Source organism: Panthera uncia (genome assembly GCF_023721935.1).
Source record: "Panthera uncia isolate 11264 chromosome A3 unlocalized genomic scaffold, Puncia_PCG_1.0 HiC_scaffold_11, whole genome shotgun sequence".
NCBI lineage: Eukaryota > Metazoa > Chordata > Mammalia > Carnivora > Felidae > Panthera > Panthera uncia.
In genome coordinates this window covers 57,590,553-57,662,237 of record NW_026057578.1, presented here as the reverse complement: position 1 = coordinate 57,662,237, position 71,685 = coordinate 57,590,553, and the positions used below count along the sequence as shown (strand labels likewise).

The 71,685-nt window shown below is 40.8% G+C and overlaps 2 protein-coding genes and 1 non-coding gene across 9 annotated transcripts; 1 reads left to right on the top strand and 2 right to left on the bottom strand.

The window, feature by feature from the left end:
• The first annotated feature begins 16,127 nt into the window (after positions 1–16,127).
• CNOT11 (CCR4-NOT transcription complex subunit 11) lies at positions 16,128–34,303 on the top strand. Its single transcript, XM_049651344.1, has 7 exons — positions 16,128–16,837; positions 19,691–19,855; positions 28,126–28,278; positions 29,937–30,139; positions 31,393–31,595; positions 32,992–33,088; positions 33,169–34,303. The coding sequence occupies exons 1-7, from the start codon at positions 16,318–16,320 to the stop codon at positions 33,364–33,366; spliced, it is 1,539 nt and encodes a 512-aa protein (XP_049507301.1). The 5' UTR covers positions 16,128–16,317; the 3' UTR covers positions 33,367–34,303.
• On the bottom strand, positions 33,294–68,228 carry RNF149 (ring finger protein 149). Of its 7 annotated transcripts, XM_049651350.1 has the most exons (11): positions 67,390–68,228; positions 55,960–56,210; positions 54,955–55,023; positions 49,035–49,117; positions 46,787–46,883; positions 43,265–43,463; positions 38,844–39,602; positions 38,279–38,299; positions 37,163–37,307; positions 35,558–35,700; positions 33,294–33,340 (listed from the first exon to the last, which is right to left on the bottom strand). In XM_049651350.1, the coding sequence occupies exons 1-7, from the start codon at positions 67,844–67,846 to the stop codon at positions 39,559–39,561; spliced, it is 1,200 nt and encodes a 399-aa protein (XP_049507307.1). In that variant the 5' UTR covers positions 67,847–68,228; the 3' UTR covers positions 33,294–33,340; positions 35,558–35,700; positions 37,163–37,307; positions 38,279–38,299; positions 38,844–39,558. The 7 variants fall into 7 exon arrangements, with proteins under 7 accessions (XP_049507307.1, XP_049507303.1, XP_049507304.1 ...); XM_049651346.1 differs by adding an exon at positions 35,843–35,992 and having other exon boundaries at positions 37,163–39,602; XM_049651347.1 differs by having other exon boundaries at positions 38,173–39,602.
• On the bottom strand, positions 36,971–37,085 carry LOC125937199 (small nucleolar RNA SNORD89). The gene has a single exon (XR_007462294.1). It is a non-coding gene; the product is annotated as a small nucleolar RNA SNORD89 (small nucleolar RNA).
• Positions 68,229–71,685: the final 3,457 nt, after the last annotated feature.

The window sequence follows — 71,685 nt, the reverse complement described above, 5'->3', positions numbered from 1 at the left end:
AGCACACACTATATTGCCAACCAGGCACCTCTTACTATCAGAAGTAATTCATCAAAAAAGGGCATTATAAATGTGTTATGTAGGTAAGACATGAGGTTACTAAATGCCAGAAGAAGACAGCTGAAAGAGTTGAAAAAGGTTGTCTCCTTGAAGAAGAATAGCACGGGGAGGAAAAGGCCAGGAGACTGCTGTTTCTTCATGATGAGCTGTTAGAACTATTCCGTCTTGTTTGCAACTATCAATTTGGTAAAAAAAAAAAAAAAAAAAAAAGTCAATTTGTGTTTTAAGAAATTAAAAATACAGTGGTGAAAACTTAGTCATGTTTTGAAAAATCGTAAAAGGAAGGCAAAAGGAAACTATTTTTTAATGTTTTAGAAAACTTAAGAAAGTTTGGAAGATACAAGATACCCTGAAAATGTTCTAGGAAGGGAACAGTGACAAATGAAACCAAGTGGTATTTCTTTTTAAATATTTATTTTATTTTTGGAAGAGTGCAAGTGGGGGAGGGGTAGAGAGAGGGGGACAGAGGGTCCAAAGTAGGCTCTACACTGACAGGCTGACAGCAGAGAGCCCAGAGCCTGATGTGGGGCTCAAACCCACGAACTGCGAGATCATGACCTGAGCTAAAGTCGGACACTTAACCGACTGAGCCACCCAGGTGCCCCACAAGTAGTATTTATGTGATGGAAAAGGTCTTGGGTTGTTTTAATTTGAGTGCTATTTTTAAATGTTATTTTTATGGACGTGAAAAACCCGTGAGGGTTTTCCTAGGTTCATGTGCAACATCGGGCCCTTCATTTTTTGCAAAAGGCACCGGGTTTCAACTTGTTTTCCTAGAGCCTGTGGGAATATGACAGCACCTCCAGGCCACCTCGAGGGTTAGTCCAGGGGAGTCAAAGTGAGTGGGGCCCTGGGAGTCCTCAGTTCAACCAGAAGGGCTCTCCTTTAGTCTGGTTTGCATAGTGGTGTTCTCTATGAGATTTCTTAGGAGAGGGGCGACCTCTGCTGGTAAAAGTCAGAAAGCTACTACCGGAGTCCACTTCTGCAGTGATCCTGTGCCTGAGGAAGGATTCTGGACTCAAATTCCTAAACAGCTCAGCTCAGTGCATCTCTAGGCAGTTTTGGACAGCCAGTCTAGATTTCAAGAAGCACTGGCCCAGCAGCAGCAGCAGCTCAGGTGCTGGACGTTCAGGTGCTGGTGGTCTCCTGGGTCGGCTGGTTCAAATGGTCGAATTACGGGTGAGTGAGGGCTTATTATGGCTCCGTAGGGCCTCCTGGCCACAACAGCTGGACTCTCACGCATTCTTTGTCAGCAAACCTCACAGAGGGCCACGTGTTGAGAACTGTGTATCCAGTGGTGAAGAAAGGCATGCATCTGACTTCACATCGGGTGTCTATTTGAAGATACAGGCAATTATAGGACATTGTCATGCCACGTATCTTCATCTGCCTCTCCTAGAGCCAGTGTCCACGTGTCTCTACCCTGCCATGTAGTGCAGGAGGTTGTGGACCACATCAACAGCTCCCCTAAGCCTCTGGTTTCTGGTTGGGTTTTCTCCAGCAGATCTGAGTGGACAGAAGAGTAGAATATTTAGGGTATTTATTTCCCTAGGACATAGGAACTTCACCAATCCTAATAGACGCTTTCCTTCTAGGTTCTGACAATCCTTCTGTCCACTTGTTTCTTTGGGCCTGGAGATGGTAACTCCCCACCCCTGGGTGATTGCCCTATTGCTTGTGACTCCCCACACCCTCCTCCTCCAACTCCCCTAGAGTTATATAATTTGAACATGACACCTGCTTCCTGTTGGGATCTTGACCCAGGCATCTCTGACAAGTGCAATGTCAGGACAAGCACAGAGCCTAGCACTGAGGACAGTGTATCTTGTTACCAGGGTGGGGAAGAGGTTGTGTGAAAGAGGCAGGGTGGAGTAAATTTTGTTGTGTTTTGACTTGATTGCCTGATGTGACATTAATAGGCAATCATCTTGTGGTTTAAAAGTCCATTAACAGTTTAGATTGTCTAAAGCAGGGGTCAGCAAATTACCATCTGGGTCAAATCTGCCTGTTTTGTAAATAAAGCTTTATTGGGACACAGCCACGCTCCTTTATTTACATACTGCCCAAACCTGTGTTTGCACTATAACAGCAGAGTTGAGTAGTTGTAAGAGATGATACAGTTCACAGAGCCCAAAATATTTACTATCTGGATCTTCACAGAAAAAGCTGGCTGATCCCTGGTCTAAGGCAGCAGTTCTCAGAGTGCGGTCCATGGAAGCCTGAGAACTTTTCAGGATGTCAGGAAGGTCAAAATTATTTTCATAATAAAAACAAGACATCATTTGCTTTTTTTACTGCACTGACATTTGCACTGACAGTGCATTCGCAATGCTGGGTAAAATTGCAGGGTACTTCTGCACCAATCGAGCCCCCAGCACCACGTCATTCTGGCAACTGTAGTGTTCGCTGCTGTGAACATGCTCATGGTAAAAAAGGAATAAAAGCCAGCTTCACTTAAGAATACCCTTGATGAGGGGCGCCTGGGTGGCTCAGTCAGTAGAGGATCTGACTCTTGATGTCAGCTCAGGCCATGAACCTAAGGCTGTGGGATCAAGCCCCACATCAGGCCCCAATGCTGACTGCAGAGCCTGCTTAACATTCTCTTTCTCCTCTCCCCCACTCATGCTCTCTTTCTAAAGGCAAACGTATATAAAATATATATATGCTAAAATTTTTTAAAATATATATTTCAGATAAAAAAATGTCCTTGATAAAACAGTAAACATTATTAAGTGTATTAAATCTCATCCCTTAAGCACATGCCTTTTTAATATTCTATCTGACAAAACAGGAAGTACACATGAAGCATTTCTGCTACATCCATAGTTGTTTCAAAGAAAAGCACTTTGGCACTTTGCTTGAATTTAGAGCTGAATTAACCATTTTTTTTTCATGGAGCACCATTTTTACTCTCAAGCCTGATGAGCAAATGATGGCTATTCAGTGCAAGGTACTTGGCAAATGTTTTCTTGAAAATGAACTAAGTGAACCTGTCACATCAGGGAAAACTACTGGGAGTATTTGTTGCCAATGATAACATTTGAGCATTCACGTGAAAATTAGAGTTTTGGAAAACTTGTGTTTGCACTGTGAGCTTCAGAGCTTCCCAATACTTAAAATACTTTTCTGATATCAGTGATGATGCTAATAAATGTGTTTTATTTTATTTTTTAATTTTAATGTTTTTATTTATTTTTGAGACAGAGCATGAGCAGCAGAGGGGTAGAGAGAGGGAGACACATAATCTGAAGCAGGCTCCAGGATCTGAGCTGTCAGCACAGAGCCCGACGTGGGGCTTGAACTCATGGAGTGTGAGATCATGACCTGAGCTGAAGTCGGACTCTCAACCGACTGAGCCACCCAGGCACCCAATAAATGTGAGTTTTAAATATTGTGTAATGAAATGCATCAACATATAGAAGATCTGCATATCGCAATGAACAGTATTTTCCAGATGACTAATGTATGATAATCCAAAAATCATCCATGGTGAAAGATCTCCACAGTGTGCAAACTAGACCAACAGACTTTAACATAACCGACTATGAAAATTCATTGACATGGTTTCAGATATTGATATGGTTTATAAAGAGCCTTTAAGAAACTGTAAGTTTTGGTGTTTATCAAAGGATAGCCAGAATTATGTAAAAAGCATATTGAGCTGCTCCCTTTTCAACTAAATATCTGAGGCTGGGTTGTCTTCATATACATTAACCAAAAAATATTCCAACAGATCAAATATAGAAGCGGATATGAAAATTGAGCTCTTTTCCATTAAGTCAGACATTAAAGATTGTAATGTGACTCTTCTCATGATAGGTGTTTTGTTATTTTCATTGTTCTTTTTTTTTAATTTTTTAATGGTTATTTATTTTTGAGAGAGAGACAGAGTGTGAGCAGTGGAGGGGCAGAGAGAAGGAGGCACAGAATCCAAAGCAGGCTCCAGGCTCTAAGCTGTCAGCCCAAGGGGTAAATCTAACCAAAGATGTAAAAGATCTGTATGCTGGAATCCATAGAAAGCTTATGAAGGAAATTGAAGAAGACATAAAGAAATGGAAAAACATTCCATGCTCATGGATTGGAAGAATAAATATTGTCAAAATGTCAATACTACCCAAAGCTATCTACACATTCAATGCAATCCCAATCAAAATTGCACCAGCATTCTTCTCGAAGCTAGAACAATCAATCCTAAAATTCATATGGAACCACAAAAGGCCCCAAATAGCCAAAGTAATTTTGAAGAAGACCAAAGCAGGAGGCATCACAATCCCAGACTTTAGCCTCTACTACAAAGCTGTAATCATCAAGACAGCATGGTATTGGCACAAAAACAGACACATAAACCAATGGAATAAAATAGAAACCCCAGAACTAGACCCACAAACGTATGGCCAACTCATCTTTGACAAAGCAGGAAAGAACATCCAATGGAAAAAAGACAGTCTCTTTAACAAATGGTGCTGGGAGAACTGGACAGCAACATGCAGAAGGTTGAAACTAGACCACTTTCTCACACCATTCACAAAAATAAACTCAAAATGGATAAAGACCTGAATGTGAGACAGGAAACCATCAACACCCTAGAGGAGAAAGCAGGAAAAGACCTCTCTGACCTCAGTCGTAGCAATTTCTTACTTGACACATCCCCAAAGGCAAGGGAATTAACAGCAAAAATGAACTACTGGGACCTCATGAAGATAAAAAGCTTCTGCACAGCAAAGGAAACAATCAACAAAACTAAAAGGCAACTAACGGAATGGGAAAAGATATTTGCCAATGACATATTGGACAAAGGTCTAGTATCCAAAATCTATAAAGAGCTCACCAAACTCCACACCCAAAAAACAAATAATCCAGTGAAGAAATGGGCAGAAAACATGAATAGACACTTCTCTAAAGAAGACATCCAGATGGCCAAGAGGCACATGAAAAGATGCTCAACGTTGCTCCTCATCAGGGAAATACAATCAAAACCAAACTCAGATATCACCTCACGCCAGTCAGAGTGGCCAAAATGAACAAATCAGGAGACTATAGATGCTGGAGAGGATGTGGAGAAATGGGAACCCTCTTCACTGTTGGTGGGAATGCAAATCGGTGCAGCTGCTCTGGAAAACAGTGTGGAGGTTCCTCACAAAATTAAAAATAGACCTACCCTATGACCTAGCAGTAGCACTGCTAGGAATTTACCCAAGGGATACAGGAGTACTGATGCATAGGGGCACTTGTACCCCAATGTTTACAGCAGCACTCTCAACAATAGCCAAATCATGGAAAGACCCTAAATGTCCATCAACTGATGAATGGATAAAGAAATTGTGGTTTACATACACAATGGAGTACTACGTGGCAATGAGAGAGAATGAAATATGGCCCTTTGTAGCAACGTGGATGGAACTGGAGAGTGTGATGCTAAGTGAAATAAGCCATACAGAGAAAGACAGATACCATACGTTTTCACTTTTATGTGGATCCTAAGAAACTTAACAGAAACCCATGGGGGAGGGGAAGGAAAAAAAAAAAAGAGGTTAGAGAGGGAGAGAGCCAAAGCATAAGAGACTCTTAAAAACTGAGAACAAACTGAGGGTTGAAGGGGGTGGGAGGGAGGAGAGGTAGGTGATGGGTATTGAGGAGGGCACCTTTTGGGATGAGCACTGGGTGTTGTATGGAAACCAATTTGACAATAAATTTCATATATTAAAAAAATAAAAAATAAAATAACCACGATTAACTATTAAAAAAAAAGAGCTGTCAGCCCAGAGCCCAACATGGGTCTTGAACTCATGACCTGTGAGATCATGACCTGAGCCAAAGTCAGACACCTAACCAACTGAGCCACCCAGGCTCTGTGGACACCTGCCAGCCTGCCCAAGCAGGCTCTACTCTGTCAGTGCAAAGACCAGTAAGGGGCTCAATCTCACAAACCACAAGATCATGATCTGAGTCTAAATCAAGGGTCATACGCTGAACTGACTGAGCCACACGGTGCCCTAAGAATAAAGGGTTTCTGAGTCCTTTAAATCTGAGGACTGCTCATCTGTGATAGGGAGACCTGGATGCCGTTGGGTAGTGAGGCAGCATTCAGGAGATGGAAAGCTGGTCAGTCTACAGAGTCCAAGCCCTGGATGGATATGATTTTGACTATCACGGCAGCCAGGCTTTGTGTGCTAGGCGCTGTGCCAAGCCTTTATCGTCATTTGCAAGCACGCTCTTAAAGTTCATACTGTTGACCTGTCGCTTACCAGTGAGGAAACTAAGACTCAAATTTCAGTTCACAAAGCTGGTAACTGGGGTGGGAACTCAAGCCCGGTCAGCTGGGTCCCGTGTTCTTAACTGTGACTCCATGTTACTCTGGACAAGGCTGTTTCTTTATGTTCCTTTCCCAATAAACTGAAATGGTTCATGAAAATCCTGTCTCACTATCAGCCTCCAAATGCCAAGGGACCTGCACTTTAGCTCTTACTAAATTATCTTTGGGCATACATAAGTTCATGTACAATTATATGCAAACAAAAACAAAGCGTTGGAAATTATCTGCAACAGGGAAATGAGAACAATAACCACTTAGTTTTTCATTCATTTCCCCTCTGAGTTTTGTTTCTAAGGTTTGTTTTGTTTTGTTTTGTTTTGCTTTGCTTTGAGGTGGGGAGGGGAGGGGAAGAGAGAGAGAGGGAGAGAGAGAGAATCCCAAGCAGTGACAGCGAGAAGCCTGATGTGGGACTCTAACTCGCAAACTGTGAGATCATGACCTGAGCTGAAATTGAGTCAGACACTTAATTGACTGAGCCTCCCAGGTGCCCCTCTTCTGAGTTCTTAACTCACGATTTACAATTTGTAGCTGTTTTCAATTCTATGATTGTCATTAATGAATGGCATTGCTAATTCTCTTCAGCAGGATCATTTATCGCTGAATAAAAAAAAGGGGTGTTCCAAAATATCTACATTCATAGGTTTGGTCTTTCTCATTGGAAGGATTTAGAAATGCTCGAAATCAATTTCATGTCAGATGTTTTGTGCTGAGGTCAACAAAAGGCTAAATTAAAAGTTTTATTGGAGGTGAACAGTGAAGCCAGTTTTATGCTTAAAAATCTACAAAGAAAGATTAGTTCTTTCAAAATAAACTCAACTTTTTTCTCTTCTTTCTCAAGATAGGTAAGGGGATGCACGGGGAGCCCCAGGGAATGGCTTCTGTCCCTGTGGATTTTCTTTGTTACCCAGAAGAGGAAACTGAAGCTCAGAGGGGTCAACAGCCTGCCTAAAGTTATAAAGTAGAGGAAAGACTAAGCTTCTCCTCATCTAGCGTGAAGTCTCCTCAAGGTAGGGACCGGTGTCACTTACACTGTTGTCCTACCTGGGCCAAGCAGGCATGCAAATGGGCTTGGCAAATGGGTCCTGGCAGGTGTCCGCTGAGCTGCACCCCAGCAGCATTCCTGGTGAGCCTGATGGTGAAGCTCGCGCTCACCTCCCTGGCTTCCTACTACTCTGACGTTGTGGGTCAAGTGGTTTGAATGCCCTGACTTGAAAAGAAACCAGATTTATCACCACATGCAGAATAAGGAAGGGCTTTGAGGGAGAATCAGAAAAATGGAAAGAGCCTTCTGATGCTAACCTATTCGCCGGAGGCGACTATTCAGCTGATGGGCAGAAAACCAAATGTTCCCACCAAAGCTGACCCTTTCTTGCCTCGCTCAGTTTTTCTGAAGGAACCACATGGAAGGGATAAGAAAAACTAACCCCAAGACCTATTACACGGCACCACAGGGAGAGTTAAACTGTTTTGCCTTGTGTTTCATAGTGTTCCACGTGGAGAGTGGATTGCAGCTGCTCTCAACACCAAGAATGGAGCTGTCAGAGTTTCAGGAGGCAGAACAAAGGAGAAGGAACATCTGGCACTCCTTTCAGTTTGGGACATGGGGGAGACTCCAGGAAGAACACATAGGCAGGTGTTTGAGTGAAAAAGAACAAATCCCAATCATACACTTACAAGAGATGTTTTCTGTCTTTCAGTGACATTTTTCTCATCTTGGGGTGCCTGGGTGGCTCAGTCAGTTGAGTGAAAGACTTTTGATTTCAGCTCAGGTCATGATCTCACGGTTAGGAGATTGAGCCCTGCCTGCATCAGGCTCTACGCTGACAGCACGGAGCCTGCTTGGGATTCTCTCGCTTCCTACCTCTCTGCCCCCCCCCCCCACTCATGCCCATGCTCGCTCTCTCTCTCTCTCAAAAATAAACAAACATTTTTAAAAAAAATTTTTTTTCAGTCTTAAAATTAATGCATGTTTATTTGGAAGTCACATGAATGTAAAAAGAAAAACAAGTATCCATCTGAAGACAAACACTGTTTACAACTTTAAATATGTATGTATGTAATATATATACATACACACGACTATAAATATCACCTTTGCTTTTGGCATTATAGCATTATAGTATAGGATGCTGTTATGTATTTTTTAACTTTTGATTTTGAAATAATTGCAGATTCACAGGAAATCACAAAAAACATGTAGGGACAGTTCCCGTGTACTCTTCACCCAGTTTCCCTTAGTGGTAACATCTTGTGTAACTATAAAACACAATCACAGTTAGGAAACAAGCAATTGCAAGGTGTGTGTAGAGTGTTATGAAATTGTATCACACATGTACACCTGTGTAGCTACCATCACAATTACCACACAGAACTGTTCCATTACCACAAAACTTACTTGTGCTGCCTTTTCAGAGTCCCATCTACCTCTCTGCCCCTCCATCTCTACCACCACCCCTAATCTCTGGAAACCATTGATCTATTTTTCAGCTCTAGAATTTTATTATCTCAAGAAAGTTATATAAATGGAATCATAAGTATGTGACCTTTTGAGATTGTTTTTTTTTTTTTAGCTAGCATAATTCTCTTGAGATACATCCATGTTGTTACATATATCAATAGATTTATTCATTTTTAATTGCTTAGTAGTATTCCATGTATAGATTTACCATATAATTTTCAATGGTTGGTAAACAACATTTATAATGACTGCATAACATTCCCACTGGTAGAGATGCTATGGATTTCCTAGCTATTCCCTTGTTGTTAGGCTTTTAGGTGTTAGTGATAAAAATAAATGCTGTTGAATGTCTTGTCCAAAAAGGGTCTCCTGATTCTTATTTCTTTAAGATAGACTTTCAGAAGTGGAATTTGCCAGAGAACCTGGCAAACTAAGTCCTTGTCCCCAACCAGGGAGTAGACAGGACCAGGACCCAGCATACCATCACTGCTTGACGAAGATAGTGGTTCTCACCAGAGTTGGGCATCTTCCTTGTAAGCCTAAGAGATCCAGTTGGATCTAAAATGGGGAAATTGGAACTGAGGAGTTACAGTTTGTGATTTAACTCATGGAAGCTACTGCAACATGCAGTGAGCAAAGGTTATGACCAGGAAAGATGAGTCCACTAACATATGCAGATACCTTGACCTCATCTCCCCTGATGTTAAGGTATGTAGCTGCAGAAGGCAGCAATCACATATGCTCAGCTTTGTTTGTACCTACACTCAGGACTGAGGTGGACCCGGTCCCTCTGAAGTGGCTGGGTTTTTAACCATGTTACAGACATCTTACAAAGTCCTGTAGGTGTTGGTACACCAAAAGTGGCAGTGAGAAATCAGGAACTTAGGCATAGGAACCCACCGATAGAGTGAAAAGCAATTGCAGAATGGGAGAATATATCCACAATACCTATATCTGACAGAGGACTCATATATAGACTACATAAAGAACTTCTACAAATCAATATGAAAACATCAAACTGCTGAATACAAAAATGGGCGAAAGATTGAATAGGAATTCTGCACAAGAGAACACCAAATGTCCAATAACGTGTGAACTTCTTTTAGACATCAGGAAAGTGGAAATTAAGAGCACAATGCAAAACCACTAGACACTAGACACCCAGGGGAAAGGCTGAAAAGAAACAAGAAAGCATTGATTGTTGATGTGAGGAAAAACTTGTTGCTTTACTCACTACCCACAAAATGCTCTGCACTCCAAATGTGTAAGTCTTCTCCCCGAGTATAACTTTGGTATGAGCTCTTCAGTCGTCTCCCTTTTGTTTAGAGTTTCCTGGGATTCTTGCAGCCAATTGAGAGACAATGAAACATTTCCTTGCCTCATACCAAAGTCAAGTTCACTCTTTGTTATGGGTTGAGTTGGGGTCCATCTCTCCCAAATTCGTGCTGTTGAGTTCTAACCCCCTGTTAGAATGTGACTGTATTTGTAGAGGGTCTTTAAAGAGTAATTGAATTAAAATGTCATTAGGGTGGGCCTTAATCCACTATGCTTGGTGTCTTTATAAGAAAAGGAGATTAGAACACAGACAGAAGACCATATGAAGATACAAAGAGAAGATGCCCATCTATAAGCCAAGAAGAGAGGTCTGAGAAGAAATTGACCCTACTGACAACCTTGATCTTGGACTTCTAGCCTCCTGAACTGCCAGAAATACATTTCTGTTGTTTAAGCCGCCCAGTCTGTGGTACTTTGTTATGGCAGCCTGAGAAAACTCCTACACATTTCCAGCTGCCTTTGAAAGGGAAATGTCTTTCCCAGAATAGGGAGCAGTGGAAAAACAGCATGAGAATTTCTACAAAAGGATGAAAACAGAAGTAAACATCTGGCAAGATTTTAGCTCAGATATGAAAGCCAAATGTCCATCGACCTCAGCTACCTGAAGCACAGCAAGGAAGCAGTGAATGTTCTGAAAAGTTTCTAAACAGTGTCACAGAATCAAACTTCCAGCAACTACACACCCTCTCACTGTATCACTCATATTTGAACCCCAACTGCAAGGCTCATTTCACTCTTGCAGGAGAATAACAACAACCCAACAGGGATGAGAGAAATAGAAAAACTATAGAAGACAGACCCAAGAATTTAAAAAAGTGTAGCTACTGGAGGACACTTTGTATACAGCAAATAGTTCTTTATGCCTAATTGGCCCTTGTCATTAGTGTATCAGAGCATGATCGGAGCAGGGTTAGATTGTGTCTATATACTCCATTTGAAGAGAGGGTAACATGTGATCCATTTTAGAAAGAATTTAAATCAGTTTCAGTGGGGTGTTTGACTATCTGGTAAAGTCAATTATCATAAAGGCTGAGGTGATTCTCCAGTGGGAGGTTCTAGACTGCACAGATAGTTACTGTGAGGCTAACCAAGAGGTCACCAAACTCCCCTAAGCATTATGAGAGCAGGGCTTGATCTCTCATTCACTACCTTTCAGCAGTGCCTAATATCACTGTCTGGCACATATTAGGAGCTCAAAACTGTTTATTAAATCCCCAAATGCTGGTGTCGAGTTTAAGGGCAGCGATGAGGTGGGTGTGAAGGAGAACAACTCTCGAGACACAAGCTCAGGAGAACTTAGGGCCTTCAGGAGGCCAAGGGTAGGCCACTCAAAATTGGCCTATTGATTATTTAAAATAAAATTTACTTAAGACACAGCCTGTGTAGGACACTTAGACCTCCTCTGTCCCCCTGAAATCGTCCTTAGGAGAAGTACCTTCCTGTGCCACCCTTATCATCAGAGATGGGAAATTTAGAGGGATGAAAGCTGTACCAACAACACTTGTTACTTTTTACTACTGTACTACCCCAGCCCAAATTCTGTGTGGAATTCCTTACTAATTGTATAATAGGAAAAGATAGGATAAAATAGGCAGAGAGGGAAAGGTTAGGACCTGAGGTCCCTCCCTGGGTGGGGAAAAACACATATTTTGGAACAATGCTGGGAGCGGCTGACCACAGCAAACCTCTTTGGGCCATAAGTTTCCCCTTAAGAATGTAACAGACACCACCTACTCCCCCTCAGGTTCCCCTCAGGAATCTGACAATCAAAATACTTAAATAAGTAGATCATAAAATGTATGGGAATGATATGGCCATAGGCCACCCCTCATACAATAGAAACAAGCCAATCAAAAAGGAATGAGTAGACATTTAGAGTTACCTAGTCAATAAGGGTAGAACCGGAGAAGACACAAGAGGGAAGGAAAGGGGCCGACCAAAACCCTATAAAACAAAACGCCCCCTCTCTGTAAAGAGAGCTTTCATTCTATTCTTACTTTCTTACACTCTAATGAATTTTTGCCTGCTGCTAATTCTTTGTGGTGCTCACCTCTTCATTCTTTTTTTTTAATTTATTTTTTAACACTTATTTATTTTTGAGACAGACACAGAGAGAGAGAGAGAGAGAGAGAATGAACAGGGGAGGGTCAGAGAAAGGGAGACACAGAATCTGAAACAGGCTCCAGGCTCTGAGCTGTCAGCACAGAGCCCGATGCGGGGCTCAAACCCACGGACCGCGAGATCATGACCCGAGCCGAAGTCGGACGCCCAACCGACTGAGCCACCCAGGCACCCCATCACCTCTTCATTCTTTGAAGAAGCAAGACAATGAACTACAGGTATTGAGGTTAAAAAAAAAAAGCCTGCAACAATTGAAGTTCCCCAAGTTGTTTTCTTGTCTTGTCAATGCCTCATAGATGTATTGTCTCTTTGTCTAAAAAGTATGAAAACTGCCTTGATCATTTTTTTAGGTTTCAATTTCATTAGTGGACCTCCTTGCCCATGTAATAAAACTCTGGGGCTTTTCCCCTACTGTTAACCTGTCTCATGTAAATTTAATTATTAGTCTAGCTTGAAGAACTTTGGGCCAGCAATCCTCCCCTCAGCGTCTTGTAGGTTGAATGGTGTCTCCCCAAAATTCATGTCCACCTGGAACCTCAGATCGTGACCTTATTTGGAAATGGAATCTTTGTAGATGTAAGTGAAACCGCTTAAAAGCATAAAGTTGCACAAAAATCAAAATGGCTGCACTAATGCTTCAGCAAAGGTCGATTTTAAAGCAACCATTTTCCTCTCTTCCACACACCTCCCCTCCTCCCTTCTTAGCCTTTTGTATCAGGAACTTGGTACCACCCTGAAAACTACTCTGGAGGTTGGCAGCACCTACACAATTCCTGTTGAAACTGGCCAGGCCCTGTATTTCCCAGTAACTCCCTTCCCCCGCCCTTTCCTTCAGGGAGGGGGAATGGGTCAGGCTTGCAGTTTTTTCAAGGGCTGCCTGCTGCAGCCTCCTTTGCCAGGCAAAGCAATAAAGCTATTGTTCCTCTCTTTAAAAAAAATTGTTTTTTAATGTTAATTTTTGAGACAGAGAGAGACTGAATACAAGCAGGGGAGGAGAAGAGAGAGAGGGAGACACAGAATGGAAAGCAGGCTCCAGGCTCTGAGCTGTCAGCACAGAACCTGATGCGGGGCTGGAACCCATGAACCTTGAGATCATGACCTGAGCCGAAGTTGGACGCTTAACCAACTGAGCGATCCAGGCGCCCCAAAGCTATTGTTCCTCTTTACCCCAAACTCTGTGTTCGCATTGTGTTCTGGCCCAGAAGCAGAGAGGTTGGTTTTTGACAACATAATCAGTGAAGGTGAGGTCCTACTGGATTAGGGTCGACCCTAAATCCACTGACTGGTGTCCCCAGAAAAAAGCCATGTGACACACAGACGCACGGGGAAGAAGGCTATGTGTCTACAGAGGAAAAGATGGGGATGGGGCAGCTATGAGGCAAAGGATGCCAGAGACTGCTGGTAACCACCAGAAGCTCAGAGACAAGGATTCTTCCCTAGAGCCTTCTGAGGGAGCACAGCCCTGCCAACCCACACTTTTATTTTGAACTTTTAGCCTCCAGGATGGTGAGGAAACAAATTTTTATTGTGTTAAACCACCCAGTTCGTCATTATTTGTTGCCAGGAAACTAATTCAGGACCTGAGAACTGTTTTCAGGGAACATGTAGGAAACTCTGGATATCATCTTAATTTTGAAAATGATCCTGATGGGGTTTTGGGGTCATGGTGGGGTTCAGAGCTGATGGCCAAGAAAGAATTCTCGAACACGTCTTTGGTGCAAAAAGGTTATCTTATTAAAGCACGGAGACAGGACCTGTGGGCAGAAAGAGCTTCACTGGGGTTGTGAAGAGTGACTGATTACATAGTATGAAGATGGGGGAGGTAAAGTCAAGAGGAAGTTTATAAAGGTATTTCTATATGCTAAAGAAGACTCACAGATTACTGGAGGCCTGGCTAATGTCAAGCTAAGGTTGTTATTCCCTCTAGCAAAGCATTGACTTTATGACAGTAGGGAGTTCCTGGACTTTAGGCTATTGGTAAGATCCTCCTTTTTTTTGGTAATTGTATCAGTTTAACCATTTGTTTTCTGTACTTTCCTTTGTTCTTGGGCAGCCTGAAGTACCTGAGGAATCTCACACGTTTCCCACCTGGTGGGTGTGTGTGTGTGCTAGCTTGTGCTTTGCCCTCAGCTTGCTTTATAGCTCCCTCATCAGTCCTACGGAAAGAAAAGTATTTAGTTCTTTCAGTGGTGGTGATGGTGGTGGGTAGTATGTTCAAATATTTTGAAACATCTTTAAAGAAAAGTAAAACCTAGATATGTGTACTGATTGTTATTACAAAGAGAGCCCAAAATGCAAAATGGCTCAAACACAGTAAGGTTTATTTACCACAGTAAAAAAAAAAAAAAAAAAAAAAAAGAAAATGAGAGTATTTTCTAGCTAATTTGAGTCAGTTTCCCAACGGTCCAGGTGTTAGCAAATAGTATTTGCTGCTGTTAGAAATGTTTTGGCAGGGGGCGCCTGGGTGGCTCAGTTGGTTAAGCGGCCGACTTTGGCTCAGGTCATGATCTCACGGTCCCTGAGTTTGAGCCCCGCGTCCGGCTCTGTGCTGACAGCTCAGAGCCTGTTTCCGATTCTGTGTCTCCCTCTCTCTGACCCTCCCCATTCATGCTCTGTCTCTCTCTGTCTCAAAAATAAATAAACGTTAAAAAAAAATGTTTTGGCAGGATCTTTCAAGTGGACAATCTAGCAGTGGATTGCAGCAGCCTTCATAATTTGCATACCTGGTGACCCGGCCATTTCTCTTCCTTCAGTTTTACTTGAGATGAAGGTGGTGCCTAACTAGATGATTCTTGAGCTGCTATCATTGTGTAGTGCAGACCGGATTTCCCTAACCTGCCTGGCAGAAATCCCTTAGGATTTCGTTAAGTCTAGGGAGGGGGCTGGGCAAGTCTGGGGAATACCACTGATTTCAGCCCTGAGTTCACATTAGTCACCTGGGGAGGTGTTTTTGTTTTTTAAATACTTGGGCCCTCATCTTTGGGGGCTGGTGCTACTTTTTTTTTTTTTTTTTTTTTTTTTTTAGAAAAAATTTTCAAAAAAGATACATTTCTTTTTTCTTTTTTTAATTTTTCTTTAATGTTTATTTATTTTTGAAAGCGAGAACAAGCAAGGGAGGGCAGAGAGAGAGAGACAGAATCTGAAGAAGGCTCCAGGCTCTGAGCTGTCACTGCAGAGCCCTGGGCAGAGGAGGGGGTGGGGAGACTGGTGGCTCCAACTCACAAACTGCCAAATCATGATCAGAGTTGAAGTTGGATGCTTAACGTACTGAGCCACTCAGGGGCCCCTGGAGCTACTATTCCTAAAGTTTCCCCAGCGCCTTACAACGCACACTCAAGGCCAGAATCAGAGCCTTAGGGCAGAGAAAGCAAAAAGTCGCATAACAATTTTGTAAATGAGTATTAACTGGAAAAATTTTCTCAATATCCTGTTAAAATAACCATGTACAAAAACTCAAGTGCAGTAAGATTCCATTTATGCAAAAAAAATGTGAGACGAAATTAACTTTGGTTATGAGAAATGTCCTTGTTCAGTTACTTGCACTTAAACAGTTTAAAATCATGAACAATCACGTATGTTATATTAAGAAAACCATTTTGAATCTAAGACGCATTTTTCCACACGATAACGTGGCCCACGGTCGTCGGAACCGTTGGCTGCCACGCACCGCCCCGGGAGCTCCTAGGAGGTCCGCTTGGGATCGCGGAAGTGCAAATCTCGCCCCCAGCGCCGGGTGGTCCCACAGCCGCTAGAGGCCAGAACCCCGCTGGCCCGCCCCTCCCGCAGGCCCCGCCCCCGCTTCCGGCCTCTTCACCCTTCCCACCCAGCGTCTCCGGATCCTCTCCCTGGCCTCGCTCCAGCCGGCCTCGCTTTCGCTCGGCGCTGCCCCACCGCTCTGCCGCTGTCTGGCTTCTCCGACGTGTTTTGTTTGCGACGCTGTCGTGTAACAGCGCGCTTTACGGCCGTGGGGACGGGGCGAGCCGGCGCCAGGGTCGCTCCGGCCGGGAAGCAGGGCAGGCGGTCGAGGTTGATGCCCGGCGGCGGGGTGAGCGCGGCGTCTGGCCGACTTCTCATTGCCGCGGAGCAGAGGGGTGCCCGGGAAGCGGCGGGGTCGGCGTCCAGGAGCGGCCCGGGAGGCTCCGGCGGCGGCGGCGGCAGAGGCGGAGCAGGCGGCCCCGGGCCGGGCAGTGGAGGCCCGGGGGGGCCCGCGGGCAGGATGAGCCTGACCCCGAAGGAGCTCTCGAGCCTGCTGAGTATCATCTCGGAGGAGGCGGGAGGCGGCAGCACCTTCGAGGGCCTGTCCACTGCCTTCCACCACTACTTCAGCAAGGCCGACCACTTCCGCTTGGGCTCGGTGCTGGTCATGCTGCTACAGCAGCCGGACCTACTGCCCAGCGCGGCACAACGCCTCACCGCGCTCTACCTGCTCTGGGAGATGTATCGCACCGAGCCTCTCGCCGCCAACCCTTTCGCCGCCAGCTTCGCCCACCTGCTCAACCCCGCGCCGCCCGCTCGCGGCGGCCAGGAGCCCGATAGGCCGCCCCTCTCAGGTACGCCGGGGCAGCCCGTCCCTTCCGAAGCCAGATGTGCGCTGTGGTTAGATTGGGAACTTTCCACCTATTCTTGTGCGAGTTCATCCGCAAGTGACATTGTCTCCTTTTGAAATTGTCTGTCCTCCCCCCCCCCAAATATGGAGAATCGGTAGCTTAATTACAGATTCAGGGCACCGCAGATTATTCCTCTCAACTGTACAGGCCATGAAACCATGCAGCTGAGTGGGGCTTGAGAGTTTTAGCAACTCAGTCGCGCTTCATTCTTGTTAAGCCCGTTTGAGATGTGTGACGTTGTAACTAATGACAGCCCGCTCCTGGTTTAAGTCTCAGTCAAGTAAATAGAATTCGTTCAGAACTCGAAGTTGTTGGGCGGAAATAGACATTAAACGGCGTTTAAGGACTTTGCGCCACCTTCGTTGGTTTGTTGCGTGTCCTAGGATAATGTGATGGGAGCAGAAGATAAAAGGTAGTCTCAAATTTACGGCCTAAGTTAGGAAACGCCTGACTACTGGACGTTATGTAAAATGTATATTGGTGCAGCATTGGTGAGATCAGATCTGTGGGTTACATTCAAGGCTGCCTTTTCTTTTTAACTCAAAGAGATACCTTTTGAGACGTGACTTTGGGAGAAGACTCGGCCAGGAAAGCAGAAGGGCACAGAGGGGATGGTGATTAGTGATAAGGGTACTCGGAAGACTAAGACAGAGACCAGTGTACTGGGGGAAGCAGGTAATTAGAGGTGGGAAACAGTTTGATCTTAAAGTACTCAACCTGTGAGAAAATGAGCAAAACACGGTGTGGGTAGAGGCCACTATACAGGGAGTTAAAAGTGAAGGCAGTGGATTTTGAAGTAATACCATGAAGTTTTTCATGGCACAGGAGGGTTTCTACGTTGCAGGCCACTTGGTGTTCATGTGTGGCACCCCCTTTGGATCTAAAACATCCTCTAGTTGGTTTCCTGCGGTGCTCTTATGTAAGAGGGACAAACTTTGTGTTGGATAAGATGCCCTTTTAGGGTACTAGTTCTGAACTAGGCTTTCAGGGAGTTCCAGAATGCCCAGAAAGCAATGGAACATATTATGGGTTGTCAAAACCTACCATCCTAAGAGTCCCTTAGCAGAGAATGGGGACATTGTGGGATTTATTCAGAGAGCCCTTTGAATTCTGAAGGCCAGGTTAGGCATAGGAAGGATCACTTACGTCATTCTCAGATGTAGTGAGTGTAAACCTAGATGTAGACCATAGACTGCATTACTTTCATTAAAGCAGGGATGGTGCTTAAATGGACAATGGAAGCTATATCAACACCAAGACTTATATTGTATGTCTAGGGTGAACGTCTAATATATTTTTGTAAAGTTTTTCAGATGATTCAGATTCAGAGCTAGGTAAGTAAGATGACTTCTCTTCACTCAAGCTTGCAGTCTGGTTGGGGAGACATAAATGGAGTCATAACCAGTGTAGTAAGAGTTGTATTAGATGTCACATATAAAATGCTTGGTAGCAGAGAGGAACAACTACCTGTGTGGCTGGAGACGTCCTCAGAGGGAGTGATGTTTTTGCTGGATGGTGATTAGAGGTGGAGTAAGGGGTGTGTGTGGGGGTGGGGTGTGAGGGAAGGGTGTGGCCCTGTCAGGTACTCTTAAAGAGCTGGATATATTGGATGTTTTGAAATCAGAACTCCTAAAACCTGGAAGATTTTGTGCAACTGGAATGTAGGATATGTGGGTTGGAGGGGAGAGATGATATTTGGCAAGTGGGTCAGGATTAGATTATGAAGGGACTTAAAATGGTGCAGAAGTTTGGGTTTAATCCTGTGTAAACAGGTTAAGTATTGTGAGCATATGTGTACATAAAAATATGACTAGGTGGTAAGTGGGAGTGTGAACTGGGTGATGGGTGGGCAGGAGTCAAAACTGGGAGCTGGGGAAATTAGGAAGGCTGACCTGTAGTTCAGGCAGGAGAGGAGAGGAGGGGTCAGAGAGGAGGGAGCAGAGTCTGGGGACAGTGCCCCTGGGGAATGGATGAGGCTTGGTGAACCACTGGATATGGAACAAAAGGGGACAGCATTTGGCACGGTGGGAATTTTGTAGCTTCACTGTTTTTCGAAGCAGGTGTGAGAAGTGTATTTGCCCTAGTGATGTTTCCTTGTCTCTTCAACCTGTACAGTTGCAGCAGCAGAAGAGAAAACTTTTTTTTTTTAACCTTATTTATTTTGAGGGGCACCTGGGTGGCTCATTTGGTTGTGTCTAACTTTGACTCAGGTCATGAGCTCACGGTTCGTTAGTTTGAGCCCTGAGTTGGGCTCTGTGCTGACAGCTGGGCACCTAGAGCCTGCTTGGGATTCTGTGTCTTCCTCGCTCTCTGTGTGTCCTTTCCCTGCTCACGTTCTGTCTCTCTCTCAAAAAATAAATAAATGTTAAAAACTTATTAGAGCACAAGCAGGGGACAGGCAGAGGGAGAGAGAGGATCCCAAGAGGGTTCTGCGCTGGGGCTCTATCCCACAAACCATGAGATCAAAACCTGACTGAGCCACCCAGGCGCTCCAAGAAGAGCATTTCTGAGCACTGTAGCTTTTTTGTTTTTGCTTGCACGGGTAAGCTTTAGCCTTTGCATGTTGGAAATACAGGTAAAAAAACCTTAAGTTTCATTGATATTGCCACAAATAGAATTTCAAATGACATATTTAATTACATTTTCATAAATGTATATATTTGGTTCACTGAAACTTAATTTTGTTTTTAAAAATAAGTGAATGGAAATGGCAAGTAGCAAATGCTAATTTTACCAGAGTCAAGTTAATTTTAAAAAATAACCATTGGAGAAATTGTTATACATTTCTGTTTACAGGATTTTTACCTCCTATAACTCCACCAGAAAAGTTTTTTCTTTCCCAGCTGATGCTGGCACCCCCAAGGGAACTCTTCAAAAAAACACCTCGACAGATCGCATTGATGGATGTTGGAAATATGGGCCAGTCTGTGGACATTAGTGGGCTTCAGTTAGCCTTGGCTGGTAAGGAGGAATCAGTGGTTTGGGTATTCTTGTGTGGTAGCACTAGGCCGCCTTTTTTTTTTTTTTTTTATGAGCTTCTCCACTTAAAATGAAGGTCTTTGTAACTGTGCTAAAAGCTTAATAACTTCTGTGAAAAACAGCTTCAGTACTGGATCCTTGTTAACATGGCACAGAAGTTCACTCTGAGTTTTCACCTGAATTGATTGTGTTTCCAATTTAAGAAGAATGCTGGATAAAATTTAGTCTGTTTAAAAATTTTTTCTTGATGTCAAAATGATCTACAGATTCAGTGCAATTTCTCTTAAAATCCCAACAATGTGTTTTGCAGATAGAGAAAAACCCACCATAAAATTCATATGAAATCCCATGGGACCCTGAATAGTCAAAACAATTTGTCTTGGCACCCTTGTTGAGAATCATTTGACGATATATGGAAGGGTTTATTTCTGGGCTCTCTATTCTATAATAATTGCTTTGCCTGTCTGGATTCTACTATACTTCTGATTACAGTAGCTTTGTAGGAAGTTTTGAAATCAGGACATATGAAACTTCTGCTGTGTCCTTCCTTCTGTTTCAAGATTGTTTTGGCACCTTCTGTGTTACATGTGTAAACGAATGAATGGATTCTCTTGAGGCAAAACCATGTTGTAATAGAAAATAGGGGGACTTTCTTGATCTGGATGGTCAGAGCATCTCTGAGTAGGGAAGGTAAGAAGAGGCGCCTTTTGTTTAACTGCTCTCAGCAAAAATATGGACGAATGGGTCTTAACCACTTGAGAGTGATTCATTAGGGAAATTCTAATATATAGGCAAATTTTTGAACCCTTGATCTTGTGATTGAGCTGCAGTATTAATTAATTTTGACAGTTTCCCATCCTTCTTAGATTTAATGCATCTGTGACATTGTTCAATAAACTCCTTTTTCCTTGGAGTATTCTGAACCTCTGAACCTCACTTTTTAACTCCTGGGTATCAACAATGTAACAGTGGTTATTTTCTGAAACCAAGAGAAATCTTTTTAAGGCTTTTAAGATTGAACGTACACAGAAATACCTAATACCTATTGGTCACTAGTGCTGGATACAGTCTATTCACAGAAATAAAATACAATTTTGAAAAGATAATATGAAAGCTGGGTACAGAGGTGATAGGCAATTTCAGTCACCTTACCTTCAGAAGGGATAGATATTCTGAGGGTTCTAGTTTTGTATTTAATAGAGTGAGAATCTGATTTCCCTTGCAACTTAGGATGACTTGAGTTAGTTTGTGAGAAAGTTTTAAAGTATATCCAGCCCAGAAAAGAACACGTTAGTCTTGAGAAAATTGGGCACAGTGGCTAAGCTTGCTGCTTGCTGTCCCCTACCCAGATTGAAGATATCCTAATCCATTCATTTTTACAAGTACCAAAAAACAAAAACAAAGTGATGCACCTGTCTTCTCTGGAGCTGACTACACACAGATGATCTTTGCAGAGACCCTCAATTCATAGGTCTTGTGGTAGGGTTCATGGACCAGAGGTGTGTTTATGGAGGATGCCTTTGCATTTTTTTTTAAACTTTAAATAAACAAGCAGACAAGTTAAACAGAAGTAACTATAAGGTAAAAGTAACACTTTTACCCTGTTAACAATGTCAGTATTCATTTTAGAGGTTTTATTAAAAATTCCTGACAACTTGCACTTACTAGTTTACCACACAATGTGCCAGTTTAAACATTTTCCTTGCATTTTGGTCAAGAGTATGTTAATTTTTTGTGCTTTAGTAATCTGAGATGAGAAAATGGCATCTCAGGATAATTTTAATTAGCATTTTCCTTGAATGAGTTGAACATGTGGTTACAGATCTAAGGCATCTTTCATGTCTGGCCATTTTTCCATTGGATCGATGGTCTTTTATTAACACTGGTAGCTCTTTAAGGAATTAGGAATTTAGCTCTGTGTTTTCAAAATTACAAAATCTGAAATACATAATTTCATAAAACCAGCATGTACATTTTAAGGAATTATAAAGTGACCTTGGAGCAACCATTATCTAAGTTCAGAAATGGAATCGTTTCAGGATCTTGTGGCTCCCTATGTGTTTCTCCTACTCGCTGCTCCCTTTCTTCCCCATCACTAACCTGACTTTTGGGATAATCATTCATGATTTACTTTATAGCCCTCCAAACTGTGCATGCCTATAGTTTAACTTTGGATGTTCTTAAACTTGATGTGCATGTGGAATCATACAGTGTTCTTTTGGGTGTGGGTTGTAAGATGAATCCATGTTGATGACATAATGGTAGTGGTTTCTTTATCCATTTTACTATTGATGGGCGTAATGTTGCCATGAACATTCTGGTACATTCTCCTAGTGTACATATGAAAGTGTTTCTTCTAGCAGGAAAGATAAGCACATATAAAACTTTACTAGCTAATGGCAGATTATTTTCCAGATTTTGCTGTGCCATGTTTCATTCCCATTACCAGTGTGCAAGTTACGTGACATTGTCTACATCTGATAATTTCAGATGTTAATTTTTGCTAATCTGGAGGGGATTTTGTGTTTTGACTGATTTCTCCACCCCCTGTCCCCAATGGAATTGAACATATTTTCAGATGTTTATTGACCATCCAAGCCTTTTGAAATAAAATGCTTGTTGAAGTCAGCCCATTATTTCTTTTTTAAAACACTGATTTGACTTTTTTTTTAAGACATTAAAGTATAGTTGACCTACAATATTACATTAGTTTCAGGTGTACAACATGGCGATTTAACAGTTCTGCACATTTATTCAGTGCTCATCATGTTAGGGGTAGTTACCATCTGTTACCATACAAAGTTATTGCATTATTGACAGTATAACCTACGCTGTACTTTTCATTCCATGATTTATTTAAAACTGGAAGTTAGTACCTCTTTATCCCCTTCACCTATTTTGCCCATCCTCCTCCTTCCCTCCCCTCTGGCAACCACCAGTTTTCTGTCTTTAGGAGTCTGTTTCTGTTTTTTTTTTTTAATTTGTTTCATATTTTTAGATTACACACAGAAGCAAAATCATATGGTATTTGTCTTTGCGTGTCTGACTTATTTCATTTAGCATAATAACTTCTAGGTCCATCCATGTCACAAATGGCAGGATTTCATTCTTTTTTAATATTCCTTTTCACAATTCTCCATTGTGTATATATATACCACATCTTTATCCATTCATCTTTTGATGGACACTTAAGTTGCTTCCATATCCTGCTATCATAAACAATGCTGCAATAAACATAAGCGTGCCTATGTGTTTTCGAAATAGTGTTTCTGTTTTCTCTGGGTAAATATCCAGAAGTGGAATTACTGAGTCCTATGGTACTTCTGTTTTTAGTTTTTGAGGAACCTCCATACTGTATTCCAGACATGCTGCACCAGTTTACATTCTCACAGTGCACAAGGGTTTCCTTTTCTCCACATCCTCACCAACATTTGCTATTTGTCTTTTTGATACTAGCTATTCTGACTGGTGTGAGGTCATACTGTGGTTTTGATTTGCATTTCTCTGATGATCAGTGATGTTGAACATCTTTTCATGTGTTTGTTGGTCACCTGTGTATCTTCTTTGGAAAAATGTTCTGGTACTCTGCCCATTTTAAAGTCTGATTATCTGGGTTTTTTTTTTCCCTTGGTGTTGTAGTACTTTATTTATTTTGGATATCAACCCTTTATCAGATACATCATTTGCAGATAGCTTCTCCCATTTATTAGGTTGCTTTTTTATTTATGGTTTCCTTTGCTGTATAAAAGCTCTTATTTTGATGTAGCCTCAGTTTGTTTTGTTTTGTTTTTTTCCCCTTGCCTGGAGAGACGTATCTATAAATAAGTTGCTAAGGCCAATGTCCAAGAGTTTATTGCCTATATTTTATTTTAGAAGTTTTATGGTTTCAAGTTTTATATTTAGGTCTCTTATCCATTTTGAGTTTATTTTTGTGTATGGTGTAAGAAAGTGGTCTAGTTTCGTTCTTTGCATGTAGCTGTCCAGTTTTCTCAGCACTATTTATTGAAGAAACTGTCTTTTACCCCAGTCATGTATTCTTGCCTCCTTTCTTGTAGATTAATTGGCCATATAAGCATGGGCTTATTTCTGGGCATTCTATTCTGTTCATTGATCTGTGTGTCTGTTTTTGTCCCAGTACTATACTATTTTGATTACTGTAGCTTTGCAGGTAGTTTGAAATCCAAGAGCATGATACTTCCAGCCTTGCTCTTCTTTCAAAAGATTGCGTTGGCTATTTGGGGGTCTTTTGTAGTTCCATACAAATTTTAGGATTATTTGTTCTAGTTCTGTGAAAAATGCTATTGGCATTTTAATAGGGATTGCATTGAATCTGTAGATTGGGTAGTATGGACGTTTTAATAATACTTGTTCTTCACAGCCATGAGCCTGGCATGTCTTTCCATTTCTTTGTGTCATCTTCACTTTCTTTCGTTAGTGCTTTATAGTTTTCACAGTGCAGGTCTTTACCTCTTTGGTTAGATTTATTCCTAGTTATCTTACTGTTTTTGGTGCAGTTGTAAATGGGATCATTTTCTTGATTTCTCTTTCTACTACTTTGTTACTAATGTATAGAAATGAAGGGGCACCTGAGTGCCTCGGTTGGGCGTCCGACTTCGGCTCAGGTCATGATCTTGCGGTGCGTGAGTTTGACATCTGCGTCGGGCTCTGTGCTGACAGCTTGGAGCCTGGCGCCTGCTTCGGATTCTGTGTCTCCTTCTCTCTCTGCTCCTCCCCACCTTGTGCTCTCTCTCTCAGAAATGAATAAATGTAAAAAAAAAAAAATTAGAATGCAACAGATTTTCTGCACGTTGATTTTGTATCCTGTGATTTTAGTGAGTTTATCAGTTGCAGCAGTTTTTTGGTGGGTCTTTTCAGTTTTTCTATAGGTTAGTATCATGTTATCTGCAAATAGTGAAAGTTTTACTTCTTTCTTACCAGACTATTTTTTTGTCTGACTGCTGTGGATAGGACTTCCAGTCTTGCGTTGAATAAAAGTGGTGAGAGTGGAAATGCCTGTCTTGTTCCTGACCTTATGGGGAAGCTTTCATCTTTTCACCAGTGAGTGTGGTGTTAGCTGTGGGTTTGTCATATATGGCCTTTAATATGCTGAGATTTGTTCCCTGTATACCCATTTTAGTAAGAGTTTTTAATCATGAATGGATGTTGAATATTGTCAAATGTTTTTTCTGCGTCTATTGAGATAACCATATCAGTTTTATCCTTCATTTTGTTAATGTGTATCACACTGGTTGATTTGTGAATATTCAACCGTCCTTGCAACCCAGGAATAAATTCCACTTGATCATTTATTTTTGTTGTAATCTTTATTATTTCCTTCCTTCTGCTTTTAGGTTTTGCTCTTCTTTTTCTGGCTCCTAAAGGTGTAAAGTTCGGTTGTTTGAGATTTTTCTTGAGGTGGACCTGTACTACTATAAACTTCCCTTTTGGAGCTGCTTTTGCTGCATCCCAAAAGTTTTGAACTTGTGTTTTCATTTTCATTTTTTCCACGTGCTTCTTTATTTCCTGGTTGGCCCATTCATTGTTTAATAGCATGTTATTTAACCTCCATGTATTTGTTGTCTTTCCAGTTTTTTTCTTGTGGTTGATTTCTAGTTTTGTAGCATTGTGTTCAGAAAAGATGCATGGTATGACTTGATCCTTCTGAATCTGTTGAGACTTGTTTTATGGGTTAATAAATGATCTGTTCTGGAGAACGTTCCATGTGCACTTGAATGTGTATTCTGCTCTTTTAGGATGGAATGTTCCAGATATATCCATTAAATCCCTCTGTTCCAGTGTGTCATTCAAAGCCACTATTTCCTTATTGATTTTTTGTTTAGAGGATCTGTCCACTGATGTGAGTAGGGTGTTAAAGTTCCCTACTATTATGTATTACTGTCAATTTCTTCCTTTATGTTTGTTAGTATTTGCTTTATATATTTGGGTGCTCCTATGTTGGGTGCATAAATATGCACAATTGTTGTATCTTCTTGTTGGGTTGTCCCTTTTATGATTATATAATGCCCTTCTCTGTCTCTTGGTACAGTCTTTGTTTTAGTCTAGTTTGTCCTGGGGCACCACGGTGGCTTAGTCAGTTAAGCCTCCGACTTCAGCTCAGGTCACAGTCTCATGGTCCTTGAGTTTGAGCCCAAGCCCTGCGATGGGCTCTGTGCTTGACAGCTCAGGGCCTTGGAGCCTGCTTCAGATTTTGTGTCTCCCTCTCTCTTTGCCCCCCACCACATTTGTGCTCTGTCTCTCAAAAATAAACAAACATTAAAAAAAATTTGTGAAAGTCTACTTCGTCCCGTGTAAGTATTCCTCCCTGCCCCCCCCCCATCCATTTGCATGGAATATTTTTTTTTCTATACCTTCACTTTCAGTCTGTGTCTTTGGATCTGATGTGTGACATCGGACATGTCTCTTGTAGGAAGTATATAAATGGGTCTTGTTTTTTAATCCATTCAGTCACTGTCTTTTGACTTAAAAGTAAATGTGCATTTAGTTCACTTAAAGTAAGTATTCATTGATATGTATGTTTTGCCATTTTGTTAGTTTTCTGGTTGTTTTTATAGTTCTCTGTTCTTCTCTTGCTCTCTTCCCTTGTGATTTGATCCCTTTGTTTAGTGTTATGTTTGGATTCCTGTTTGTTATGTATATGTTACAGGTTTTTGGTTGGTGGTTACTATGAGTTTTATATATAATATTCTTTGTATATACCAGTCTAAAGTAAATTGATGGTTGGTTAAGTTTGAACATTCTGAAGGGCACTATATTTTTACTCTCCCACCTCACCCCTGGCTCTGTATTTTACGGATGTATTGTATGTATATGTATGTATACATACATGTATATATTGTCATATTTTACATCTTTTTATTTTGTGCCCCTTATCTAATTATTATAGATATAATTGATTTACTACTTCTGTCTTTTAACCTTCATACTAGCTTTATAAGTGATCTACTACCTTTAGTATGCATTTGCTTTTAACAGTGCATTTTTTTTTTCTTTTCATAATTTTATTCTAATTATGGCTTTTTCTGTTTCACTTATGAAGTCCCTTTAACAGTTGTTGTAAGGCTAGTTTAGTGGTGATGAACTTTAACTTTTGTCTGTCTGGGAAACTATCTGTCGTTCAATTTTGAGTTCTAGCATTGCTGGGGTTAAGTACTCTTGATTGTAGGGTTTTTCCCAGCACTTTGAATATCATGCCACTCCCTTCTGGCCTGCAGTTCCTGCTGAAAGAACATCTGATAGCCTTTTGAGGTTTTCCTTGTAACTATGTGCTTTTCTCTTGCTGCTTTTAATATTCTTTTTTATCTTTTAATTTTTGACATTTTAATTATGTGTCTTGATATGCACCTTCTTGGGCTCATCTTGTGTAGGGTTCTCCGAGCATCTTAGACTTGGCTGGCTCTTTCCTTCCCCACGTTAGGGAGGTTTTCAACAATGATTTCTTCAAATAAGTTTTCTGCCCCTTTTTCTCTTCTCCTTCTGGGACCCATTATAATACCTGATGTTGTCATAGAAATCCTTTAACCTATCCTCATTTTTTTTTTCTTTTTGCTGTTGTGCTTGGTGTGTTCCATTACCCTGTCTTGCAGATCGCTGATCCTTTCTTTTGCATCTGCTATTTATTCTCTAGTTTTCATTTCAGTTATTGTATTCTTCAGCTCAGTTCTGAGCTTATTCACTTTCTCTCCGGTCCAGTGTGAGCATCTCTATGACCATTACCTGAACTCTTCATCAGGTGGATTGCTTATGTTTCCTTTAGTTCTTTTCTGAGGTTCAGAACATATTCTTCTGTCTCATTTTGTCTGACTCTGTGTTTCTATATATTAGGTATGTCACTTACATCTCTTGGACTTGAAAGTAGTGGCCTTATATAGAAAATGTCCTGTGGAGCCCACTAGTTTAATACCCCCTGATCACCAGTCCGGCGCTATGGATATCCCTTGTATGGGCTGTATGTACCCTTCTGTTGTGACTGGTCTGCAGCAGATGGGGATGCTCTGGCGGGTGTGGCTGCCCCCCAGCACAACTGGCTGAGAGTGTGGTTGCAGCTGCTGCTGGCTTATTGGTGGGTTTTGTAGCTCCTGGCTGATTTGTATTGGTGGGGGAGGGGGGGATGTATCTATATTCTGAATCTAGCCCTTTGTTCATATGTTGCAGACAGCTTTTCCCAGTTAGTTTTTTCACTTTCCTTGTGTTGCCCTCAATTTAAAAATGTCTCTTATTTTACCCTTTTTCAGAACGCCAGTCTGAATTGCCAACCCAAAGTAAGGCTAGCTTCCCTAGTATTCTCAGTGACCCAGACCCAGATTCTTCTAATTCTGGATTTGACAGCTCAGTTGCCTCTCAAATCACAGAAGCTTTAGTCAGTGGACCAAAGCCACCTATTGAAAGTAGGTATATTACTTTTTTGTACTTGGTTTTATTTTACCAGCATCCTGAGACTTTTGGTTTTCTAAAACATGGTGTTACTTTTGTTGCTGCTTAAACTTGAATTCAGTGAGACACTTCCCAGTTATAGTGTCTTGTAGAACATAGTAGTGATGGTCTGTGTTCTTTAATAAAATTACATGCCAAGTTTTTTTATCAGCATTCCTGAAGATACAACTTCTGATTTTACTGAAACGAGTCTTCTGTAATTTATTAACTTTTGTATTCAGGCTTCTATGTGGTTTTAGTGATGAAGGCATGCTTTATCCTTAGGGATAAGAAAATGTTCTCCAAATTATAGTGTCACCATGAGTTTAAAACTTACATGACTTTAATGCCATTATTAGATCTTTGACATAAATGGGTTTAATATTTGAAGTCTAAGCAGAGCACAAGTGTGCCTGACAGCCCCATGGCACATACTGGTTTTCATTTAATATTTGCTTACTGTGTGTTGTGTAAGCCATCAGAAAAGTATGTGAAAAGCAAATCAGATACGGAGTCTGGCTAAACGTACGTACTTCATGGGAATGTTTTCATTATCATATAAGTAGTGCTTCTTCTGAGGTGTTAAAAGTTTTTTCTTTTTATAAGTGGTATGAAAAGAGATTGAGATGCCAGTCCTACTAGATGTAAAATGCTGGATGTGAGTGAAGAGAGAGTAGAAGATAAACTGGTGATTCTTAGCCAGAAAACCTTTTCAACAAACCATTCTCAAATTTGGCAGGGGCTAGGACCCATGGTCAGAATAAGCCATCTGAGGCCCTGTGTGGAAACCAGAGTGAGTTATGAAATTTGTTCAGCAAAAATCCCAGCCAGCATTTATTTTCTTGGGCTTATAACTTAGGGTTCAGTCTTATTTCATACAACAATTGAGGTAGAGTCACTGCATTTTCCTATTGTTGTTTTACTGTTCTATGAAAATGAATATGGGATTTGTGAATTCAGGGGTTTATGAAAGTCTCTGGATTCATTTGGGAATGTCAAGCCAACTGTACTTTTTTGTTCCCTGCCATTTTATCCACACATAATTTGCCACCTCAACATTAGAAGATGCAAAGAAAAAACCACAAATAGTGCTGAATAAAATAATAGTAATTATTCACTACTACTGAATAAAATAATAGTAATTAATGGGGCACCTGGGTGGCTCAGTCAGTTAAGTGTCTGACTGTTGATCTCAGCTCAGGACTCGATCTCAGGGTTGTGAGTTCAAGCCCCACGATGGGCTCTGCACTGGGTGTGAAGCCTACTTAAAAAAAAAAAATACCGGTCACTAAGAATAGGAAGAGTGAGATCAAGTAGCATTTCATTTTTCCCATCAGAACTCTCACCAGTATGTGAAGTTGTATCCTTTTGCTTCTCAGTGGTGATCATGCTTGAATTAAAAATCATCAGATCATGGTAATGCCTTCATCTCTCCTGAAAAGTAGATTTGGGCTCTGGAATAATAATGTTATATCAGTGTTTCATTTTTATGGCATCCTGAATAAAACCCTGACTTTCTATATCATCTCTGCTTTGGATTTTGAAGTCTGCAAGTTTTATCATGTTATCTTTATACAGATGTGCATAGATGGTAGCTTACTGATCGAAGCAAACATTTCCACTCTCGTTACAGGCCATTTCCGGCCAGAGTTTATTCGTCCACCACCTCCACTCCACATTTGTGAGGATGAGCTGGCTTGGCTGAATCCAACAGAGCCTGACCATGCGATTCAATGGGACAAATCAATGTGTGTCAAGAATAGCACTGGTGTGGAGATCAAGCGAATAATGGCCAAAGCCTTCAAAAGCCCCTTATCTTCTCCTCAACAAACACAGGTATGTATTTATTTGTAGGTGTTTTATTTTAATCCTTCACATGATAAATGACCAATAAAATGATCCTGCCGATAGGAGCCAGCAATAATAATGTTTTGGATCCAAGAAGTCTTGGATCTCTGGAGCTTTGTTCTGCCCCTCCCACTCTGGTCATTTTACTCTGGAAAAAGACTGATGACTCAACACGTATCAACACTTATTTGGGGCCATTTTGACTATGGGAGAGGAGGGGTAGGATGGATCTCACATTTTTGGCATTTTGCAGATGTTGTTACATTTGCTGGACAGTAACTACTGAGGGTAAGTGAGATTAACATCTTATGGAGGAAGAAAATGAGACCTAGGGAAGGTAAGCTAACCACTGTCACACAGCTGGTTAGTGGTGGATTTGAGATTTAGAATAGCCCCTGCTGTTCTTTGTGTAAGACTCCCCTGGGTTGGGAAAGGCAAGGATACCTGGTGGGTGGTTTCTGTTTGGTGAATTTTACCCAGCTTTGCAAACTTAAACAGTGGAACTTGTGAGGACATACTGACACTTCCAATCCAGTTTACCACTGAAAATGTTACTTTCAGAGTCAAATAACAGCTGTTTGTAGTTCACTTTGTTTGCTAGGCCATCCTAAAACACAGTCCACTGTGGTATATGCAGGCAGGTAGGGGAATGAACATAGAGAATTTGTAAGAAAAACCACTTATTTGGCAGAACTGCTTTTGAAGGTATTTATTTAGATTGCGTCGCGTGAGTAGGGCCTGAACTGTACGGTCTTGCCGTGAGGCACCACGACAGGGCAGCGATCTCCTCCCGTCATGCTTCTCTCCTTGAGTGTCTGTTCTCTGCCTGGGCTGCACTCTTTCCCCTGTTCTCAGTTCTTTGTGGCCTGTGCTTTTCTGGAGAACTGGTTGGCAACTAAGATAATTTTTGGTTATAACAGAGGATAGGAAAAGCCTACAAAGCTGTTAAGGAGGATGCTGTTACAGTCCACACAGCATTCTATCCAACCAGACCATACTGAGGCTGGTTTAATGCCCTGGAAAGGGATCACTAGCATTTTTAGTCTTGAAGTTGTCTGCATTTTAATATCTTCACAGCTTAAATGTAAATTTAAAAATTAATACAAGATTATGATGGGTTTGAGGGAAGAAATTTACCAAGTGGGTTCAATGTAGATAATTTTATAGTTTGGTTTTGTAGGCAGGAAAGAGAATATTTGACTCAAGAACCTCTCTCTTTCTAAAAATTTGGTTGTATTTAGCTCCTGGGTGAATTGGAAAAAGACCCCAAACTCGTTTATCATATTGGCCTCACTCCAGCCAAACTTCCAGACTTAGTGGAAAACAACCCTCTAGTTGCTATAGAAATGCTGCTGAAGTTAATGCAGTCAAGCCAGATCACGGAGTATTTTTCGGTTCTGGTCAACATGGACATGTCTTTGCATTCAATGGAAGTTGTAAATCGGTAAGTTTTTATACTTGATCGGGTGTGGGTGGGGGCAGTGTGAATCTAGATCCTGATTAAATGGCCAGAAGGCAAAAACTAGCAACAAATTTTTAGTTTTTTGGTTTTTTTTTTAACCTTCTTGAAATTGTACTGAAGGCTGCTCTTTTAAGCTTATCAGCCAGTAAGAACTAAGTAATCACAAGTATGTGTACAGGAGTGTTCTTTCTGGGGTGGGAGAGAGAGGAGGCAGGCATGAGGCTTTCAACTTTATTTTCTGTCATTGGCAAAACTGGTCAGCTGTTTGTTGAAAACACACTACTGTGTGTCTGCATTATCCTGTTCAGGCTTTTCCCTCCAGTGCAGACTCACTTCCTTCTGGGGCTGCTTCTGCTCCCTTCCTTGGACCGGCTGCCCTCTCAGTGCCAGCTTTTTCCCCTTCACTATGTTCTTGTAGCACTGTTTTCACCAGCTATTTGGTATTTAGTCCAAGAATAACCACATCTTTTTATCAGTAGTATTCTTTCTAGAGAATAATTTCAAGGATGAGGTCTGTTCCTTGTGCCCCCCCCCCCCCCCCCCCCCCCCCCCCCCCCCCCCAATCTCAAGTGACCACAGCACTTTTCTCAGAGCACTGGTTCCTTGGTGCTTTATGGGGAAAGGTTCTGTAGTCAAAGAAGTTTAGAATTCCTTTTGGAAATTCATACTGTATAGTTAGCATAGCATACCTTTATTTGAACATGGAATTCCCATCTTTTTGTTTTCCTTAAAATATTTCACAGAATCTTTCAGAAAATACCAGCTTTCCTCTTGGAGACACTAATGTGCCACCAATGCCTTCTGTCACATTCCATCCGGATCTCTATCACCATGTTCCTGAATGTGCCACACTAATCCCAGATCCCAGCTTTTTCTCACATCACTTGCTAGGTTATAAGAAATACTTCAAGGTTTCAGTTTTAGGCCACTTGACCTTTTAAGGCTTTTCCTGTTTTTTCATTTACACTGCTTTTTGCAAACCCCTCATTTTAGCCCTTAATTATACTTATTAAAAATTATACCTTCTTGGACCTACCACCTTGCATAGCGCTTACATGTAATTGGGGTTTAGTTAACATTACTTACTAGAGCTTGAAGACCATTAACTACAAATTAGGATTCAACCAAGATCACAGAAATGTGGTGTTCAAAATTATGAGTAATTTTCATGTGTAATGTAATGCTAAGTATAGACTTAAAAAATGAAGTGCCATTGACTAACAAAGTGGGTGACTCAGGCTTATTTGCATAAGTATGTTTAAAAGTAGGTAACTGATCATCTATCAGAAATTTTGACTAAATGACCAAAGAGGAATTTTATATTTTATGGGTAACAGTGTTTTTTTAACAGCCCTAACTTTTTAACTTTCTGAAACAGACTCACTACAGCTGTTGATCTACCTCCTGAATTTATTCACCTTTACATATCAAATTGCATCTCTACTTGTGAACAAATTAAGGATAAATATATGCAGGTAAGTAGCAGAGATTTCTGTAAATTTTATAAATACCTGCCAAGAAAACGGGTACACTAAATTTGCTTTCTCTTTTTCAGAATCGTTTGGTGCGTCTTGTGTGTGTCTTTCTTCAGTCCTTGATCCGTAACAAAATAATTAATGTGCAGGACTTGTTTATAGAAGTGCAGGCATTCTGTATTGAATTCAGCAGGATACGAGAAGCTGCTGGCCTTTTCCGATTGTTGAAGACCTTGGACACTGGAGAAACACCTTCCGAGACCAAAATGTCAAAATAATACCTCATCAGAACCACCACATTCATTATTCAGCTGTATTGTGACTTAATTTTTAAACTGTTAGAACCCTGAGTGGATTGCTTGGCCTAATGCATATAAACACTACTTTATCTACTTAAAGCAAAATTTTCCCTTCCTGGATGGCTTTTTCCTTGAAATGGATTTTTGGTAAGAACTTAGAAAAATGTGTCTATTTTGGTGTCTTTGCTGATGATTAGGATTAGCAGTTATCCAAAAAAAGTTCCTGCAAAAAAGTAGATGCGGTCTTTAGCACTGTAGAACCAAGGTGCCTGTTTTTGTTTAAAACACAACTTACAGGCTACTGATAAATCAAGAATCCCAGTTTTCTTAAGGTTCTAATATTTTAGTATTTAATGAGAGTAAATGAAGACATTCTTAAGAATTTGTCATACTGCCCTTGAGGTGAAATCAGTTAAGTGTTTTTGAATCAAGTGGCAAACAGAAGTTTGGTCCTTGAACCCATTTATGCGTATAGCCCTTACCGCCTCCTGAAGCACAGTTTGAACCAAGGAAATGCTTCTAACTTTATCCTTTCTTGTCATGGGGACTTAATAGACAACAAAATACATGCATTCCTTGGACCTCTTAGAAACATGGAAACTCTTAGAAACCTTTTTTGAGACTATAATAGCTGGTGTAGTGTTCTGTTTTTTTCCTCTCGAGCTGTTCATTAGTTCTTCAGTTCTTAGTCTAAGATAGTTATTTTCTTGTTTAAAGGAAAAATATTAGTCCATGTTTTGGGAGATAACATCACCACTGAGGAACTGTCATGTACAGTCTGTACCCTGCTGCCTGTGCTAGGGCAGATGACCTGTTTGAGACGTAGGAGGACAAGGTGGCTGGCGTCATGTGGGCTGTTATCCCTCATTTAACTTTGGACAACAGTGCCTTACATTAAAGTTTTTTATGAACTGTATTATGTGTTTTTTTTTACTTGAAGAAAGCATGAAAAATTCCTCATTTACTGAGGTACTTCCAAAGCCTGCTCTTTATAGGGAAATAATCTATTCAACAGGAATTCACCTTCCAATTTAACCCTCAGCAAAAGTTAAAGGAAACCAAGCCTACTGGTTTAAAGAGGAGTTTCAACCTTATCATACCGGCAAAAAAACAGTACTCCTAGATTTATAAGAAATTTTATGTCTTATGTAATCTTATGAAAGTAAGGTATTTATAAATGTATTTGCTTAAAGGAATTAAGAACCCAAGCCAGTGTACTAGAGGAATGCCTTTAAGACATCCAAAATGATAGTAACAGCCTTGATTTCCATACCTATAAGTGGGCGTCACTGTTTTACGTTATTAGGTTTGGGAATTACTTCCAAAAGTACTTCCAAATACTTCCAAAAGTATTATTGAGATACTTCTGGGAATGGCAAAGTTTGGACGACTGTTGGAAGGGCTCCAGGACCTACTGATTCTCTGATAACGTTGAACGGCACTGGCCAACAGCACTATTAACTCATGCCTGAACAAAGCTTACCTAACATGTACTTTCTCTATAAGGCACATCAGCCTTCATGTGCTGAGAACAGGAGACAACACTATGCTTGGGGGCCATTTTAAACTGTAAAATCACCAAGGTACAAAATTTTGGAAAAGACGCTAAATACATAGTGGAGAAGGATACACTATTGACACTTTGAGAGCTGAAACAAGAAGGCAGAGTGTCCTCTTACTAAACCTCAATTGGAAAAAGTGTGTCACATGCCTCAAAATTTCACTGCACTGTACGTGTCCACAAAGGACTTGCAAAAAGCACTGTCCATCCTGATGTGAGGGTTACAGATAAATTCAGTTGGTGAATTTACAAGTTCTGGACTCTGCAAATAGACTATTGCTAAAAATTCCAGGATCACACTATTGGTGTTTACTTGAAAGAGGAAAGATTTCCAAATCTAAATAGTTAACAAAAAACAGTAGTTATATTTAGGGAACATTTTACCCCCCCCCCCCCCCCCCCCCCAAAAGTGAGTCAGGTTTACATTTAACACCAGCCGGGCTCTGTGCTGACAGCTCAGAGCCTGGAGCCTGTTTCCGACTCTCCCTCTCTCTCTGCTGCTCCCCTGTTCTCTCTCTCTCTCTCTCAAAAATGAATAAATATTAAAAAAATTTAAACACCAGCAAGAGGTTCTTCATTAAACATGTTTAAAAGTAGAAGAAAGGTTACCTGAAATCAACTATAGTCCTGGGATTCAGTAACTGTAATCAACTTTTAAGTGTAGTTCAATTGACTGCCATGTTAAAAACAATGTATCTTGAATTCTCTGGGTTTTCTAGTTCCGGTTTCTAGTTGTAGTATCTTCAAATCACCTGTAAAAAGACAGCACTAAGTTACACCATAGGGTAGAAAGAAAAAATGCTTCAAAATTAATCAGATCCCAAGATACAACTACTTTAATTCTTTTAGCAGTGTTTATACATTTAAACAACTTCAAAGAAAGTTATCACTCACCTTTCTTACAGAGTACACACTTTCCCACAATTTTAAGTGGTGTGTACCACTACTTAATGTATCTTGTAATGATTCTCATGGAAAGCGATGGCTCACGTGCTTATTTTAAATAATATTTTGAAGGGCAGCACTTTAGCATTTTAAGGGTATCTGGAAAAGTAACGCATATTTTTACGTACTCTTTAAAATTCTTGCACACTCTACCTAGGTACTAAGACATTTTGTTGGTTTCACTTTATATCTGGTCTGTTGTTTTTATGCAATCACTACTGTTCTGATCAGGAAATCCATCCCTAAAGTGCTTCCAAAAACACAGTCCTGGGATCCAATACCTATGCAGCCAAGCCCCACGAAAGTGCTGGTGTTCTCAGGTTTCTCATTAGCCCATAATATACAAGCTTACACCTCTTCAAAAAAATGGATTGAATTAATGTGATCCATATACCTTTTTCAATTTACAACTTCTACTTTGCTGTTAGAATAAAGGCAAATCTAGCTAAATGGCTGATTACACTGTAGAAATTTTACTTTTATAAGAATTACGTTAGTACCTTTTAAAATGAAATGGTTTTAAAACTTCAAAAGCGAAATTAACTGGGAAAGGCGTAGGTGGCTTTTCTAATTGGTTGTTGCATCACAGAAGCACAGCGTATGTTATATATAAGACTCACTTTGGTTCAGGCCAGCATCCTGTGCTTTGTAAATCACAAATTGGGTTACACTGAGCTCAAAGAGACTGCTTTTGACCAAACATGTAATTACCTCAGGTTCTCGTTAATAACATACACATACTGATTTAAGCTCAGCCTTCACTGAGCAAATAAACTTTAATGTGCTCAAAAGAAGAAACTTGCCAATTAAGCTATCCTCTTGGGGAATTTAGTTACACTGGGTATTTCATCCCAGTGGGAACACACCTGTTCCTGAAGGCCTATTTCTGTTTCTGATTCTAGCAGTCCCTGATGCAGCAAGTAGACTGCAAAGTATGTAGACAGGTATTTACTACTCAATTTAAGATCCAATGCCTTCAATTCACTGATTTTTTCTTCTAAAAATATCAGCTCTCTTTGGGAAGAGCAGACCCCTCTGAGAAAGCCTGCCCAAGTGCAAAGCTTCAATCCTGAGGTTACTGAGGTCAGACCAGTGATTCGCTTCTGGAGATTTTGTCATCGTGTGCCCCACAGAGAGCAAACTGCTGATGGGCACACTGCAATTCGGCCTTTTATTGTCATCACTCCTCAGTGACTGCAGGAGACAAGCTCTCAGGAGAGGCTTTTTATATTCAAGATCCCCCAGACTTCAGCATGTGAGGAAGTTTACCTGTCCAAGGTGCCCTGTTTTTGCACATCTCCTCCTGCCCTTTGTGGTGTTCTAGCGGGAAACCCAGAGGTAGCACCTGGGCAGGCGGCTGACAACAGTGCTTCACGTTCATGGTCAAACTGCTTCTTTCACATGCTGCCTGGGACTTTCAAAGTTAAAAAAAAAAAACAAAAAACTGTTTCTACAGTATTTGTGAACAAATGGCTTTTATGACAATTGTTAGAGGGAACATGATTACTGCCATAAATAATATGACTAACCTTAAACCAAATCTCTCTGGTTTACCCTTTCTTGATTACATTCCCATATTCCGAGTAGCATTTTATCAATTTCATGTCTCAGCAAACATTCTGCTAATATTTGACCCTTTTCTATCATATTTATATCTAAAAAAAAGCCTATAAAAGGAAGCTTTCAAAGTGTTGCAGTTCTCTATTTTTTCTTGGTAATTCCTTTCTCTGGTATTAAAGACATGTTTCCAGGGGTGCCTGAGTGGCTCAGTCGGTTAAGTGACTTTGGCTCAGGTCAGAATCTCACTGCTCTGTGGGTTTGAGCTGCTGATAGCTCAGAGCCTTGAACCTGCTTCAGATTCTGTGTCTCCCTCTCTCTGCCCCTCCCCCATTCATGCTCTGCCTCTCTCTCAAAAATAAACAAAAAAAATTATTTTTAAAGACATGTTTCTGCAGATGAGACCAGACCACTACAGTTCTTCCCATCTCCTGAATTTGCAGTTTAGTGTTCAAACGTTTGAATTATGGAAAGCTGTATCTGATAGCTGCTAATGAAGAAATCATACTTCTGTAATTATCAAACAATTTAGCTTGATCTGTCATGGTATTCTTTTTAAAAGTCTGCTTCATTGGATACTGGAAAGAATTATTAATTAAAGCATGTCTCCCAAGTATGTATCTTAAAATACAAACAGCAAAAAACCTACTTCGTACAGAATCAAGGACATACTTTCCTATTGGCAATGAACCACAAAGATAATGGCTATTATGGAAACCTACTTTGAGGCTGTCAGTGAGAGCTCAAAGTCAGTCAACTTTTCTACTTCAGTAGCTCCTCAAGTTGAATCTGGCCACAGAATTTACACCAGCAAAACTGTTTACTCACCAAATGTTTCACTATGAGTGGCTAAAATCCAAAGGCAACAAATAGTTTGAAGGAAAAAAAAGAAAACAGAGCCATACAAAACTTAGATGCAGCTGTTAAGAATGAATTCCTTACATTTTTTAAAACTCCAAACAGACCTTTATTTTTACTCACAAAATAAAGATACACACAACTAGCTTAGAAGCAACAAAGGACAACAGTTTCAAGTTTTAAAAAAATAACTCTCCCTCATCCTCCTCAACTTCCACCTCCAAGAAGGGAGAGGAGAGCAGAAAGTGTGTGTTTTTACTTAATAATTTTATAAAATTTAAGAGTGCAGTCTCCAAAAGCTTTACATTCACCTGCCGCTTTCAACCTACAAGTGAGAACAGCCAAGATTAAAAAGGATAGATGATTACACAAGATCATGATCTTTAAATCAATCAAGAAAACTGCTTACTTTGTAACAGAAACAAAGTTCTCCATCCTTTTAATTGTAAAGATTAAATTGTAGTTGGAACTAATACAGTCATCATTTACAAAAAACTCTGCCTGCTCGATTTTCTTAAGGCAATGAAGAACTTACTGCTCATGTGTGATGAAGGATCTTAGCTTTTCATTCGTAGAAAAAATGGACACATTTCCCTCTCCTTTAAGGTATCACAAGCAATTAGGGATTAAAAAGGGAAAATGCAAATCCTAAAGTCATCTAACGCTTTTCCTATAATTCCAAAGAGAGAACAATGAAAAGGTGTTCGTAGGTTTCAAAGTCTATATAATAACACGGAGGTTTGAGAAAGCTGTAGATTTCTCAGATCTCATTTATAAGTTTAATGTTCTAGAAAAGCCTTTCCTCCAAGGAAAACTCGTGATCAATAACTGAAGTGAATTATACAATTCCACTTCCCACTAGTCTAAATTCAGTTGCTCAGTCTAAAGCCATCCTTGAGAAACAAAATCCCATTTGTATAGTACCGTGGTAGCTAGTCTAGTAGTATTCAGAAAAACCTCCCCCTGCTACCCCCTTTAAAGGGCCTTCCTAGTGGTCTCCTCTGTAATAGTCCAAAACAACATACTGTTTATCGTAAATGATATATTTTAGTAGATAAATATATTAAGACTAATCAAAACATCTCTTTAAGAATAAAATATCTTAGCCCTTTGTGTATCAAATCAGAACCTGAAAGGTAAAAGAATGTACATTATTTTCAAATATACAAACTATGTGCTGAAGTAAAAAAAAAAAAAGTCCTTTAATTGAAGTCAATGCTCTGTCCATGACGCGGTCACCAGGATGTGTGCTAGGAGATGGGCCTTCCATGTTCAAGGTCGCTCCTGCCCATTTCTACAATGAAGCAACAAAAGCCAATGTCAGCCACTTAGCATATTCTAAACTTCAATTACAGAAGCACTGTGACTCATTTGGAGACTATAATTCAAGCAACAAATTACAAAAAAATTTACATAAAACCTACATGTAAAATTGGCAACTCATTCCAGAGAGCAAAAAAAAATATACAAACATCTTCCTCACACAGAGTGTGAGAAGTTTTCTCACATTAGCTTAACCAATGTTACTTTAATCAACATGGTGCTATTAAAAAAAGGATGCAGTCTTCTGGTTGGTGAACTAGTGTATGTTTTCAAAAGTAAACCAGACAGCTATGACGACATCTGATGATGATGATGGTGGTGTCACTGCCCACAAAAACAACAAAGAGCATTTCCTGTGTTATATATGTGACTCTGTGAGGTAAGGATTAGGATGTTATTATGCTCATTTTACAGATGATGAAACATGGGCACAGAGACATTAAACTATCTTGGAAAAGGAACTGGTGGTTCAAAGTCAGAAGGTTTCTTACAGGAATAGAGTACTTCCTTAAATACAGAATCAAATACTTCAACTCACCTACAGTCAGAGCCAAGAAGGTCAACTGGACAACAGAAGGAGTACTCACCAGGGAAACACAGTCTCTAGTGAGTAGTCTATCATTAGTAAGTTCCACATTTTATTTCTAGTTGCTCCGAAGAGCCTAGTAAATGTTTTCTCAACTTTAAGTGAAGCCACATTTTATTCTGGAAGTACTAGTGTCTGCTTAAGAGAACTGATTTCTTGGGAGTACCTGGGTGGCTCAGTCGCTTAAGCGTCCAACTCTTGGCCCAGGTCATGATCTGATGGTTCAGGAGTTTGAGTCCTGTGTCGGGCTCTGCTTCGGATTCTCTCTTTCTCTCTCTCTCTCCCTTTTTCTCTGCCCCTTCCCTGTGTGCATGCATGTCCTCTCTCTCTCTAAACTTTTTTTTTTTTTAAAAGAATATATTTCTCCAATTTAATATTTCTCAAATTATATTGGTACAATGATAAGGTGGAAAGAACATGAACATTTAAATTTACCTATCAATTTACTCGTGAACAAATACTTGGAAATTAAAAATAAAAAAGGACAAAAACAAAAAACAAAAAAGAAGAAAGCAAACACACACACACAAAAGGCAGGTGTGGGGAGTGGGCCCAGCTTCTTCAGAATGTATCCAACATCCTGTTGTTTTATAACCTAGCATCTTTTTCCACTTTTATTTTTATGCACTATTTCTTTGTGTGTGTGTGTGTGTGTGTGTGTGTGTGTGTGTGTAGGGGTGATTTTATTTGTATAGAATACATTTCCAAGGACGAAATATCAGCTTCAAAGACTATGTATTTTTAATTTAATAGATGTTGTTACATGGCTATTCAAAAAGGCCAGGGGGCGCCTGGGTGGCTCAGTCGGTTGAGTGTCCGACTTCGGCTCAGGTCATGATCTTGCAGTTCGTGAGTTCAAGCCCCACGTTGGGCTCTGTGCTGACAGCTCAGAGCCTGGAGCATGCTTCAGATTCTGTGTCTCCCTCTCTCTGCCCCTTCCCCGCTCATGCTCTGTCTCTCAAAAATGAATAAATGTTTAAAAAAAAATTTTTTTAAAAAGGCCATAACAATTTACATTTATAGCACAATGTATGGAAATGCCCATTTCTTGCATCCCAGCCAGCAATAAATGTTAGCTGTCTTTTGAATTTTTTTCTCATTTGAACACTGGAAAGTGATATCTCACTGCTATTTCAATTTGCATTTTCCTAATTAACTTGCATTTGGATTTGATCTTTTCTTGTTTTTGTTGTATACCTGCACTTGTAGTCTACACTATGCACTATTTCAAATGATAATAATATCCTACTTCTAAGAGGGGAGAGGAGATGCTGACAGACCAATGCACGGCAGATAACAAGAGTGCAGGAAAACGTGGGGGACGCTTAGGGTGAGTCTTTATCGGCCTTTAACTATCTCAAGGGTGGTCAAGTACTAGAGAAAGGAAAGTTAGTTTTTTTTCTGGAGACTGAAGGCAATGGCAAAAATGACACTGGCACGCACTTGGGCTCAACTGGACAGGATGGATTCTAAAGGTGGTTCCATCCCAGCAGGCAACCAGGGAGCTGGCTGGGAGAATGTCCTTTCTGCATTCCAATGCTCGGAAATGGGTTTTTCCTTCTGTTCCACAGTGTGCTCTTCTTCCTTGGCTACTGGTTTAAAACCTAAGTTCTAGTATTTGTTTATTTTTGCTTCATAGCCAAACATAAAACTGATTCAGTTTGAGTTTTACTGATTTGGGAAGATATGCTTCCTCTTCCCCTATGGAAAAATTCAAAATTGGAAGCATCAATTCTTCCCAGTTAAAATAAATTCAATTATAATAAAAATTTTCACTCAGCAGAGTAATTTTAATTTTTTAGAAAAATGCAGAATAGTCCAGAAATGTTTTTAAATTAATAAAGGTGAAAGAATTTGCCTTGCCAATATCAAAACATATGTAATTATTATTCACTAAAATGATTATAATTCACTAAATATTGGGACAACTGGTTAAACATTTTGGGGAAAAATAGGTTAAACCTTCCGTTAAGCTATGTGGATTAAAAATTTAAATGTAAAATACAAAACCACAAATATTAGCAAAATATGGGTTAATATATTTATAATCCTGAGATAAGGAAGACCTTCCCAAGTTAGTATGCTATCAAAGGCAGAATCATGAACATATGTTGGGACTAGAGAAAAATTAAACATTTCTACTAGCAAAATATACCAACCAGTCAAAGGACAGACAAACTGGGGGAGAAATGTATGTCATACATATGACAAAGATCAAAGAACTCTTAGAAGCAACATGAAAAAATTAGTTTCTCCAGAGAAAAATAAGGATGAAACAGGCAACTCCTGAAAGAATAAAAATGACCAACAAATATGAAAAGAAGGTCACCTCATTAGTAATTAAAAAAAATGCAATTCACTCTGTCTCCTCTCTCAGAATGACAAGAAATAATCAGACATCTAAGTGGTGAGGGTATATGCATAATAAATTCTTTTTTTTTTTTTTTTTTTTACTTTTTAAACAATGTTTATTTATTTTGAGGAAGAGAGAGAGAGAGAGAGATTGAGAACACTCAAGCTCTTGGGGCAGGGAGGGAGGGAGAGAGGGAGAGAGAGATTCCCAAGAGAGATTCTGCACTGTCAGTGCAGAGACCGATGTGGGGCTGGATCTCTCTCTCTCTCAAAAATAAACAAACATTAAAACAAAACAAAAAAAGAGTCAGATGCTTAACTGACTGAGCCACCAGGTGTCCCTACACAGCGATTTCCGAGTGTTAAAAATAAAGTCGCCAAAAGGGTGCGGTTTAAAGAAATTACAGTGAATCTAAACTGTAATACTATGCAGCCACACAGAATCATGCACCTATTGATACAGAAAAGAGCTGCACACATTAAGAGAAAAACAGGTAACCTAACAGCACATAAATGATATGTGATTAAACACAGAAAAACATCTGGAAAGCTATTTATCAAAATGTTAAAATGGTATTTCCAGGTGTCGGATCACAGTTTCTATTTTTCCTTTATGTTTTTCTGCATTTTATGTATTTTTTCATTTTGTTCCCTAACTGCTAGCAACATTGTTTTAAAACCTGGAAGGCACTTACCTAGTAAGGCTGTGTCTTCACCTGCATCTTCTTTAAAGCCGGCATCACACTGCAGTGCAGACTCACTAGTGGAAGAGGACGGTAAATTGTTCCCGTCACTTCTGTCCTCCTCTTGTAGAGTAATACTCAAATTTGCAGCCAAAACACTCCCAGGGGTAGATTCTGGAGCGGGCATCTCCTGCACATCCTCCACCTCTCCCTTGAGAGACGAAAAGAAAATACCTTGTCTGGGTAACACATTCAAAGCTTATCTATCATCTCCTAATGATTAGGCATAATCCATACGGAATATTTTTATACACAGAATCAGGCAAGAACATTAATGTCTTCTTTATTTAGCAACATCAGAAAATTAATTACTTCTCAATAAGCAGCTAAGACCTAAACGGTATTTATTTTAAAAACCATTTCCCACCTTGACGTAAGCAATGCCACCTTTAAATTCTTTATTGACAGTAAGTGAAGCTTTGTCATAGATGCATTTTCCTTGCTTCCTGGACAGAGGGTGTGAATCAGCCTGGCTGTGGCCGTGAGCTAGGATTACTGCCTCTAACTGTCGTACTGTCTTACTGCAGGCACCAGGGTTTAGGGGAAGAACACAGTATCTGAAAACAGAGGGCTTCAGACTGCATTTAGTTCACTTAAAAACAATCAATTGTGGCTCCCTGAGGACAGTGTCTATTGGCTCTCAGTCTACCTTCAACTCTCCCGTGCGCTGCTTTAAAGAACAGGACCATGAAAGTGACATCCCGGTCTTACATGGAGGCTAATCCAGATACCTTTCTGATTAATACCAGAGTCAGGCCATGTTGTGAGAGAGGAAACCACTAGGTCACCTGGTAAATGAGCAGTGGCTTTTGGGTTTACTGTGAGCCTGGGCTTTACGTGAGAACATGGTGTTTGTTGCACCTCCCTCACCGGGCTCTCAGGGTCAAGGGCACGGCTGGCACGCTGCTCCCACTGCCACTCCACAGGGTTTTAGAACCGCCCTCCTGAACAACACAGCACACAGACTCCTCCTCACTGGTAACTGAGACTCCCGACACAGCAAACCACGAATCCTACTGAGTTGCTAGAAAGTCCAAACTCCCACCCAGCCCACCCTTATCTGTTTTCCCAGATAGTTACTGAAGTGCCTGACAAACTGGACTACCTGCCAGTCTCAAAGCCCACACGGTCATACCCCTATCTGCAAAATAGTGATTGGTCAGACAAACTCTTTAACACCAGGCTCAGACTCCCCTCTTAAAATACCACCTTCTTATCTCCCCACTCCACCTGGTGGAGTAAATTCCTCCTTCCTCCATGCTCCTCAGCACTTCAAACATACATCCTCTGCTACACTGTACGCGGGTGTGTCCCCTGGCCCCCAAAGTCCAGAAAGTGAAATCCCCAAGAGCCCACAGGCAGAAGGGCTGCGTCTCACTTGTCTTTGTCTCCCCAAGTCAAGTTTCGATCTAGCACCTGAAAGAGTGCTCCTTTGATACATGCTTGCTGAATGAATGAAAACAAGAGTGACAAATGGACCATCCAGGAGGTTACAACTGCAAATGAAAGGACCACCTCCCAAGTCCATGTGAAGGACTGACAGCAGCTCTCTTACCAGTCATTACCATATGAGAGTGTCATACCTACGAAACCCAATGCAGGATGGGTCACAGGGTTTAAAGAAAATGGCCATTCATCCAAAAAGTAAAAACTAAGGGCAAGACAAGTTAATCTCTTACTATAGGTTTCTGTTCTTCAAAAAAAAATTACTTTCTGAGGACATACTCAAGCTTTCTGAAATTAACATTTTAACAAATATACATACGTAGATATATTTCCCAAAACAAAACTCACAACGATTAAAGTCTCAGTACTAAGTTTAGCGAAATATCTTTATAAAAACTTTTAGGGGGCACCTGAGTGGCTCACCCGGTTGAGCATCTGACTCGATTTTGGCTCGGGTCATCATCTCATGGTTTGCGAGGATGAGCCCGGTGTCAGGCTCTGCACTGACAGTATGGGGCCAGACAGGAAGGGAAAGAGGAAAAGGGAAACCTTTGCCAAGAAAAACATCTGTCAAGCTCCCTGTATTGTATTGGTTAAAATCCTAGGAAGGTGCACTCTCTTGTCTGAGCTACAGGCTCAGTTCACTAAGTTTCAAGTTCACTAAGAAAGCATGTTATGCCCTGCTAAGTAGAGCCATCATTATTAAAAACTATAAACTATAGAAATTCTAGAGGAAAGACAAAATTTCTAGACATTAAAGCGGGTGAAGTTTTCTTTCAATAAGACAGGTCTTGAATGCTGGCCAACCCCCCCCCCCCCCGACGGCTCTTTCTGTGTACCTATGGTGAGGGAGTTCTGGGACTCACACTGAAAAATATAATTCACATAAAATTACAGTAGTAATTAAGGCAGCAGGCTCTCAACTATCTTTCCAAGGCTCACTAAGCTAGAAGATGACAGGGTACCTCGAGGACTATTATGGCTATAAGGTGCATGAAAAACCTCCTTGTGGTCTCTAGCTCTACCATAAACACTATAAATTTTCTAAAAAAAAAAAAATGTTTAGCAATACAAGAAGTTTATTTGATACTTAAATGACTTCTTCCAGAGATCAGTATTTCAAAATTATTTACTGTTTAACAATCAAGAATATTTTAAGACATTAATACATTATACGAAGACTCTAAAAACAATTAAAAATACAGCAATCTAGAGAAATCTTTTTTCCCCCTATGTCTCCCCTTTTGGGTGGGACTACTGGTTAAAAGCTTATACCTAAGAATTAAGCAAGCTGGTGTCTGAAAGCTGATTCCCCAGTAACTAGCTGTGTGACCTAAGCAAGCTACTTGGCTTCTCTAAGCTCAAGTTCCTAATTAGAGAAATAGTACTTACCTCTTAGAGCGGCCTTGAGGACTGCATGTAATAATGTACATAAGGCCCTCAGCACATGGCTGGCTACGATGAAGCACCCCCTTTCACTCTGCCCTCATGTCTCTGTTTTCTGAGGAAGGACCTATGACCACCTGAGTACCACAAACTGACAGAGCAAATTCCACACGGGACCAATTTCCCCAGCAGGATTTGGTTTCGAAAGCCAGGAATCTGAGGCCTTGTGTCAAAGAGTGTTGGCTTCAGTTTCCTCATATGTAACATGTGTGCCTGGAGCCAGAAAATGTAGGAGGCTCCTTTCATTTCAAACTTTATAATTCTTGTTTATATGACACTGATGAGTATATATATATATATTCTGCAGGGCAGCATACCAAAGCTCATTGCTCTAAGCAATTACAAACTCTCTGGAGGGAAGCATCTGGCCGTATTAGTCTATAACCGCAAAGGTAGCAGTTCATTAATTTTTTGGGATGTCTTAAAAATGCATTTTTAATCACGAGGAAAATTTCTTCAGAGAACCACAAACATGTTAGAAGGAGCACTTAATCTGTTCCTCTTGCCTCTGGTCAGTAATGAAATCGCATCACTCAGGAAGAACCGGGGCAGAGATTGAATATAAACAAAAATGTAACAAACCCAATATCCCAGGGCTTTGATGACATCAAGTTTACACATTGGACACGTGCGGTGATCCAAAAGCCATGGGTCAATGCATATTCTATGAAAAATATGCCTAAAAAAATTAAGTATGTGTTAATGTTTTAAAATAAATGTTTATATCTTATTAAGGAAACAACACATTCTACTAACTCACCTTCTCAGAACAAGTTAAGCAACTTCAAATCAACATTCTAGTCTATTCACTTATTCTATGTCATTATCTATTCTATTTCTCATGTTAAACAGAATCTGGAACTTACAGGGAAATCTTCCCTTCACTCCACAAAAACAGCACGGTTTATTTTTGCTTCATGCTAGGCTATATTTTTATGTGCCCCTGTAACTTACTTAAAAGCCTTTTGGGAATAAATGTGGCATAAGTAAACCAAGAGCAATAAACTTATCCTGAACTCAGAGTATCTTATAGAAGTTCAAGAAATGAATCAAATGGAAATACAGCAAAATATAAACAGATCGTCTTAGACTGTAGGCTTAAAAGAAAGCACTTAATTTCTGTCTTAACTGTGTTTTTGTATACTCCATGTTTTTCTAAAATGATCACTTTCAGAATCAAAAAGAAAAAAAGAAAAATTGCCTACATATTTTCTTTTACTGATTTGTCTTAGTTGGCTCACTTTGCCTCCTACCTGGTGAATCTGACTTCTATACATGGTGAAGATACAGAGTCAGGAGAATGGGTACAGTACCCATGGCTCCAGTGACCACTGTGTGACGTGATGCTGGCAGTCTGAACCAGCTGTTCAACCTCTCTGTATCTACACCCCAGGCTGTTCTCAGCAGCCGACATGCAGTGTGCTTACAACCGTGCTGGGCACAGGAAATACTGAGCAACTGTTATCACTATTAATGCTGTTGTTTGAAGACCTCTTCTTCATACAGAAGTCTGACAGCACAGTTAAAGATAAAAGAACTTAATTACAGAATACAGTCTAGCCCAGCTTGTCTTCTGTCCTTTCCATCCTCAAATTGAAACTGAAGCTGACTGACCCAATGGAATGATTTTTACAGAAACACAAAGGAAACGTGTTGGCTTTATTGCAAAATTTGTTAAATAAAGCATGGGAGAAAATGGGGAGAAACAAGTAAAAACCCCAGATCAGGAGACCAGGAAATGTGCACATGCAACATGTCTGCTTGTGAGGGTCAAGTATGAAACCCAGCTCAGCTATCAGGACAGATCTGGTGTCACAAAGGAAGTGAGCCTCAGGCCGCTCACTTGTGCTGTATCCCAAGCATTATTTTTAAGTCAGAAAGACTGGCCCTAAAGCATCCTACAGTAAAAATCCTTTCTGATTTTAATAACTTTCTACAGGACATACTGACCCAATACATTAAGTGCCCACCACACCAACTTCATATAAAAGCCTGCAGACTGAAGTTAGCGATCTTTATTCTGGAAACTTTTGTTATTCTGATATTTATTTGTTTTCTCTACAGAATTACTGAGAACTTAATCTACTATAGAGTACTTATATATAAATACTGAAGTACTTTGTAAACACAAAGCAAACCATAATTACATATTAACTTCTGACCTATTTCTCCAATAGGTGAGAAGTATAATTAAAACTGATCAGACTCTAAAGTATATTGTCATTTTGTACATCTTTCTGGTAACAGCCATTCTTCTAAATGGTTATCAATAAAGTATCCCATTATTTAATTAAAAAAAAAAAAAAGGAAAGCTTGACTTCCCATTGCTAAAGCAAAGCCCCTAGCATACCTAAAGCAAGAAATATTTATTTGGCAGAACCTACCTAAAGCACTACACCCCAGCATGCAAACAATAGCAGACCACTGCCCTCCCCGATCGACTCTCTGCTAACTATACCTGGCCGCCCCCCTTGGGGTCCTTCACCAGTCATGCTTCAGTCTCCTTACTCCGACACAGCATATCTTGCATGGCTAAATGTGGGATGGGATTCCCAGGTTCCTAATGAAGCCTGCTTTAGACTAGAAGCCAAACAAAGATACATAATGGGTCTGTCTTAGGACCTGAAGCGTCCTAAGCAATTTGAAGGCAATATAATCCAAATCCAGGAGCCTCGAAGGCTCCAGCTTCCTTCCTAAAAGATGAGACGATCACAAGATCATCACATGATAGCAAGATCCTTACATCATAAAAAAACACGTTAACACTTTTGTCGGAAACCTGAAACATAGTGGGTAGTTTGCAGCGTCTCAGGAAGTAACAAGGACGTACTTGCATGGCAGAATTCTGATAACATCCTTCACTTTAAAATTCTCAATACACACCGCACAGTTTTCTGCATCAACGTCGACTCCCTGTAAAGAGGAAAGAAAAGAGTTCACTACATCCTTGCTACACGGTCTATGCTTAGTAAAACTCATCACGTCCTGGCTAAAACAATGACCAATTCTATACTACAGGGGTGCAGCCGGAAACTAAACACAATCTTTTCCCCACTGTCCAGAGATTTTTTACAGAAGCTGCCTGAAAAGGAAAAAATGTCATTGTCTACCTAATCAGACACCAACAGTTTTTAGCTACTAGGGGAGTGTTCATGTGTCTTTAATGTTCACGTTTTAAGGGTTATGGAAATAAATGTACATGCTTGCTTTACAATGGTAAGTTATTTTTCAAATGTAAAACTTATAAGGAGGATTAATATCCAATAAGATACTCATTTCTAGAATCATTAAAAACTAACAAAAAATCACTAGAATTTGCTAAAGAACATGGTTTCAACTTGTAAATGAGAAACACAAATGGCTAAATATCTGAAACTGTTCACCTCACTAGTGATAAAAGAATCACAGATTAAAGTCAATTACTGTTTTTCTTTTTTTTTTCTTTTTAAATTTTTTTATGTTTATTTATTTTTGAGAGAGAGAGAGGCAGAGTGTGAGCAAGGGAGGGGCAGAGAGAGAGAGGGAGACACAGAATCCGAAGTAGGTTCCAGGCTCTGAGCTGTCAGCACAGAGCCTGACATGGGGCTTGAACTCATGAACCATTAGATCATGACCTGAACCAAAGTCAGACGCTTAATTGACTGAGCCACCCAAGCACCCCTCAATTACTGTTTTTCATCCATCAAATTAACAAAGGCAAAAAGAAATAAAATGTGCTGGAGAGGAAAAGTCTTGTGACAAAATTCCCACTTCTAAGAATCTATGAATCACAGACCTTTTTGGTGGTATCAGCTTTCCCCCCGTTTCCCTGGGTACCCCCCATATTAAACCACCTGGCCTCAACCAATCAACCAAAGCAGGCATGGCCAGAGTGGTCATCTGACCCAAGACAGGCCAATGAGACTCTCTTTGATTCCGGGATAGATTCAGAAATTACAACCAGTGTCTGCATGTAGCTGCAACTTTAGCAAGTGGATTGTATGGGAACATGGCTACCCTGTCCTTATGTAATTATTTAAAAATACCCTGAGCCATGTGTATCACTTGCTAGCAAGCAAGCAGTAAACACTGATTATTATTATCAAAGATTATATGAAAATTTCTTAACATTTAAAATGGTATGGTACCACTAAAGTAAATATTATCACTTGTTTTATCATATGCCATGCAAAAGTAATGAAATAATTTAAGTTTATTTATTTATTTTATGAGAGAGAAGAGAGCATGCACACAAGGAAAGGGCAGAGAAAAGAGGGAGAAAGAATCCCGAGCAGGCTCAATCTTACAAACATTGGGATCATGACCTGAGCCAAAATCAAGAGTCAGACGCTTAGCCAACTGACTGGGCTAGCCAGGTGCCCCATGATGAAATAATTTTTAAAGCCCCTAATGGTTTGCCAGCTTACACATTACTGTGAATGCACCCATAAGAAAAGAAAAACTAGAAAACAAACCTGTCTCTAGAACTGGACATCATGTAGATTTAAGAAAACACACTTTTCAGTGTTTTCAGTTCTGATGATCAAAATCATCAGAAAATCTATGTATTTGGTGCCCGGCTGGCTCATTCGAAGAAGCATGCGACTCTTCGGTCTCAGGGTGGTGAGTCTGAGCCCCATTTGGGGTGTACAGATTAAAGAAATAAAACTTAACAAAAAAACAAAAAGAAAAAAAGAAAGTAAGAAAGAAAGAAAACCCATTTATGTACCTCACAGGCCATTTAGGGATCCTTTTTTTTAAAAAAAAAGTTTGTTTATTTTTGAGAGAGACAGAGACAGAATGCGAGTGGGTTAGGGGCAGAGAGAGAGGGACACACAGAATCCAAAGCAGGCTCCAGGCTTCGAGCTGTCAGCACAGAGCCTGACATGGGGCTTGAATTCACAAGCTATGAGATCATGACCTGAGCCCAACTCAGACGCTCAACCGACTGAGCCACCCAGGTGCCCCTAGGGATCCCTTTTTAACCATTATTTTGACAACTTAAAAAAATTTTTTTTTTTTAACATTTATTCATTAAAAAAAAATTTTTTTTTTAACGTTTATTTATTTTTGAGACAGAGCATGAACGGGGGAGGGGCAGAGAGAGAGAGGGAGACACAGAATCGGAAACAGGTTCCAGGCTCTGAGCCATCTGCCCAGAGCCTGACGCGGGGCTCGAACTCACGGACCGGGAGATCGTGACCTGAGCCGAAGTCGGACGCTTAACCGACTGAGCCACCCAGGCGCCCCAACATTTATTCATTTTTGAAAGACAGAGCATGAGCGGGGAAGGGGCAGAGAGAGGGAGAGACACAATCTGAAGCAGGCTCCAGGCTATGAGCTGTCAGCACAGAGTCTGATACGGGGCTCAAACCCATGAACGGTGAGATCATGACCTGAGCCTAAGTCAGACGCTCAACTGACTGAGCCACCCAGGCGCCCCTATTTTGACAACTTTCAAAAACAGTGGAATCATATTTTCAAAAATGTTCTATTTAAAATATGCTCTGTATAGGAAGAGGATATCAATTTACTTATGTTCTCAAAGATTCAATTCAGTATATTATACATATAAGCCTCTGTTTTCTCATATTTATAGACTGAGACTTCCTGCTATGGAGTAAAAGACATTTTCTCAGGGGAACATAAAACTACATGCTACTCAAGTAACAGGCCACATCTAATGCATGTACAGTTTGTTACAGGCTTTCACTGGAGACTCTCTCCCCAAGGACCCTCAGTGATCTGTACATCAGGTGCTAAACCTAAGCTGTGACATGAGAAACTTCTATTATTTATTTTTTTACTTTTTCTGTTCAGTACACATCTGCATGGGAAGAAACCAGTACCCTGCACAAACTATTAAAATTCAACTGTTACTTCTGTTTAAGGCATGAGGGAAAGAATGGCAGCCAACGATGTAATTCCAAGAGTATCTCCATATTAATATTCTAAATAACCCATTAATATCAGAAGCCAAAGTTAAAAAAAAAATCAAAGGCCTATATTTAATGAGTATTATGTTTTCCTCGCCCTCCTCCCCTTCCCCCTCCTCCTCCTTCTTCTTCTAAAGATTTTATTTTTAAGTAATCTCTACATCCAGGATGGGGCTTGACTCTACAACCATAAGATCAAAAGTCTCATGCTGCACTGACTAAGGCAGCCAGGAGCCTCTAATGAGTATTATTTGTTTTAAACCTTTAAGTTGGTCAGAAGAGATACATACAATAAGTATGGTTATTTTTGAAGGGGGAAGAGAGAGTGGAATAAGTGAAGTCTCAACAATTTGGTGAGATGTAAGAAAAAAGAAAAAAAAAGGGGGGGGGGAGCACTTGGGTGGCTCAGAGCGTCTGACCTCAGCTCAGGTCATGGTCTGTGAGTTTGAGCCCAGCATAGGGCCCTGTGCTTATAGCTTGGAGTCTGGAGCCTGCTTAGGACTCTGTGTCTCCCTCTTTCTCTGCCCCTCCCCCACTCATGCTCTGTTTCTTTATCTCTGAAAAATGAATAAACCTTTAAAAACAAAAACATGGCACAAAAACACTCAGATCAATGGAACACAACAGAGAACCCAGAAATGGACCCACAAACGTATGGCCAACTAATCTTTGACAAAGCAGGCAAGACTATCCAATGGAATAAAGACAGTCTCTTCAGCAAGCGATGCTGGGAAAACTGGACAGTGACATGCAGAACAATGAACCTGGACCACTTTCTTACACCATACACAAAAATAAACTCAAAATGGATGAAAGACCTCCATGTAAGACAGGAAGCCATCAAAATCCTTGAGGAGAAAGGAGGCAAAAACCTCTTTGATCTTGGCCACAGCAACTTCTTAACACGTCTCCAAAGGCAAGGGAAACAACTGCAAAAATGAACTACGGGGACCTCATCAAAATAAAAAGCTTCTGCACAGAGAAGGAAACAATCAGCAAAACTAAAAGGCAACTGACAGAATGGGAGAAGATATTTGCAAACGACATATCAGATAAAGGGTTCGTATCCAAAATCTATAAAGAACTTATCAAACTCAACACCCAAAAAACAAATAATCCAGTGAAGAAATGGGCAAAAGACATGAATAGACACTTCTCCAAAGAAGACATCCAGATGGCCAACTGACACATGAAAAAATGCTCTACATCACTCATCATCAGGGAAATACAAACCAAAACCACGAGATACCACCTCACACCTGTCAGAATGGCTAACATTAACAACTCAGGCAACAACAGATGTTGGCAAGGATCCGGAGAAAGAGGATCTCTTTTGCACGGCTGGTGGGAATGCAAACTGGTGCAGCCACTCTGGAAAACAGTATGGAGGCTCCTCAAAAAACTAAAAATAGAACTACCCTACAACCCAGCAACTGCACTAGTAGGTATTTATCCAAGGGATACAGGGATGCTGTTTCGAAGAGGGCACTTGCACCCCAATGTCTATAGCAGCACTATCAACAATAGCCAAAGTATGGAAAGAGCCCAAATGTCCATTGATGGATGAATGAATAAAGAAGAAGTGGTATCTATATACAATGAAGCATTACTCGGCAATCAAAAAGAATGAAATCTTGCCATTTGCAACCAAGTGGATGGAACTGGAGGGTATTATGATAAGTGAAATTAGTCAGAGAAAGACAAATATCATATGACTTCACTCATATGAGGACTTTAAGACACAGAACAGATGAACACAAGGGAAGGGAAGCAAAAATAATATAAAAACAGGGAGGGGGACAAGACATGAGACTCTTAAATATGGAAAAGAAACAGAGGGTTACTAGAGGAGTTGTGGGAGGGGGGATGGGCTAAATGGGTAAGGGGCATTAAGGAATCTACTCCTGAAATCACTGTTGCACTATATGCTAACTAATTTGGATGTAAATTAAAAAAATAAAATTTTAAAAAATGATAAAAACAAAAACAAAGACAAAAACAAAAAACAACGGAACCAACCAAGTCAACCAACAAGTCAACATGGTTATCCACACTTTACAGCACAGAAGACAGACTAATAAAGTAAATACTACTTCATTAGCAACTGTTTTCCTTTTAAAGAATCAATCCTCTAAGAATCTGAGGTTCTAGATTAGGATCTGTCCTATTCCAAAAATGCTTTAAAACTCTGGTATGATTTTGACCTTTTCAGTCTCATGTTGGCCATGTCAAAATGTTTTTTTTTAAAAAGTAGTTTTCAGTACATCTGTTCTCCCCCTCTCCACAAATCCCAGTATTTTTTCCCTGCAATTAAGGGAATCAGAGAGAATGGATACACAGCCTTAGATTTAACAGAAATGAATTTAAACTATCAAAGGTCTATGGTCTAACAGAACTTGAAGTTCTTTAGGTTCCTTAGAGTCATCTGGGACTGACCAACAGGAAGAACTTTCTTAGCAAATGAACATACCGGTCCTGTCCAGTATGGTAGCAACCAGCCAATGGGGCCATTTGAGTATTTGCAATGTAGTTAGTGTGACTCAGGAATTGAATTGTAAGTTCAATTTCATTCTTTTAAATTATAATAGCTATATATGACTAAAGGCTACCCTATCTGATGGCACAGGTCTGGAAGGCTCTTCACATGTGCAAAGGAGTATTTCTGCCAACCCTTCTCCAAAATGAAACATGTATGCAACTTAGTTCTAACTCAAACCAGCCAAAACTCCACATAGTCAAGGTGAGTTTAACAGAATGGAAAGTTTTACTTAGACATATAAACAGATACGTACTTTAAAAGAAGCAAACAAAAAAAAAACCTCATGAAAATATTACCTTTTCTCCATGCTTTACAGTATGAAGTGGAAGCTGGCCAATAATTTTCTTAGCTTCTTTTCTATGACTCTTAGGTAGGAAAAATATCATCATTAAAAATTTTAAGTCACTATTTTCAAAAATTTACATAAGCTTGTAGAAAAAGCTTCATTTAAAAAACAAAGTTGAATGACTACAATGAAAATAACAAAAACTAATATTTACATCCTAATGTATAAAATAGCCACATATAACTTAAAGAGATGTTTGATCAAGAATACTGATTTTCAACTCCATGTCTGAGGAAGAAACCAATTCTCACGTTTAAATGTTGGCAAGAGAGGAGTAAGCTGAGGATCGGGGCCCCACATATTCATCAATATATTAACGTCTGTCCCTAAAATGAAGGCAGCTTCCTATGCAGCAGGTGCCAGATGACCCAGAAACGACTACCAGATGCCAGACGACTACCAAAGCCAGAGAGGGTGGCTTTTCAAGACAACAGGATAAGCATGAAATTCAAAGGCCTGTCTTTGGAAGCCTCTGGCTCTTCTTTTACTGCCCTCCTCTTTGTTGTGACAGAGACACTGTCTCTCTGCAGAAAAATTGCCTTGAAAGTTGCCCCACAATGGAAGCCGGGAAGGCCTTCCCACTCTGCTCCTTGCCTTCAGGCCTAGTGTTCTTTTATTTTAAACACAGAACCAGGTCCACTCTACCTCAGGCCTATTTATTACCTCTTTATGTCTGAAAAAGGCAAAGATGGTATCTGCAGGAGCAAAACACGCAAAAAGTGGCCCCATTTAAAGGTATTTAATATCCTACAGAACAGAAAATTTAATATATTCTAATTAAAAAGTTATTTTCAAAAAGTTGTGTTGTAATTAAACAGTATGAGTGAAAATGAAATTAAGAATATGGTCCAAAAAAAAAAAAAACCCTCAAATGTAACTTAAAGACAATATATATGAGAAATATTTATGAGCTATCTTTTAAAAAGCAAAGTTAAAAAGAATTATCCATAATTACCTGACTTCCAAACTGTGAGCCAGTGTATAGGAAACGCTGTATATAGTAAAATATCAGCCAGGCTAACGAGATAATCATCATGGTGATAAAGGCAATGGCCACAAATACCACAGACTGACCACTGATGAACTCCTGCACATGACGGGTGCCAACTCCTATGGTCATTTTGACTGCAATGCCTTTCTGCACCAGATCCAAAATTTCTCTTCCTTTTGGGTAGCTAACCATAATGACCACTATATTTCCTGTTCCTGGAGGAAAGAACAAAAAAAGTCAATATGAAGAACACAAAATAAGACACAGAAAAAGGTTAAGAGAAATAGAAGAATACTACAGTCTGTCCACATATAACCATCCCAAAACTTCCAAAAATGTTTAATTTTCAAGGAAAACTGGTCCCAAAAGCGAAAACAGACTGATTACATTAGAAGTAAAATAGGTCTTAAGGCACCTGGGTGGCTCAGTCAGTTAAGCGTCCAACTCTAGATCTTGGCTTAGGTCATGATCTCACGAGTTCATGAGATTGAGCCCCAGTCAGGCTCTGTGCTAACAGCATGGGGTCTGCTTAGATTCTCTTTCTCCCCTCCCCCGCTCATGCTCACAGGCACACTCTCTATCAAAATAAATAAACTTGAAAAAAAATAAAGAAGTAGAATAAGTCTCTAAAAACTACCCCCAAAAGTTAAGAGCGCCATTCAATTTCACAGGTGAATTCTACCACCAAACCTTTAAGTAAAACCAATAGTACTAAAATTGTTCCACAGATTAAAAAAATTAAAAAGGAAGTTTAGAAATTATTTCTAGAGAATAAAACCAAACATGGGAGTGAAACCAAAAGAACCATACAGACTAATTTCACTTATGAACATTAATACATGATGCCCAAAGCATGCCTATTAAACACAAGGAGGCATCTGAGAATTTCTACTATAATCACTATTATTTAACATTGGTCCGAAGACATGAGCAGACATAATACAATAATACAATAATAATAATAATAATAATAATAGGAAAGAATGGGTAAAGATGGGTGAATTCCATCTGTAGATTAATAACCATAAAATATCAGTAGTATTCTTTATTTTTTTTTTAATGTTTATTGTTGAGAGAGAGACAGTGTGTGTGTATGTACATGAACACGGGAGGCAGAGAGAGAGAGAGAGAGAGAGAGAGAGAGGGGGGGGGGGGGGGGGGGGGAGGAATGAATTACAAGCAGGCTCTGTGATACCAGTGCAGAACTCGATGTGGGGTTCAAACTCACAAACTATCATGACCTGAGCTGAATTGGACGCTTAACTGACTGAGCCACCCAGGTGCCCCTTGAGGCCCCCTCAAGATTTAAGTATTCTTAAATCCTTAAGTGCTGTTTCTGAAGTTCATTAGGAGAAAACAATCAAGAATGATCGGGCAAAAATATTTTTTTTGACTGGGAAAACTTTCTAAACAATAAAACCCAGACTAAACCTTTATAATAAAAGTAATTAAAACAGTGTAGTAGCAGCACAGGAAACAACCAGAATAACGGGGCAGAATCAAAAGTCCAGAAATTAGACTCTAATATATAAAAAAAACCCTCAGTATATGATAAAAATGCAATTTTAAATCACTGGGGTAAAATGGATTACTTTTTTAAAAATAGTATAGGGAAAATTGGGTATTATCTGAGAGAAAAAAAGCTACATCCCTTTCTCACAACTTATGCCAAATAAGTCCCAACTAAATCAAAGATTTAAATATATGAAAAAGAGGAAATATAAACATGAAAATTTTCCATGTGGCTAGAAAAGAGCAAAATCAAGGAGTCAAGATCAAAAGAGCAAATGGTCATCAAGGGGAAAAAAGGCATATAACACAACAAAGACTGAAAACAGTTTCCTGGAAGAGAAAGAGCAACAGAAAAACAAAGGAAATGAAGTCAGTTTGCAGAAAAGATGAATACGTTTTTTTTACATAGCAGCTTCGGCGAGAACTGAATTCACACGCCACAAAATTCACCTCTTTAAAGTGTACAATTCAGTGGTTTTTAGTGTATTCAGCAAAATTGTGCAACCATCACCCTAAATAGAAAACCTGAATGCCTCTGTGGTCACTCCCCAACAAATGGGTTTTAAACACATTAAGTCAGGGTACAGATGAAAACATTAAGCAGATCTTCAACTTATGATGGGTTTACATCCTCAAAACCTATCATAGGTTGAAAATATCCTAAGCAGAAAATGCATTTAATATTCCTTATTGAACATCACACTCAACCAAGCCTACCTTACAAGAGCCTAAGGTTGGGCAAAATCCTCTAACATTAAGCCTGTAAGAAAGTGCTATCTGATGTCATTTATTGAGTACAGTACCAAAACTGAACAGAAGGGTGGTCTGCATGCAGAATGGTTGTATCGGTTGTCGACCTTCGTGATTGTGTGGTGTAGGAGGAGCTGGGGCTGCTGCCACTGCCCAGCATCACAAGAAAGTACTGTAGGGCACATCGCCAGCCCCGGAAAAAATCCAAATTCAAAATTTGAAGTACGGTTTCCACTGAATGTGTATTGCTTTCGTGCCATCATAAGGTCAAAAAATCGTAAATCAAACCATGGTAAGTTGGGGACCATCTGTGTCCATATGATTGGCAAAGATCAAAAAGTTTTGATCCTCTATATTGTCAAGAGTGAGCACAAATCTGCACACCTGCACACTGCAGGGGGGAACTTATTTGTTTATGTATACAGGAACTATCTATAAAGATATTTGTTGTCAAATTTGTTTTCTCTAAGTTTATGGTATCACAATCTAAACGTCCATCAATTGGAAGAGAGTTATATAAATCCTATATAAATACACATAGGATATGTGGGCAGACTGAGGCGGCAACTATTAGCACTGATAGGACTCAACACGACAAAAGAGGAAAAAAGCAAAATGTCAAACTGTGTGGACGAAAGATCTAGATGTCGTATCAATTTAGACTGCCTCTGGAATGTGACCCAGAGTCTAGGGACCCTGACTATGTCTGGAGGGAAAGAGCTGGACACAGTAAAAATTCTGTATCATGTGCACATATTACCTATTCAAAACTAATTTTAAAAATACACATAAAGAATGTTCTCTGGCATCGCTTCGAAACTGATTTATAACGCAATTCTTTTGCAGAGAAACTGAATCTGTAGCAAATCCACTGTGGCTCCCCCGCTGCCATCAGGATTGAGTTACTGAAACACCAGAAGGGCACCCTTCTAAGGTGGCTCCGGCCTGGAGGCCGATCCTCTGACCCGGGCCTCAAAGTGTCACTTAACAAGAACTGTACTGGTCTCCACACTCACACAGTCTGCCGTGTCATCACTGGGGAGACACGCTAAGGGGGAAGGCACTTCCTGCCTTCAGGAAAGCAAACATCTAAAGCTGAGAAAGACAACTACAGAAACAATTATTATGATAGTTACACCACTTGTAATTACACGGCACCTTATAAGCAGAAAGCCTTTTTCATAAATCCCTTTTGGTGGAAAATTTCAAGTATGGACTCAAGTAGAAAGAACAGTTTAATGAACCCTACGTACCTATTTCAGTTAAAAAGTTTTATACAGAAAACAAAACTGTTTCTATGCTATGGTTACAGCCACATAAAACTTCTGGTACAGACATAATGCTCTTTGTGTTAATTGGGGAAAATAACTTTGGAGCACTTTCATATTTATATCTCACATGCAGCAGAAAGAGGCCAAATTACCATTTTACAGATGAGGGTTCTGAAATCTTGAGAGCTGCTCAATGTCATACACCGCATGGAAAAGCCAATCCTTGGGTCTGAAGACCCAGCTCCCACATGGTAAGTCTGCCCTGCCCTCTCCTCATGGGGGACCCAGCCTTCAGAGCCTCACAGGCTGGGTTCAAATCTGACTGTTATCCACTGTCTAGGTCTGGAGAATCTACCCTGAGAGTATTTATTCAGCTATAAAATGAGAATGAGAATTTTTCTATTTTGGACTGTTGCTTATTTAATATGAAAGTAGAATACAAAGAGCTACAGAAATGAAGTGATAATTTTGTCTGAGGTGGGACAGAACTCTTTCCCTGGGAGGACACTTGAACTACATCTTGAAGGACAGACAAGGTTTACCAAGCCAATGAAGGGGGGATTTCTAGGCTGTGAAATCACCATAAAAACCTATTTGGGATGGTGACTGGTCCTGTTTGGTTAATGATAAAAATATAGTGGTCTCCCCCTTATTCACGAAGGATATATCCCAAGACCCCCAGTGGATGTCTGAAACCACAGATAGCACCAAATCCTATATATACTATGCTTTTTTTCCTACACATACCTAAGGTAAAATTTAATTTACAAATTAGGCACAGTAAGACATGAACAACTAATAATAAAGTACAATTACAACATACTACCAAAAAAGTTATGTGAGTGTGGTCTCTCTTAAAATATTTCATACTGTACTCACCCTTCTTGTGATGAAGTAAAACGCCCACATGATAAGATGAAGGGAGGTGAGTGACGTGAACATGATGACCTAACATTAGGCTACTACCAACCTTCTGAGCATAGGTCAGGAGAATCATCTACTTTCAGATCAAGGTTGACTGTGGGTAACTGAAACCATGGAAGCTGAGACCATGGATAAGGGGGGGGGCAACTACTGCATATGTAAAGGTTATCCTGTTGATCTCCTATCCCCAGTGCCTCACACAGAACTTGGCACATAGAAAGTGTTTAATAAATATTTGTTGAATAAATGAATGAATGAATGAATGAATGAGAGGTGGAAGATGAATCGAGATTAGAGAGGTTCTCGAACACCAAATTTTTTTTTTATTTATTTTGAGAGAGAGGGCACATGCATGAGCAGGGAAGGGACAGAGAGAGAAAGAGAGAGAGAATCTTAAGCAGGCTCTGCACTGTTAGCACAGAGCCTGACACAGGACCTGAACTCATGAACTGTGAGATCATGACCTGAGCCGAAATCAAGAGCTGGACGCCCAACCCACTGAGCCACCAGGCACCAAGGACACCAAAATTTTCAAAGGGAGGGGCTATTAACACACAACAATTATCAGAAGGATAACCTGAACTGAAAACACTTGTAATATCTACTTGAAAATTTTTACCTAGGAAACTAAAACAGTTCACTGGGTTAAAAGAAATCATTAAAAAAAAAAAGTGTCTAGGATGACAGCTAAACCATTTGCTATGCTAATTATAGCAGCAAGATTGCTTCTGGGAACCACTTTAAATTAATAAAACTCAGAATGAAGATTCATTCTATCCCATGATTTACTTTTCTGGGACATTTTTTGGGGATGAACTGGAAGCAGGGCAGCTCAGTGAAAATAAATGACCCCAAGGGCTGCCAGGCACAGGCACCTTATTCGGCCCTGCCCTTACCTCCTGATGCACTGCCTCCTCCCTAGGCCAATCCTAGAGAGCCTTAGTGGCACAAAAGAGCAAGTCATAGCTTATTTCTAAACTGAACACCTCTGTTTCTTCACAGGACGCACAGACGCTCAAAGACTTGGGACCGGGGAGAGAAAGCTCTCAAGATTTTTCTTCCTAAGGCCTTAACACTGCTACCAATCATGCTTGTGTAAAAAAATGTCACCTGGTGCAATCCCCCTCCTTCCCCAAAGAATCTATACCTCTCACCATTACAGGGAAACTCCTTGAAGGCAGTTTTATTTTTGTCTTACTTAGCACAAGGTCTGTGTACAGAGAACATGATCATAAACCTGTCAAATAGTAAATACCAAACACAGTACTCTTTAGCAAGCCAAACTATCCATAACATAAAACTCTTCTGTGCCAAAAATAAAATTGCATACGTTTCCGTTTCCTTTCAAATTTCTATGTTCCTCTTACCACTTGGTCAAAAACAAAAAATCCTGTCTTGGGAAATAGTGGGTTCAGGGGTGCCTGAGTGGCTCAGTCACTTAAGCATCTGACTCTCGATTACAGCTCAGGTCACGTTCTCAAGGTTCATGAGTTCCAGCCCCACAGTGAACTCTGTGCTGTCAGTGCAGACAGTGCGGAGCCTGTTTGGGATTCTCTCTCTTCCTACCTCTCTGCCTCTCCCCGGCTTGTGCTTGCTCTCTCTCTCAAAATAAATAAATAAACCTTAAAAAAAAAAAAAATAGTGGGTTCAAAATTCTAGAGTTTACATGTGAGTCTAGTGTACCATTTTGCCTCCCAAAGGAAATTATATAGAGGTGGGAACTACTGAAATATTTAAAGTGGTGGATTAGATTTCTGTTCTAGAAAACTGATTCAGGCAGCAAGAAACACATTTTAGAGTTCCAGAAAAAGAAACCCATGACGTTTCAGGTCTTTCTTTTTTTTTTTTCCTAATAACTTCCATACTCTCTCCACCTTCTGCCCCCAACCTAGGAAATTCCTGGTTACATCTTTGATTCAGCACAAGCTCAACTCAAGGCTGCTCAGAACCACCTACCCCTTTGTGGCTGCAATGCATCAGTGCCTCTTAGACACAGCTTTTTATACACCCACCACAATTTCTTTATAGGTTTCTCTCCCTCACTAGACGAGTACTACCTGCTCTTATTTATTAGTTTTTGTAGCCCAGCATCACACAGTGATGACCTATAGAAGAGTTTCTGTATGCAAATATTGGCTTTCCTTCTATATAGTTGAAATGCCCCAATAAGGAGAATACTATGGACTGCTTTGCAGGAGGAATAGGACACTAAATATGAATGTAAATGTTTCTGAAATTTAAGTTATTATATAAAACAGAAATGTTTTTATGGTTGGCTAGGAAGTGTTGGCAGGACACAAAAACAAATGTTGATTCTTTCCTTGGAATTTAAAATTAGGTTTTGGATAATTCGACTTGCTCAAACATATTTCATATTTGTTGAATATACTATCCACCTCTTTGCAGCGTTCCTAAATGCGTTACTTTATCTCAGGACATCAGCATTTTACAATTCTATTCCTGACACCAACAATGTCCTATAGTCCAACCCCACCTACCACACACACCCAGAGACACCCTTCTCCATCAACGTGTCCTTCAAAATTCAATCTTTCTGGGAACTGTCTCAGCTAATCCCACCTTCTATGTGCCTGTGAGGTGCCATTTCTGTCTTCCTACAGCACCAAAATACATTAATTCAAATCCAAATTTTTGGATCATTTGAGTATAGCATTAAACATCATCAAAAATTTATTATCCATAAAAAACTATTTACCATATTCTGCAAATGCAAAATGCACATCTTCCTTGACGCTAGGGGCTTCTACATCTTTGTCATCTCCCTCCATCCCAACTCTGGCCCCTTCCTCAAACATAGCTCGAAGTCTTGACAGTACTTGGCACTCAGTAAACACCTGTTAACAGAATGTGAACTGTATGCAGAATGAATGAATGAATCTATTTTTAAAAGGTCAAGATTTCAGCTAAAGTGTCATCCTATTTATTACTTAAAGATTATTTAAGTAATCTCTACACTCAACATGGGGCTCAAACTCACTACCCCAAGATCAAGAGTCACATGTTCTACCGACTGAGCCAGTCAGGCATCCCCAAGATCATCCCATTTATTAACTGACAATAACTACACTAAGGCCAATACTCTATAAAAGTTTTTGTTTTAATGATTTGACCTGTACCAATTTTTACTCACCTTAGTCAAAATGACTTCTAGTTACCCTTGCAATACCTGCTTTACGTGTCCTTTCTTTGTTTCCTAAGCATATAATTCCATCAAGGTCCAAACCATATTATCTAGAAAGCTGTTTATCGCTCTTACCATGCCCCAAAGTCCTCAAAGGTAGGCATGTGTCTTATGCATTTCTATCCCTGAGCAAGCACAATAGTTGGCCCAAAGTGGCTGCTCATTATCCTGTCTGCTAAAGTAAAGGAAATTAAGATTAATTAACAGGGGATTAAACAGTCCTTATAGTTGTTCTGATAGAATATTATCTTGATGATTTTTTTTTTTTTAGAACCACAGTAAAAAACTGATTTGAGCCCAAAATATCTTATACTGGATTTAGTAGAGTCAAGCAACAGGTTTAAAAAAAAAAAAAAAAAAAAAAAAAAACTGCTGAAATTCTCCTTGAGATTTGGGAAAAGACTATCACAATTTAATTTTACAAGCAGCCACCTCTACCTATTCTGTAGGACAACAGTGCTACACAGGAACACCCAAACCATTGATATCTGCGGTTTTTACTGTCTCTAGCCACATCCTGACAAAATGCAAGAAACCTAAACTTGACCTGCATTCAAGGTTCTGCGTGACATTTCAAATTCAAGTATGTCAAAGCCAGTTTGTCTTCTGAGTTAATTCCATTCTTTCCATTCTTAATGCTACTCCATTCTCAACAAGTCATGATACATTTGTACCCTTGTCCCCAGTTGGGCCAAGTTGTGTGAAGGTCATTCCTTTCCATTTCTTTGGTCACCACTATAATATTGGCCCTTATACAGATGACCCTTTGAACAACACAGGTTTGAACTGTGTAGATCAACTTATGCAAGGAATGTTTCCAATAAATACAGTACAGTACTGTAAATGTACTTTCCCTTAGGATTTTAATAACATTTTCCTCCTTCTAGCTTACTGCATTGTAAGAATCTGGTATACAATGCATATAACATCCAAAACATATGTTAACTGACTGCTTATGTTATTGATAAAGTGTCCAGTCAACAGGAGGCTATTACTGGTTAAGTTTTGGGGAAGTCAAAAGTTATACGCAGATTTTCAACTGCATGGGAGGTTGGCACCTCTAATCCTTGTGTTGTTGAAGGGTCAACTGTATTTCTACTTAGACTAGCCCAAAAGTCTGACAAGAGTCTCTGAAGATTTTCCTGTCTAATGCCCTGGTCACAATGCTACCAAATTAATCTCCCTTGAAGTCAGTGGCTCAAATGTTGGATGATTCCGTCATCATTTCTCCCCTCAGACATTTGGTATCATCTGGAGACATTTTCAGTTGTCACAACAGGGCACCACTACTGGAATCTAGTAGGTAGAGGCCAGAAACCCTAAACATCCCATAATGCACAGGAAACCTTCTCCCACAACAAAGAATGATCTGGCTATATATACAGATCACCCTGTTACCTTGGGCCAGTTTCCTCATCTGTGAAAAGGGGTTAAAGTACCTACCTCAAAAAGCTGTCAGGAGGATTAAGTGAGCCACACTGTATGAAGAGCACTGAGCACAGTACCTACACACTGGGTACTTTCACACATTTAAAAAAAATTGCTAAAGCTGTGACTTTTGTCTTTTTTCTCAAACAATTACTGTCACAGAAAAGGGACTGAATGGACACTGATAATGGGAATAGAAACAAGAAAAGGATTTCAAATAAACATCGATGAGGTGTTTTTCTGGGCCTGGACAAATTTTGTGTCACTAGTATAAGCAAGCAAGGCGGCTGAACCATTTTTAAAGCAAGTGCTATTAGCCTGGAAAAATGTTAATGTCATTATCAAAAAATGCAGTAAACAAATTTAGAAAATTGTAGCTGATGAGCCTGCCACTGAAGAGAAAAAGTCCTGGGGTACCTGGGTGGCTCATTTGGTTGCGTGTCTGATGCTTGGTTTTGGCTCAGGGCATGATCTCACAGTTTGTGGGTTCAAGTCCCATGTCAGGCTCTGCGCTGACAGTGTGAAGCCCACTTGGGAGTCTCTGACCCTCCCCTGCTCTCTCTCAAAAATAAACAAACATGAAAGGAAGGAAGGAAGGAAGGAAGGAAGGAAGAAAAGGTCCAAATGAAGATGTTGTAGACTCAAAAGAGATTGCAAGGACCCAGAATCAGAATCCTGACACACTAACCTTTTTGACAGAACTACTAAAATTGGGAAAAACCATCAATAGGATGTATCAGGAATGCTCTGTGAAGTCTGATAGGGCTTTTCATGGTAGTCTTATGGAAACATGACTTGGGTACAACAATTAGGTAGACTTGTAATCACTGTAATAATTGCACCAAAGGTGGTGCCTCACCCATTGCCACCACATGAGTGGTTACCTCTTCTCTATCCTGGATACACCACTTCCATCCAATATTAAACATGGCTTACCATTGTTCACCCTACCCTCACTTGCCCTATAGTTTCTGCCCATTTCTCAGGACCTCCTGAGCCCTCCCAAACTTCTTGGAAGAGTTGTTCTAACAGTTTCCATTTTCTCACCTCTCAACTGATTTCCATTCCCATCACTGCTAAAATAGGCCAAATCCAAAGTCACTTTTCTGTCCTCATTCTAGTTAAGTTCTAACTTGCCTTTAAGAAATCAAAACAAAGGGGCGCCTGGGTGGCTCAGTCAGTTAAGCGGCTGACTTTGGTTCAGGTCATGATCTCAACTGCTCGTGAGTTTAAGCCCCGTGCTAACAGCTCAGAGCCTGGAGCTTGATTCAGATTCTGTCTCTGTCTCTCTGCCCCTCCCCTGTTCGCTGTCTGCCTCTCTCAAATATAAAATAAAACATTAAAAAAAAAAAATCAAAGCAGAATGAAAAAGTACAGGAAAAAGGATATCTGACTTGCAACAGCAGCAACTTTAAAAAAGACTTTAATCACAGTAAGTCAAGAGTCATGATCTTAGAAGTCATAACAGAAATATGTCCACTCTGCTGTGTACTGCTCCTATGGGACTCGGAATTCAGTTCTGAGGATGTCTTCTTGCAAAATAAGACTTTTAAACTGTCATCACTGCTTGAAGATAGAACCTGTTGAGGGGAATAGGTGTGTGGGAAGTACTGCCTGGCAAAGAGCAAGATCTTTACTGAATGAACACAACTTGAAAAATTTCATCTGAACTCAAGACTCAAGGAACCTAACTGGCAGTCGCGCCAGTATTAACCTTAATGTAGAGAGCGAGAAAGCATACCTGAACTTAAATCCAGATTTTCTGATTCGAAAGTTTAGAATATTCGGACACGCTTTATTAAAGTGGAGAAAACAAGAGTGCCACCAACCACCACTTTACGTTGGTGAAGGGGCTGCCAGACCTTGGAGCGCGCTAGGAAAGAGCTTCAATTCTCACCCCACCTGACTCTGGGTAACGAAGAATGGAAAGGGACCCATGATTAGCAATCATGAGACCTTCCACCACAATCCTCTTTCGGTGGGTTTTAATTTCCTTCTCTCTCCCCACTGCCCTCCTCCAGATGGCACCTCCCTTCACTTGAAGGGCCCAAGGCGAAGATCTGATTTTGTCTGGACGCCCGTCTAACTTCCTACAGCGTCCCGGGGTGGGGGGGGGTCACAGAGCGCAAACCTAGAGCTTCCCCCGTAGTTCCCAACGGCCAGAGGCCGTCAGAGTCGCGCTCCCGGCCCCTTCGCTGCTTGCCCCTGGGAGGCGGGCGTCAAGGCCGAGGACGAGAGGGCCGCGGGCCATGACTAGGCTGCAGAATTCCCCCCGCCACTTCCCCGCGACCCCCGACCTCGGCTTACCCGCGTGGGACATGGGCACGGTGAGGTTCCCGTGGCTCTCCTCGTTGTAGAGGACCACGGCCGAGGCGTTCCTCCGTGCAGCCACCAGCACCTTGTCCTTGAAGGTGCAGCCACCGCGCGCCACCAGGGCGACCCAGGGCGCGGCTCCACGGCCGCCGGGCGCGGGCACGAGGAAGCGGGTATCTGGCGCGCAGCCCTCGGGGTCGCGATCCGCCGCGCGCGGGACGCCCACCAGGCCCTGCGCGCCCTCCTTGGGCGAGCTGTCGCCGAAGCGGCCGCTCTCCGAGACGCTCCATACGGTGCGGTTCGTGTACGGGTCGACGTACTCGGTGCTCACCACGGCCGAATACCACTCGAACGCCCGCCCACGGGCCCCGGGCGCGCACACAGCCAGCGCCAGCAGCGCCAGCGCGCTGCGGACCCCGACGCCGGCCTCGGGCCGCCGCCGCCACGCCATGGCCCCGCAGCCAGGCAGTCGGGGAGGAGACCGGGCCGGGAGCTGCGCGACTCCCGAGGTCGGGAAGGAGGGCGCGTGCGAGCCGCCAGAGAGCGAGGAAAAGACGCTCTCCGCCGAGCAGCGCAGAACCAGGCCGGGGGGCGGGCGGGGCCGCGGCGCACGCGCACCTGGCGGAACGGGGCGTGGGGCGGGGCTTTTCCTGGCCCCTCCCCGCCGGGGATCCCGGAGCAGCGCGTGCTGGCTTGAGTCAGACCCTCTCAGTGCCTTGAGCTTGTCTGGTTCTGGCGGTTAGGCGGTCCAGTGACGCCGGGACGGGTGCTGGCAACCCACTCGCCGGCTTGCGCCACTGGGGGCCCGGTGGCCAGACGCCGAGCTTGTGTAACAGGACCTCGAGGGCCCCCGAAGCTAGGGGAAGTAGCCGTCGGAGAAACGGGAAGCTCCTCGGCGTGCGGGCCCGGGGGGCATGGGAGCGCGGTTGTGTAGAGTCGTCCAGCGAATGTTTATGAAGAATTTACAGTGGAGGGGCGCCTGGGTGGCTCAGTCGGTTGAGCCTCCGACTTCGGCTCAGGTCATGATCTCCAGCTCGTGGGTTCGAGCCCTGCGTGCGGCTCTGTGCTGACAGCTCGGATCCTGGAGCCTGCTTCGGATTCTGTCTTCCTCTCTGTCTGCCCCTAACCCACTCGCATTCTGTCTCTGTCTCTCTCAAAAATAAATAAACATTATAAATGAATGAATGAATGAATGAATGAATGAATGAATGAATTTCCGTGGAAGGCACTTGGCGGAGGCCTTACTTGTCTAGAACCAAGCTGCACATATTTTCCAGATACGTTTGGTGGCCAATTATTTAATGCTAATTGATACCCTGTAGCTTCTCTCAAGCATTGTGCTCACAACAGCCTTTTCTATTATGGTATTTTATGTGCAATCTGCAGTTTTGAAATAAGTGCATCTAACTACCTATTTAGATGAGCACTTAAATTGTATAGCAGTAAAGTATTTGGAAAGAAATACTGGGCGATAGTCCATTTAAAACTGCCGTGGATACAAAGCCTTATTGCTTCAGGAAAAGTTTAGAACATTAATTTCTGACTGACTCATCTTCCTCCTTCTACAAGGATCTATAATTGAAGGAAGTAGGCTGTTGCCACTCATAGCAGGGTTTTTGTTGAGCCTTAAACCTTCTCACTTTCTCCTTTTTATTATCAGCCTCTCTTGGGCTGTATTTTTAAAGAATGTATTTATTTAAATTCAAGTTAGTTAACATACAGTGTAGTATTGGTTTTAGGAGTAGAACCCAGTGCTCATCCCAACAAGTACCCTCCTTAATGCCCCTCATCCATTTAGCCCATCCCTCCTCTCACCTCCCCTCGTTCTCCATATTTAAGAATCTCTTATGGTTTGCCCCCGTGTTTATCTTGTTTTATTTTTCATTCCCATCCCCTGTGTTCATCTGTTTTGTTTCTTAAATTCCAAAAGAGTGAGATCATATGATACGTATCTTTTTCTGACTTATTTTACTTCTTAGACTGCATTTTATTATTGATTTATTTATGTATTATTAATAAAACCCCATAAAAACATCTGGGCTTTTCTTTTGGGGAGGTTTAAAAAAAATTTTTTTTAATGTTTATTTATTTTTGAAGGAGAGAGAGACAAAGCATGAGCAGGGGAGGGGCAAAGAGAGAGGGAGACACAAAATCCCAAGCAGGCTCCAGGCTCTGAGCTGTCAGCACAGAGCCCCATGCGGGGGCTCCAGCCCACAAATGGTGAGATATGACCTGAGCTGAAGTCGGACACTTAACTGACTGAGCCATCCAAGTGCCCCATTTGGACTCCATTTTAAAACTGCTGTAAAATGCAGCCTGACCCATAACCCATAGCTTTCCTTGAAGTTAGATCTCCTGTCCCTTTCCCATCAGGAAACTAGTTTTAAAGGCTTAAAGGAAGGCTTAAGGTCTTCCCCTTGTCCCAGGCCTAGAAGAGCAAGCAGGCTAGTGAACAGCTCCTCAGACACATTATGTCTAGCAAAACAAATAGTTGTAGTTCCCAGAATCTGCCTTTGTAGTTTCACATTATGTCTCGCAAATTCATTTCCTTCTTTCTGAAATCCTCCTGCTCCTGGCTTTTGTCCTGGCAAACACCAACTTAGTCTTCAAGTTTTATCTCAAAAGCTATTTCTTCTGTGAAACCTTCTTTGGTTCCTAAAGACAAACTTGGGTGCTCCTCTTAGTTTCCATGTTGCTTAGGTATGCTATGCTTATATGTTAATGTTATAACAGCAATACTGCTTTCCAAATACAGGTTTTTAGCCTTCTTATATCATAAAGGCAAGGATTGTGTCTGCTGTTTTCATGACAGCGAGCACAGTACCTACCTACCTACCTACCTACCTCAGCAAGCAGTTATGTGAGTAATCCATGTTTGTTAAATGAGCAAAATAGCTCCTTTTTACTGTTTCAGATTTAAGGGACTCATGACTGTGTACAGGTTTGTTGCTCAGAGAAGTTCAACAGGCTAACAGGAACAGGCCTTGCAGCTCCTAAGCCCTGAGGCTCACCCTAGCTTCTTCGTTTTCAGGTTTTCATTACCAGCTACAGGCCTGAGCTGGTTCCAAAGCTGCCACCACTGGCTTAAACCATTAGGGCCTTTGTCCCCTAGACTAGCTGCCAAGTGCCATTCAGCCTCTTTAATTTCCCTTTCTCTATTGTCCCAAGAAGAAAAGCTGACAGGCCTCACCCCCACCACACTCTTTACACACTCTTTACAGGGGAGATAGGTGCAGGTTTCATTATTTTTTCTTTTAATTGTTTTATTACAGAAAATTTCAAATGTTTCCAAAAGTAGAGAGACTAGTGTAATGAAGCTCTATGCACTTATAATTTAAATTCAACAATGATCAACTCATGGCTAACTTCATGTCAAATATACTCTTGGCCACTTCCGCTTGCCCCTATTGGATTATTTTGAAGGATATTCTGGACATATTTTATTTGTAAACATTTTCATATGTACCTTTAGAAGTAAAAACATAATCACAGTATTATCACAATATTTAAATAAATTGTCTACAGTTCTTTAATATCAAATATCCAGTAAGTGCACAAATTTCCTGATGGTCTCCTGAATGGTATCTTACATTGAGTTTGTTTGGATCAAGGTTCAAACGTTCACACATTGCATTTGGTGGAAATGTGTCCTGAGTTTCCTTTTTTCATAAGTTTTTTTCCCTTCTTTTTTTTAAGTTTATTTATTTATTTGGGGGGGGGAAGGGAAAGAGAGGGAGGGAGGGAGAGAGGGTGGGGGAGAGAGAGAGGGGGAGCAAGCAGGCTCCATTCTGTCAGCGCAGAGCCCAAATTAGGGCTCGAACCCATGAACCGTGAGATCATGACCTGAGCTGAAATCAAGAGTTGGGACGCTGAACCAACTGAACCACCCAGGCGCCCCATCTTTTTGAAGAATTGGATGATTTGTCCTGTATAATTTCCCACATCCTGTATTTGGCTGATTGCATTGGCTGATGACAATCTACCATGTTCCTCTATCCCCTGTACTTCCCATGACCTGGTGGTTAGAACAAGGGGTCTCTGATACAAGTTGGATTTCTGGGCCAAAAAAAAGGGGGTGCTGTGTACTTCCACGTGGTGGCATCATGTTGGAGTGTCTTTCTTTTTTTGCAGTGTTAGTTGCCATTAATGATCACTACCTAAATCTATTGTTTCATTAAGTGTTTGCCAAGTGGTGATATTCTATCATTACTTCTTCATTTTATTTGCTAGAATACTTCTATAAAGAGAAACTTCCCTTCACCAAATAGGGTTACCCTCAGGGACAATTTA

Excerpts from the sequence above, each read along its gene's own strand:
- CNOT11 (XM_049651344.1), top strand. The coding sequence starts at position 16,318 with ATGCCCGGCGGCGGGGTGAGCGCGGCGTCTGGCCGACTTCTCATTGCC. Across the intron at positions 19,856-28,125 it reads GCTTCAGTTAGCCTTGGCTG|AACGCCAGTCTGAATTGCCA; the intron begins GTAAGGAGGAAT and ends ACCCTTTTTCAG. Across the intron at positions 33,089-33,168 it reads TTAAGGATAAATATATGCAG|AATCGTTTGGTGCGTCTTGT; the intron begins GTAAGTAGCAGA and ends TCTCTTTTTCAG.
- RNF149 (XM_049651346.1), bottom strand. The coding sequence starts at position 67,846 with ATGGCGTGGCGGCGGCGGCCCGAGGCCGGCGTCGGGGTCCGCAGCGCG. Across the intron at positions 55,024-55,959 it reads GCTCACAGTTTGGAAGTCAG|AGTCATAGAAAAGAAGCTAA; the intron begins GTAATTATGGAT and ends TTCCTACCTAAG. Across the intron at positions 43,464-46,786 it reads TCAAAGCCCTGGGATATTGG|GGAGAGGTGGAGGATGTGCA; the intron begins GTTTGTTACATT and ends TCGTCTCTCAAG.